At 43.8% G+C, this 64,508-nt stretch overlaps 1 protein-coding gene across 4 annotated transcripts; it reads right to left on the bottom strand.

Annotated features, from left to right (window-relative positions):
• Positions 1-21,732: 21,732 nt before the first annotated feature.
• On the bottom strand, positions 21,733-48,272 carry LOC122932188 (mitochondrial ornithine transporter 1-like). 4 transcript variants are annotated; one of them, XM_044286463.1, is made up of 7 exons: positions 48,251-48,272; positions 38,186-38,289; positions 35,822-36,080; positions 32,965-33,102; positions 32,315-32,487; positions 24,905-25,063; positions 21,733-22,156 (listed from the first exon to the last, which is right to left on the bottom strand). In XM_044286463.1, the coding sequence occupies exons 2-7, from the start codon at positions 38,238-38,240 to the stop codon at positions 22,035-22,037; spliced, it is 906 nt and encodes a 301-aa protein (XP_044142398.1). In that variant the 5' UTR covers positions 38,241-38,289; positions 48,251-48,272; the 3' UTR covers positions 21,733-22,034. The 4 variants fall into 4 exon arrangements, with proteins under 4 accessions (XP_044142398.1, XP_044142397.1, XP_044142396.1 ...); XM_044286462.1 differs by lacking the exon at positions 48,251-48,272 and adding an exon at positions 47,464-47,482; XM_044286461.1 differs by lacking the exon at positions 48,251-48,272 and adding an exon at positions 46,397-46,542.
• Positions 48,273-64,508: the final 16,236 nt, after the last annotated feature.

Below are 64,508 nucleotides of genomic sequence, written 5' to 3'. Positions count from 1 at the left end.
AACTACTGGCCTATGAAATGCTGTCATTCAGGCTGGTGGACACAGACAGCTTCAAACAGCTCATGTCGCTTGCTGTCCCACAGTATGTTGTTCCCAGCCGGCACTACTTCTCCAAGAGAGCCGTGCCTTCCCTGCACAACCAGGTATCCGATAAAATCAAGTGTGCACTGCGCAACGCCATCTGTAGCAAGGTCCACCTAACCACAGATACGTGGACCAGTAAGCACGGCCAGGGACGCTATATCTCCCTAACTGCACACTGGGTAAATGTAGTGGCAGCTGGGCCCCAGGCGGAGAGCTGTTTGGCGCACGTCCTTCCGCCGCCAAGGATCGCAGGGCAACATTCTTTGCCTCCTGTTGCCACCTCCTCCTTCTCGGCTTCCTCCTCCTCTTCTTCCACCTGCTCATCCAGTCAGCCACACACCTTCACCACCAACTTCAGCACAGCCCGGGGTAAACATCAGCAGGCCATTCTGAAACTCATATGTTTGGGGGACAGGCCCCACACCGCACAGGAGTTGTGGCAGGGTATAGAACAACAGACCGACGAGTGGTTGCTGCCGGTGAGCCTCAAGCCCGGCCTGGTGGTGTGCGATAATGGGCGAAATCTCGTTGCAGCTCTGGGACTAGCCGTTTGACGCACATCCCTTGCTTGGCGCATGTGCTGAATTTGGTGGTGCAGAAGTTCATTCACAACTACCCTGACATGTCAGAGCTGCTGCATAAAATGCGGGCCGTCTGTTCGCGCTTCCGGCGTTCACATCCTGCCGCTGCCTGTCTGCGCTACAGCGTAACTTCGGCCTTCCCGCTCACCGCCTCATATGCGACGTGCCCACCAGGTGGAACTCCACCTTGCACATGCTGGACAGACTGTGCGAGCAGCAGCAGGCCATAGTGGAGTTTCAGCTGCAGCACGCACGGGTCAGTCGCACTGCGGAACAGCACCACTTCACCACCAATGACTGGGCCTCCATGCGAGACCTGTGTGCCCTGTTGCGCTGTTTCGAGTACTCCACCAACATGGCCAGTGGCGATGACGCCGTTATCAGCGTTACAATACCACTTCTATGTCTCCTTTATAAAACACTTAGGGCGATGATGGAAGAGGAGGTGGCCCAGGAGGAGGAGGAAGAGGGGTCATCTCTAACACTTTCAGGCCAGTCTTTTAGAAGTGGCTCAGAAAGAGGATTTTTGCAACAGCAGAGGCCAGGTACAAATTTGGCCAGCCAGGGCCCACTACTGGAGGAGGATGGGGATGAAGCATGTTCACAGCGGGGTGGCATCCAACGCAGCTCGGGCCCATCACTGGTGCGTGGCTGGGGGGATACGGAGGACGCAGACGATACGCCTCCCACAGAGGACAGCTTGTCCTTTCCTCTGGGCAGCCTGGCACACATGAGCGACTACATGCTGCAGTGCCTGCCCAAGGACTGCAGAGTTGCCCACATTTTAACGTGTGCTGACTACTGGGTGGCCACCCTGCTGGATCCCTGTTACAAAGACAATGTGCCGTCCTTAATTCCCTCACTGGAGCGTGATCGGAAGATGCGCGACTACAGAGCATTCCCGACTGACGCCGGGGGACAAGTGGAAGCACAAGGCAAAGGCAGGGGAGGAGGAAGAGGTCGCCAACGCAGCTGTGTCAGCGCCAGCACCTCAGAAGGCAGGGTTAGCATGGCCGACATGTGGAAAGGCTTTGTCACCTCACCCCAACAACCGGCCCCAACTGCTGATATGGAGCGTGTTAGCAGGAGGCAGCATTTGAACAACATGGTGGAACAGTACCCGTGCACACGCCTATACGTACTGACTGATGGTTCTGCCCCATTCAACTTCTGGGTCTCCAAATTGGGCACATGGCCAGAGCTAGCCCTGTATGCCTTGGAGGTGCTGACCTTCAGTGTACTCTCTGAACGTGTATTTAGCACGGCAGGGGGCGTCATTACAGACAGACGCAGCCGCCTGTCCACACAGCCAACGTGGACAAGCTCACGTTCATTAAAATGAACCAGGCTTGGATCCCTCAAGACTTGTTTGTACCTTGTGCAAAATAGACATTTATACCACCATCAAACATACATTCTTGTACTCAAGTCAAGTGCAATGATTCTTTGTTTTCTTTTTTTACTTTATTTGTCCCAATATTTTGGGGGCTACCTACCCCAATAAAAAATAATAAAAAAACATTGTTGGCTACCTGTTCCTCCTCCATTGCTGCCTCCACCTACAATACCACATTCACCGCCTCCTCAACCTCCGACTCCATATCCACCTCCTTCTCTGAGTTGCAGGTTAATAACTTGTTTTTCTGTATTTTATTTTATTTTAAGTTATTTCCCTATCCACATTTGTTTGCAGAGCAGTTGCCATGCTCTTAAGCACATTTTACTGCCTTCAAGAACTATTTTGGAGCAATAAATTGAATAAAAATTCCTATTTTCAATTCTTGGGTGACATTTTACCATTTTTGGTGTATACAAACCCCTGCTGTGCCGGGGTGACAGGGGCCTAAATCTCTCAAAATCCTCTGTTGTATTGCTGGGTGACATGTACCCCCTTTTGCTGTGAATGAGCCCCTGCTCTGCATTGCTGACAGGGAACTAAATTTAGTGAAAACATCTGTCACTGATCGGAAGATGCGCGACTACAAGCGCACGCTGCTAATGGCATTCCCACCTGACAGCGGGGGCACAGTGGAAGCACAAGGCGAAGGCAGAGGAGGAGGAAGAGGTCGCCAACGCAGCTGGGGCACCACCAGCACCTGAGAAGGCAGGGTTAGCATGGCCAAAATGTGGAAAAGCTTTGTCAGCCTTGGAGGTGCTGACCTGCCCTGCAGCCAGTGTATAGTGTGAACATGTGTTTAGCACGGCAACAAGCTTACGTTTATTAAAATGAACCAGGCATGGATCCCACAGGACTTGTCCGTACCTTGTGCAGAATAGACATGTATACCGGCCTCAACCATCCATTCTTGTACTCCAGTGCACTTATTCTTTGTTTTATTTTGTTATATGTCCCAATATTTTGGGGGATACCCCAATAAAAAAATAACACAAATCAGTGTTAGGGCTCTTTCACACCTGCGTTCTTTTCTTCCGGCATAGAGTTCCGTCGTCGGGGCTCTATGCCGAAAGAATACTGATCAGGATTATCCTAATGCATTCTGAATGGACAGTCCGTCCTTCAGGATGCATCAGGATGTCTTCCGTTCCGGAACGGAAAGTTTTTTTGGCCGCAGCAAATAGCGCAGCATGCTGCGCTTTTTGCTCCGGCCAAAAATCCGGAACACTTGCCGCAAGGCCGGATCCGGAATGAATGCCCATTGAAAGGCATTGATCCGGATCCGGCCTTAAGCTAAACGTCGTTTCGGCGCATTGCCGGATCCGACGTTTAGCTTTTTCTCAATGGTTACCATGGCTGCCGGGACGCTAAAGTCCCGGCAGCCATGGTAAAGTGTAGTGGGGAGCGGGGGAGCAGCACACTTACCGTCCGTGCGGCTCCCGGGGCGCTCCAGAGTGACGTCAGGGTGCCCCAAGCGCATGGATGACGGGATCGCATGGATCACATGATCCATGCGCATGGGGCGCTCTGACGTCATTCTGGAGCGCCCCAGGAGCCGCACGGACTGTAAGTATACCGCTCCCCGCTCCTACTATGGCAACCAGGACTTTAATAGCGTCCTGGCTGCCATAGTAACACTGAAAGCATTTTGAAGACTGATCAGTCTTCAAATGCTTTCAGTACACTTGCGTTTTTCCGGATCTGGCGTGTAATTCCGGCAAGTGGAGTACACGCCGGATCCGAACAACGCAAGTGTGAAAGAGGCCTTAGCTACCTATTCCTCCTACACCGCCACATCCACCGCCTCCTCAACCTCCTACTCCTAGGTCCAGATTGTTATTTTTATTTTTTCAGCATTTTCTGTTATTTTAAGTCATTTCCCTATCCACATTTGTTTGCAGAACAGTTGCCATGCTCTTAAGCACATTTTGATGCCTTTTGCAGCCCTCTAGCCCTTTCCAGGACTATTTTAGTGCCCAAAAGTTCGGGTCCCCATTGACTTCAATGGTGTTCGGGTTCGAACCTGCCGAACCCGAACATCCAGGTGTCCGCTCAACTCTAGTCGCTACAATACTGTACAGAATACTGTACCCCAGTCTTATAATAACTAATAGGTCTCTACAATACTGTACAGAATACCGTACCCCCGTCTTATAATGACTGATAGGTCACTACAATACTGTACAGAATACCGTACCCCCGTCTTATAATGACTGATAGGTCACTACAATACTGTACAGAATACCGTACCCCCGTCTTATAATGACTGATAGGTCACTACAATACTGTACAGAATACCGTACCCCTGTCTAATAATGACTGATAGGTCGCTACAATACTGTACAGAATTCCGTACCCCTGTCTTATAATGACTGATAGGCCGCTACAATACTGTACAAAATACCGTACCTATGTCTTATAATGACTGACAGGTCGCTACAGTACTGTACAGAATACCGTACCCCGTCTTATAATAACTAATAGGTCTCTACTGTACAGAATTCTGTACCCCCGTCTAATAATGACTGATAGGTCTCTACAATACTGTACAGAATACCGTACCCCCGTCTTATAATGACTGATGGGTCACTTCAATACTGTACAGAATACCGTACCACCGTCATATAATAACTGATAGGTCTTAACAATACTGTACAGAATACCGTACACCCATCTTATAATGGCTGATAGGTCTCTACAATACTGTACAGAATACCGTACCACCGTCTTATAATAACTAATAGGTCTCTACTGTACAGAATTCCGTAACCCCCGTCTTATAATGACTGATAGGTCGCTACAATACTGTACAGAATTCCGTAACTCCGTCTTATAACGACTGAAAGATCGCTACAATACTGTACAGAATACCGTACCTATGTCTTATTATGACTAATAGGTCGCTACAATACTGTACAGAATTCCGTAACTCCGTCTTATAACGACTGAAAGATCGCTACAATACTGTACAGAATACCGTACCTATGTCTTATTATGACTAATAGGTCTTAACAATACTGTACAGAATACCTTACCCCCCCCCCCCGTCTTATAATGACTGAAAGATCGCTACAATACTGTACAGAATACCGTACCTATGTCTTATAATGACTGATAGGTCACTGCAATACTGTGCAGAAAACCGTACCACCGTCTTATAATAACTGATAGGTCTTAACAATACTGTACAGAATACCGTACCCCCGTCTTATAATGACTGATAGGTCTCTACAATACTATACAGAATACCGTACCCCCGTCTTATAATGACGGGTCTGTACAATATTGAACAGAATACCGTACCCCCGTCTTATAATGACTGATAGGTCGCTACAATACTGTACAGAATACCGTACCCCCTGTCTTATAATGACTGATAGGGGGGTACGGTATCCTGTACAGTATTGTAGCAAACTATTAGTCATTATAAGACAGGGGGGTACGGTATCCTGTACAGTATTGTAGAGACCTGTCTTATAATGACTGATAGGTCGCTACAATACTGTACAAAATACTGTACCCCCGTCTTATAATGACTGAAAGATCGCTACAATACTGTACAGAATACCGTACCTATGTCTTATTATGACTGATAGGTCGCTACAATACTGTACAGAATTCCGTACCCCTGTCTTATAATGACTGATAGGTCTTAACAATACTGTACAGAATACCGTACCTATGTCTTATAATGACTGATAGATCTCTATAATACTGTACAGAATACCTTACCCCCGTCTTATAATGACTGAAAGATCGCTACAATACTGTACAGAATACCTTACCCCCCCCCCCCCCCCCCCCGTCTTATAATAACTGACAGGTCACTACAATACTGTACAGAATACTGTACCCCTGTCTAATAATGACTGATAGGTCACTGCAATAATGTACAGAAAACCGTACCACCGTCTTATAATAACTGATAGGTCTCTACAATACCGTACAGAATACCGTACAGAATACTGTACCCCCGTCTTATAATGACTGATAGGTCGCTACAATACTGTACAGAATACCGTACCCCCGTCTTATAATGACTGACAGGTCGCTACAGTACTGTACAGAATACCGTACCCCCTGTCTTATAATGACTGATTGGTCGCTACAATACTGTACAGAATACCGTACCCCCATCCTATTATGACTGATAGGTCGCTACAAAACTGTACAGAATACCGTACCACCGTCTTATAATGATTGATAGGTCTCTACAAAACTGTACAGAATACCGTACCTATGTCTTATAATGACTGATAGGTCGCTACAATACTGTACAGAATACATTACCCCTGTCTAATAATAACTGACAGGTCGCTACAATACTGTACAGAATTCCGTACCCCCGTCTTATAATGACTGGTAGGTCGCTACAATACTGTACAGAACTCCGTAACCCCCGTCTTATAATGACTGATAGATCTCTGCAATACTTTACAGAAAACCGTACCACCGTCTTATAATAACTGATAGGTCTCTACAATACTGTACAGAATACCGTACCCCCTGTCTTATAATGTCTGATAGGTCGCTACAAAACTGTACAGAATACCGTACCTATGTCTTATAATGACTGATAGGTTGCTACAATACTGTACAGAATACCGTACCTATGTCTTATAATGACTGATAGGTTGCTACAATACTGTACAGAATACCGTACCTATGTCTTATAATGACTGATAGGTTGCTACAATACTGTACAGAATACCGTACCCCCGTCTTATAATGACTGATAGGTCACTACAAAACTGTACAGAATACCGTACCTATGTCTTATAATGACTGATAGGTTGCTACAATACTGTACAGAATACCGTACCCCCGTCTTATAATGACTGATAGGTCGCTACAAAACTGTACAGAATACCGTACCTATGTCTTATAATGACTGATAGGTCACTACAATACTGTACAGAATACCGTACCCCCGTCTTATAATAACTAATAGGTCTCTACAATACTGTACAGAATACCGTACCCCCGTCTTATAATGACTGGTAGGTCGCTACAATACTGTACAGAATTCCGTACCCCTGTCTAATAATGACTGATAGGTCTCTACAATACTGTACAGAACTCCGTAACCCCCGTCTTATAATGACTGACAGGTCGCTACAATACTGTACAGAATTCCGTACCCCTGTCTTATAATGACTGATAGGTCGCTACAATACTGTACAAAATACCGTACCTATGTCTTATAATGACTGACAGGTCGCTACAGTACTGTACAGAATACCGTACCCCCGTCTTATAATGACTGACAGGTCGCTACAGTACTGTACAGAATACCGTACCCCCGTCTTATAATGACTGAAAGATCGCTACAATACTGTACAGAATACCGTACCTATGTCTTATTATGACTAATAGGTCTTAACAATACTGTACAGAATACCTTACCCCCCCCCCCCCCCGTCTTATAATGACTGAAAGATCGCTACAATACTGTACAGAATACCGTACCTATGTCTTATAATGACTGATAGGTCACTGCAATACTGTGCAGAAAACCGTACCACCGTCTTATAATAACTGATAGGTCTTAACAATACTGTACAGAATACCGTACCCCCGTCTTATAATGACTGATAGGTCTCTACAATACTATACAGAATACCGTACCCCCGTCTTATAATGACGGGTCTCTACAATATTGAACAGAATACCGTACCCCCGTCTTATAATGACTGATAGGTCGCTACAATACTGTACAAAATACCGTACCCCCTGTCTTATAATGACTGATAGGGGGGTACGGTATCCTGTACAGTATTGTAGCAAACTATTAGTCATTATAAGACAGGGGGGTACGGTATCCTGTACAGTATTGTAGAGACCTGTCTTATAATGACTGATAGGTCGCTACAATACTGTACAAAATACTGTACCCCCGTCTTATAATGACTGAAAGATCGCTACAATACTGTACAGAATACCGTACCTATGTCTTATTATGACTGATAGATCGCTACAATACTGTACAGAATACCGTACCCCTGTCTTATAATGACTGATAGGTCTTAACAATACTGTACAGAATACCGTACCCCTGTCTTATAATGACTGATAGATCTCTACAATACTGTACAGAATACCGTACCCCTGTCTTATAATGACTGATAGGTCTTAACAATACTGTACAGAATACCGTACCCCCGTCTTATAATGACTGAAAGATCGCTACAATACTGTACAGAATACCTTACCCCCCCCCCCCCCCCGTCTTATAATAACTGACAGGTCACTACAATACTGTACAGAATACTGTACCCCTGTCTAATAATGACTGATAGGTCACTGCAATAATGTACAGAAAACCGTACCACCGTCTTATAATAACTGATAGGTCTCTACAATACCGTACAGAATACCGTACCCCCGTCTTATAATGACTGATTGGTCGCTACAATACTGTACAGAATACCGTACCCCCGTCTTATAATGACTGACAGGTCGCTACAGTACTGTACAGAATACCGTACCCCCTGTCTTATAATGACTGATTGGTCGCTACAATACTGTACAGAATACCGTACCCCCATCCTATTATGACTGATAGGTCGCTACAAAACTGTACAGAATACCGTACCACCGTCTTATAATGATTGATAGGTCTCTACAAAACTGTACAGAATACCGTACCTATGTCTTATAATGACTGATAGGTCGCTACAATACTGTACAGAATACCTTACCCCTGTCTAATAATAACTGACAGGTCGCTACAATACTGTACAGAATTCCGTACCCCCGTCTTATAATGACTGGTAGGTCGCTACAATACTGTACAGAACTCCGTAACCCCCGTCTTATAATGACTGATAGATCTCTGCAATACTTTACAGAAAACCGTACCACCGTCTTATAATAACTGATAGGTCTCTACAATACTGTACAGAATACCGTACCCCCTGTCTTATAATGTCTGATAGGTCGCTACAAAACTGTACAGAATACCTTACCTATGTCTTATAATGACTGATAGGTTGCTACAATACTGTACAGAATACCGTACCTATGTCTTATAATGACTGATAGGTTGCTACAATACTGTACAGAATACCGTACCTATGTCTTATAATGACTGATAGGTTGCTACAATACTGTACAGAATACCGTACCCCCGTCTTATAATGACTGATAGGTCACTACAAAACTGTACAGAATACCGTACCTATGTCTTATAATGACTGATAGGTTGCTACAATACTGTACAGAATACCGTACCCCCGTCTTATAATGACTGATAGGTCGCTACAAAACTGTACAGAATACCGTACCTATGTCTTATAATGACTGATAGGTCACTACAATACTGTACAGAATACCGTACCCCCGTCTTATAATAACTAATAGGTCTCTACAATACTGTACAGAATACCGTACCCCCGTCTTATAATGACTGGTAGGTCGCTACAATACTGTACAGAATTCCGTACCCCTGTCTAATAATGACTGATAGGTCTCTACAATACTGTACAGAACTCCGTAACCCCCGTCTTATAATGACTGACAGGTCGCTACAATACTGTACAGAATTCCGTACCCCTGTCTTATAATGACTGATAGGTCGCTACAATACTGTACAAAATACCGTACCTATGTCTTATAATGACTGACAGGTTGCTACAATACTGTACAGAATACCGTACCACCGTCATATAATAACTGATAGGTCTTAACAATACTGTACAGAATACCGTACACCCATCTTATAATGACTGATAGGTCACTACAATACTGTATAGAATACCGTACCTATGTCTTATAATGGCTGATAGGTCTCTACAATACTGTACAGAATACCGTACCCCCGTCTTATTATAACTGATAGGGGGGTACGGTATCCTGTACAGTATTGTAGCAACCTATTAGTCATTATAAGACAGGAGGGTACGGTATCCTGTACAGTATTGTAGAGACCTGTCTTATAATGACTGATAGGTCGCTACAATACTGTACAAAATACCGTACCCCCGTCTTATAATGACTGAAAGATCGCTACAATACTGTACAGAATACCGTACCTATGTCTTATAATGACTGATAGGTCTTAACAATACTGTACAGAATACCGTACCCCTGTCTTATAATGACTGATAGGTCTTAACAATACTGTACAGAATACCGTACCCCTGTCTTATAATGACTGATAGGTCTTAACAATACTGTACAGAATACTGTACCCCTGTCTTATAATGACTGATAGATCTCTATAATACTGTACAGAATACCTTACCCCTGTCTTATAATGACTGAAAGATCGCTACAATACTGTACAGAATACCTTACCCCCCCCCCCCCCGTCTTATAATGACTGATGGGTCGCTACAATACTGTACAGAATACCGTACCCCTGTCTAATAATGACTGATAGGTCACTGCAATACTGTACAGAAAACCGTACCACCGTCTTATAATAACTGATAGGTCTCTACAATACCGTACAGAATACCGTACAGAATGCTGTACCCCCGTCTTATAATGACTGATAGGTCGCTACAAAACTGTACAGAATACCGTAACTCCATCTTATTACGACTGATAGGTCGCTACAAAACTGTACAGAATACCGTAACTCCATCTTATTACGACTGATAGGTCTCTACAAAACTGTACAGAATACCGTACCTATGTCTTATAATGACTGATAGGTTGCTACAATACTGTACAGAATACCGTACCCCCTCTTATAATGACTGATAGGTCGCTACAGTACTGTAAAGAATACCGTACTTATGTCTTATAATGACTGATAGGTCTCTAAAATACTGTACAGAATACCTTACCCCCCCCCCCCCCCCCCCGTCTTATAATGACTGATAGGTCACTGCAATACTGTACAGAAAACCGTACCACCGTCTTATAATAACTGATAGGTCTTAAAAATACTGTACAGAATACCGTACCCCCGTCTTATAATGACTGACAGGTCGCTACAATACTGTACAGAATACCGTACCTCCGTCTTATAATTACTGACAGGTCGCTACAATACTGTACAGAATACCGTACCCCCGTCTTATAATGACTGATAGGTCACTACAATACTGTACAGAATACCGTACCCCCCGTCTTATAATGACTGATAGGTCGCTACAGTACTGTACAGAATACCGTACCCCTGTCTAATAATGACTGATAGGTCGCTTAAATACTGTACAGAATACCGTACACCCATCTTATAATAACTGATAGGTCACTGCAATACTGTACAAAATACCGTACCACCGTCTTATAATGACTGATAGTCATTATAAGACGGGGTACAGTATTCTGTACAGTATTGCAGTGACCTATCAGTCATTATAAGACGGGGGTACAGTATTCTGTACAGTATTGCAATGACTGATAGGTCACTACAATACTGTACAGAATACCGTACCTATGTCTTATAATGACTGATAGGTCACTGCAATACTGTACAGAATACCGTACCCCCTCTTATAATGACTGATAGGTCGCTACAGTACTGTAAAGAATACCGTACTTATGTCTTATAATGACTGATAGGTCTCTGAAATACTGTACAGAATACCGTACCTATGTCTTATAATGACTGATAGGTCACTGCAATACTGTACAGAATACCGTACCTATGTCTTATAATGACTGATAGGTCACTGCAATACTGTACAGAATACCGTACCCCCAGTCTTATAATGAATGATAGGTCGCTATAATACTGTACTGAATACTGTACCCCTGTCTTATAATGACTGATAGGTCTCTACAATACTGTACAGAATACCGTAACCCCATCTTATAATAACTAATAGGTCGCTACAATACTGTACATAATACTGTACCCCCGTCTTTTAATGACTGATATGTCGCTACAATACTGTACAGAATACCGTACACCCATCTTATAATAACTGATAGGTCACTGCAATACTGTACAGAATACCTTACCCCCCCCCCCCCGTTCCCGTCTTATAATGACTGATAGGTCACTGCAATACTGTACAGAATACCTTACCCCCCCCCCCCCCCCCGTTCCCGTCTTATAATGACTGATAGGTCACTGCAATACTGTACAGAATACCTTACCCCCCCCCCCCCCGTTCCCGTCTTATAATGACTGATAGGTCTCTACAATACTGTACAGAATACCGTACCCCCTCTTATAATGACTGATAGGTCTCTACAATACTGTACAGAATACCGTACCCCCTCTTATAATGACAGGTCACTATGCCAAATGGGCATCGCAAACTAAGTGGCCCCATAATAACTGCTGGCATGTCATGTAACGGGCAGCATGAGTAGATGTGCACTTTGGTGGCAGTGGCATACATAGAGGAGAAGGTGCCCATTATTAAATATCCGAATGCCCCCTAATTATTGTGCCAAGTGATGCCAGATGGTTCTGTCGTGTCTGGTTTTTCCAAAACCACTGGGCTAATTCCCCATAAAATATACATATGAGACGGGTGCCTTCACGGTGGCACTTTGGTTTTCACAGCAGCCATGATCAATATGATGGGTTTTCTAGGCGAGATCCTGGTGTCATTGACTTATAATGGGCGAGGCTGGTATCTGCCATTTTACTGGCCAGAACAGAGCGACCTGCTCCACTACACCGACCAGAGTCCTGACCCAAAACCTGACCACGGCTGTTTATTCAGTGAAAGAAATATTTGCAATTTCCGCTTTTTCGACAGGGTGTGATAAGTGAGGACGCAGCTAAAAAATCACATTGCGAACCTTTGACCATGTCACAAATTCAGACTTTAGACTTTGTGTGACCAAATCTTCTAAAGCAGCATTCTCCCAGATTTATCTCTTGGCAGGCATCAGGAATAGAATACATCCAGAGTGTCCGCTTGAGAAGTGAAAAACACGAAAAAACAAGCGTCATAGGATTTTAGTACTCATGCAAGTGATCTATTGTGCTGTCCACAAACCACCACCAGATCTGCAAAATACGGCTACTGTCCATGTGCATTCCGCAGTTTTCCCACATCTATTAGTAGAAAATGTCTATTCTACAAAAGGACAGGTTATATCATTGGCAGAACAGCCACACGGATGCGGACAGCACACGGATTACATAAAAATGAATGGGCTCTAGGTGCGATCCGAAAAACATGTGTCAAGCTTTGGTCGCGTGCATGAGGCCTTAAAGGGGATCTTCAGCTTTGCAATATTGAATGCCTATCCTCAGGACAGGCCATCTATATTAGATCATGGGGGGTGGCCTCCTTGCCGATCAGCTGTTTCGAGGGGCTGTGACACACATGTGAAAACAGACAAAATACGTGAGGACTTCAGCCTCTTCAGTGTTCACGATATTGCAATTCAATGGGGCAAAGCTGCAATACTCAGAACAGCCACTAGGAAAATATGGAGTTATTCAAGACCTGAAATGCTCCCCCACATGCCCGGGCCCCTCACCCAAAGTAGCCAGGTAAGTACTTTGTGTGAGGGGCCGTGGTGTATGGGGGAGCATTTCAGGTCTCGGATAACCCTTTAACCACTTCAACCCCCCCTAGCTTAATGACCAGGCCACTTTTTACACTTCTGCACTACACTATTTTCACCGTTTATCGCTCGGTCATGCAACTTACCACCCAAATGAATTTTACCTCCTTTTCTTCTCACTAATAGAGCTTTCATTTGGTGGTATTTTATTGCTGCTGACATTTTTACTTTTTTTGTTATTAATCAAAATTTAACAATTTTTTTGCAAAAAAATGACATTTTTCACTTTCAGTTGTAAAATTTTGCAAAAAAAACGACATCCATATATAAACTTTTCGCTAAATTTATTTTTCTACATGTCTTTGATAAAAAAAAAATGTTTGGGTAAAAAAATAAATATGGTTTGGGTAAAAGTTATAGCGTTTACAAACCATGGTACAAAAATTTGAATTTCCGCTTTTTGAAGCAGCTCTGACTTTCTGAGCACCTGTCATGATTCCTGAGGTTCTACAATGCCCAGACAGTACAAACACCCCACAAATGACCCAATTTAGGAAAGTAGACACCCAAAGGTATTCACTGATGGGCATAGTGAGTTCATAGAACTTTTTACTTTTTGTCACAAGTTAGCGGAAAATGATGATTTTTTATTTATTTTTTCTTACAAAGTCTCATATTCCACTAACTTGTGACAAAACTTCCATGAACTCACTATGCCCATCACGAAATACCTTGGGGTGTCTTCTTTCCAAAATGGGGTCACTTGTGGGGTAGTTATACTGCCCTGGCATTTTAGGGGCCCAAATGCGTGCAAAGTAGTTTGAAATGAAAATCTGTAAAAAATGCCCTGTGAAATCCGAAAGGTGCTCTTTGGAATGTGGGTCCCTTTGCCCACATAGGCTGCAAAAAAGTGTCACACATCTGGTATTGCCGTACCTAATTCGCACACATTAGGGCCCCTAAATTGCCAGGGCAGTATAACTACCCCACAAGTGACCCCATTTTGGAAAGAAGACACCCCAAGGTATTCCGTGAGGGGCATGGCGAGTTCCTAGAATTTTTTTGTCACAAGTTAGTGGAATATGAGACTTTGTAAAAAAAAAACATAATTTTCCGCTAACTTGTGACAAAAAAATAAAAAATTCTAGGAACTCGCCATGCCCCTCACGAAATACCTTGGGGTGTCTTCTTTCCAAAATGGGGTCACTTGTGGGGTAGTTATACTGCCCAGGCATTCTAGGGGCCCTAATGTGTGGTAAGTAGTTTGAAATCAAAATGTGTAAAAAATGACCGGTGAAATCCGAAAGGTGCTCTTTGGAATATGTGCCCCTTTGCCCACCTAGGCTGCAAAAAAGTGTCACACATGTGGTATCGCCGTACTCAGGAGAAGTTGGGCAATGTGTTTTGGGGTGTCTTTTTACATATACCCATGCTGGGTGAGAGAAATATCTCGGCAAAAGACAACTTTTCACATTTTTTTTTATACAAAGTTGGCATTTGACCAAGATATTTATCTCACCCAGCATGGGTATATGTAAAATGACACCCCAAAACACATTGCCCAACTTCTCCTGAGTACGGCGATACCAGATGTGTGACACTTTTTTGCAGCCTAGGTGGGCAAAGGGGCCCAAATTCCTTTGGATCCCAGACTTCTTCTCACGCTTTCGGGCCCCTAAAATGCCAGGGTAGTATAAATACCCCACATGTGACCCCATTTTGGAAAGAAGACACCCCAAGGTATTCAATCAGGGGCATGGCGAGTTCATAGAATTTTTTTTGTTGCCACAAGTTAGCGGCAATTTTTTTTTTTTGTATTTTCTCACAAAGTCTCCCTAACCGCTAACTTGCAACAAAAATTTCAATCTTTCATGTGGGGTATTTATACTGCCCTGGCATTTTAGGGGCCCTAAAGCGTGAGAAGAAGTCTGGAATATAAATTCCGTGAGGGGTATGGTGAGTTCATGTGAGATTTTATTTTTTGACAGTGGAATATGAGACTTTGTAAGAAAAAAAATAAAATAAACTATTTCCCGCTAAAAATGTCTGAATGGAGCCTTACAGGGGGGTGATCAATGACAGGGGAGTGATCAATGACAGGGGGGTGATCAGGGAGTCTATATGGGGTGATCACCCCCCGTAAGGCTCCATTCAGAGGTCCGTATGTGTTTTGCGGATCCACGGATCGGATCCGCAAAACACATACGGACGTCTGAATGGAGCCCTACAGGGGGGTGATCAATGACAGGGGGGTGATCACCCCATATAGACTCCCTGATCACCCCCCTGTCATTGATCACCCCCCTGTCATTGATCACCCCCCTGTAAGGCTCCATTCAGACGTCCGTATGATTTTTACGGATTCACGGATACATGGATCGAATCCGCAAAACACATACGGACGTCTGAATGGAGCCTTACAGGGGGGTGATCAATGACAGGGGGATGATCAATTACAAGGGGGTGATCAGGGAGTCTATATGGGTGATCACCCCCCTGTAAGGCTCCATTCAGACGTCTGTATGTGTTTTGCGGATCCGATCCATGTATCCGTGGATCCGTAAAAATCATACGGACGTCTGAATGGAGCCTTACAGGGGGGTGATCAATGACAGGGGGGTCATCAATGACAGGGGGGTCATCAATGACAGGGGGGTGATCAGGGAGTGTATATGGGGTGATCACCCCCCTGTAAGGCTCCATTCAGACGTCCGTATGTGTTTTGCAGATCCGATCCATGTATCCGTGGATCCGTAAAAAACATACGGACGTCTGAATGGAGCCTTACAGGGGGGTGATCAATGACAGGGGGGTGATCGATGACAGGGGGGTGATCAGGGAGTCTATATGGGTGATCACCCCCCTGTCATTGATCAACCCCCTGTAAGGCTCCATTCAGACGTCCGTATGTGTTTTGCGGATCCGATCCATGTTTCCGTGGATCCGTAAAAATCATACGGACGTCTGAATGGAGCCTTACAGGGGGGTGATTAATGACAGGGGGGTGATCAGGGAGTCTATATGGGTGATCAGGGGTTGATAAGGGATTAATAAGTGACAGGGGGGGTGTAGTGTAGTGTAGTGGTGTTTGGTGCTACTTTACACAGCTACCTGTGTCCTCTGGTGGTCGATCCAAGCAAAAGGGACCACCAGAGGACCAGGTAGCAGGTATATTAGATGCTGTTATCAAAACAGCGTCTAATATACCTGTTAGGGGTTAAAAAAATCGCATCTCCAGCCTGCCAGCGAACGATCGCCGCTGGCAGGCTGGAGATCCACTCGCTTACCTTCCGATCCTGTGAACGCGCGCGCCTGTGTGCGTCTCGCGAGATGACGCATATATGCGTGACTGTGCGCAGAGCTGCCGCCTCCGGACCGCGATCCTGCGTTAGGTGGTCCGGAGGCGGTTAAAGGGGTTATCCAGGTTCAGAGCTGAATTTGGACATAAGCTCCCCTTCACTCTTTTACCATGTCTGAGTGAAGCATCGGAGCATTTCTTTCTCTGATGCTCCCCCTTGCCCTGGATAGCGCAGGACAAGGGCTGTTTGTTTACTGCCGGTGACGTACTGGGCTCTCCATAGGGACTGCTAGGCAGAGGCTTTCACCTAGCAGTGATTCTGGTGATGTCACCGGCACAAATGGGCGGTCTTTAGTGCTGCCCTAGCCTGTAAAACAGCCTAGGGCAGCACTAAAGACCACCCACCTGTGCCGGTGACATCACGGGGCTCACTGCTAGGCGGAAGTCTCTGCCTAGGATACCCATGAGAAGCCGGGTACCAGTCACCGGTAGTGCAGAAAAAGCCTTTACCCTGCGCGATGAAGGGCAAGGAGGAGCATCAGAGCTAGAAATGCTCCAATGCGCCACTCAGACAGGCTAAGGCCTTCCGTTTGCATTCCGTATACGGAACCATTCATCTCAATCGATCCGCAAAAAAAAAGGAAGGTATTCCGTATGCCTTCCGTTTCGATATTTCCGTTTTTTCTTTCCGTTGAAAGATAGAACATTCCTATTATTGTCCACATAACGGACAATAATAGTGCTGTTCTATCAGGGGCCAGTTGTTCCGTTCCGCAAAAAACAAAATGCATACGGACATCATCCATATTTTTTGCGGATCCGTTTTTTCGGACTGCAAATTACAGAAAAAGCCATATGGTCGTGTGCAGGAGGCCTAGGTATGAAGATTGCATAAGCACTGCAGCTCCTTCAAACAGCTGATTGCTGGGGGTGCCAAGAGGTGGATCCCCATTGATATGATATTGACGGCATGTCCTGAGAATAGCCCATCAATATCCGAGAGCTTGATAACCCCTTTAACCACTGAGGTATTAGATGATAAGACGATCTGTAGTACAGATGCATCTCAGCATCCATTTGATGGCTGCTACACATGGATATCCCTAGGACACTACTGCAGCAGAATTAAAGGGGGTTTCCCATCACAGACAATGGGGGCATATTGCTAGAATATGCCCCCAATGTCTAATAGGTGCGAGCCCCACCTCTGGGACTCACACCTACACTGAGAATGGAGCTGGGAAGTTGGCAGAGGGCACACTGCGCATGCGCAGCCACCCTCCATTCCAGAAAATCGCTGTGTGCTCCCATTCACTTGTATGGGGAGAGCGCTTGGCGATGGCTGGACCCCTGGAAACCCAGGGTCCTCCAGCCACCACTCAACCCACTCATTCTCTGGGACCCGCACCTATCAGACAATGGGGGCATATCCTAGTGATACACCGCCATTGTCTGTGATGGGAAAACTCCTTTAAATAGTGATCTGAGTTGTGTTCAGTAGAACCGAAGGGTGGTCTGGGAGTTGTGGCCATCAGGTAAGCCATGCTATTTCCTAAATACACTACTCGTCCATAAAAAAAAAGGTCACACCATCTAATATTTCGTTGGGCCGCCTTTAGCTTTGATTACGGCACACATTCGCTGTGGCATTGTTTCGATAAGCTTCTACAATGTCACAAGATTTATTTACATCCAGTGTTGCATTAATTTTTCACCAAGATCTTGCATTGATGATGGTAGAGTCCAAAGATTCTCAATGGGGTTAAGGTCTGGACTCTGTGGTGGCCAATCCATGTGTGATAATGATGTCTCATGCTCCCTGAACCACTCTTTCACAAGTTGAGCCCGATGAATCCTGGCATTGTCATCTTGGAATATGCCTGTGCCATCAGGGAAGAAAAAATCCACTGATGGAATAACCTGGTCATTCAGTATGTTCAGGTAGTCAGCTGACCTCATTCTTGGAGCACATACTATTACTGAACCTAGACCTGAGCTAACTGCAGCAACCCCAGATCATAGCACTGCCCCCACAGGCTTGTACAGTAGGCACTTGGCATGATGGGTGCATCACTTCATCTGCCTCTCTTCTTACCCTGATGTGCCCATCACTCTGGAACAGGATAAATCTGGACTCATCAGACCACATGACCTTCTTCCATTGCTCCAGAGTCCAATCTTTATGCTCCTTAGCAAATTGAAGCCTTTTTTTCTGGTTTGCCTCACTGATTAGTGGTTTTCTTACGGCTACACAGCTGTTCAGTCCCAATCCCTTGAGTTCCCTTCGCATTGTGCGTGTGGAAATGCTCTTACTTTCACTATTAAACATAGCCCTGAGTTCTACTGTTGTTTTCCTTCGATTTGATTTCACCAAACGTTTCAGTGATCGCCAATCACGATCATTCAGGATTTTTTTCCCGCCACATTTCTTCCGCGAATACGATGGGTCCCCACTATCCTTCCAGTTTTAATAATGCGTTGGACAGTTCTTAACCCAATTTTAGTAGTTTCTGCAATCTCCTTAGATGTTTTCTCTGCTTGATGGATGCCAATGATTTGGTCCTTTTCAAACAGACTAACATCTTTTCCACAACCACGAGATGTGTCTTTCGACATGGTTGTTTAAGAAATGAGAAGCAACTCATTGCACCAGTTGGGGTTAAATAACTTATTGCCAGCTTAAAGATAATCGCCCATGCAGTAATTATCCAATAGGAGGCTCATATAACTGTTTGCTTAGTTCAATCCAGGTGGCGACTTTTTTTTTTTTGGACAGGCAGTGTATGTGTGATTTCAGCATGTATAATTACGAAAACTTCTTCTACTTTTTTCCATCATAGGATCCGGTCTTGTTCATAGCAAGCATACGGTTCACATATGGAGCGGTATTATAGCCATGTGCATGGAGCTTTTGCAGATTTTTTTCACAGCAGGATCCGATCCTATTCATAGCATTAAATATAAGGCTGTCACATAGACCTGTATTATGGGAATGTGCATTAAAGGGGTTGTCCCACAAAAATTTTCAGTAGTTTTAAAAACTAGCAACTGTATTTGAATAATTTTGTAATTGCATGTAATAAAAAAAAGTTGTATAGCCACTGAATTGTTCAATAAAATGTATCTCTATAGCGCCACCTGCAGTTTTTTTCAATTTCTTATTTCTCTGTCCACCTTGCTAAGGAGGCCACACATGCTCAGTTCCACCCTTCAGCTGCGTCCTGAGCTGTGACAGGTAGAGAGCTACAGCAGAGAAGCTGCTGCAGCAGAAAGGATACGCCCCCAGGGCTGTCAGCTTGATATAAATCTAGCAGAGCAATGAATGGGGAGATCTCTGGATCCATGTGAGGTACAGGGCCGGTTCTAGCTTTGTTTAGAAAGAGATTGTCATGTACTTTATGATATCTGATTACATGTTTTTACATTAGTCATAGGATAACTCCTTTAACTCTAAGGGCTCGTTCACACAAACGTTTTTTGCGTCCGGTATATGGGCCGTTTTTTTAGTTCCTTATACGGTCCGTATATGGAACCATTTATTTCAATAGTTCCGCAAAAAAAACTGAATGTACTCCGTATGCATTTCGTTTCCGTATATACGTTTTTCCGTTCCGTTGAAACATAGAACATGTCCTATTATTGCCCGCAGATCACGTTCCGTGGCTCTAGTCAAGTCAATGGGTCCACAAAAAAAAAAGGAACACATATGGAATGTACTCCGTATGTCTTCCGTTCCGTTTTTGCGGAACCATCTATTTAAAATTTTATGCCCAGACCAATTTTTTCTATGTACTGCATATGCCATACGGAAAAACGGAACGGAACTGGAAACACTACTGAAACAAAAAAAACGAAAAACTGATAAAACACTTAAAAATCCATACGGTCGTGTTAACGAGCCCTAAGACTGTAGTATTCTTCAGTAGCCACCATCTGCATGTAAGCTCATGTTAAGGGCTCATTCACATGAACGTATTTTCTTTCCGTGTCCGTTCCGTTTGCGGACCGTATACGGAACCATTCATTTCAATGGGTCCACAAAAAAAACGGAAGGTACTCCGTGTGCATTCCGTTTCCTATGTCTGCGAAAAAATAGTACATGTCCTATTATTGTCCGCATTACGGACAAGGATAGAACTGTTCTATTAGAGGTCAGCTGTTCCGTTCCTCAAAATACGGAATGCACATGGACGTCATCTGTATTTTTTGCGTACCGCAAAATACATACGGTTGTGTGCATGAGGCCTAAGGAAAACATCATATAGATGTCAATTATGATTTTAATCAATGAAGTGCACATACTGTATATAACGTAATAGACAACTGGCATTGTAAATGAAATATCAATTAAAATGTTTATTATAAAAGACCATCATACTGCAACCCTAAGGCCTCTTTCACACAGGTGTCCCGGATTTGGTCCGGATGCGTCGCTTGTGCATTGCGGGAAACCCGTGCACACGCATCGTCTTCTTTCTTCTTCTTTCAGGACCTGCAAAAGGACCTTTGATGACGTAATTGCGCTCACCACGTCAGCGCTCACCACATCAGCGCAGGTCCTGCTGAATGATATCTTCATTCCGCAGGACCTGCGCTAACGTCACCACGCTCACCACTAGGTGAGCGCAATTACGTCATCAAAGGTCCTTTTGCAGGTCCTGAAAGAAGAAGAAAGAAGACGATACCGGTTGCGCGATCAAGTGGATGAGGTGAGTTGATTTTTTTTTTTTTTAACCGCTCAATCAACATTTTAGTAAGCATTCTGTATTAAGAATGCTATTATTTTCCTTTATAACCATGTTATAAGTGAAAATAATAAAATCTACAGAACACCTAACCCAAACCCGAACTTCAGTGAAGAAGTCCGGGTTCGCGTCTGGGTACCACATTCAGTTTTTTATCACGCACGTGCAAAACGCATTGCCCCTGTGCGATAAAAACTGAACAACGCAATCGCAGTCAAAACTGACTGAAATTGCGTGCCTACTCACGCGGGTTTCCCGCAATGCACACGTGACGCATCCGGAGGAAATCCGGGACGCCCGTGTGAAAGAGGCCTAACAGAAAGCATCCACTCCTGGGGAGACAGTACAGTGGTATCTAAAGAGTTCACACCATAAGTCGCACTGGCAATAATGATGGAAGAGTACATGGCACTCGAAATGTGGGTGAAAGGAACATCTGGTAGAATTCTTCGTCTCAGCAGCATTACGAGGGTCTCCAAGTAACATTAGAAGAGATGCTAGACTTCAAACTGCTGCATCATATACTTCCTGCTGTACTCATAGGCCACAAAGAGCGCTCCATTGGCCGGGAAAGCTCTGATTAATGTTGGCTTTAGGCCAGAGTACAAAGCCACGACACCTGCAAGGAAAAGATGTGGTCACATTAGTAATGAGATAGCGTGAGTCAAAAATTACCGCACTCTAGCTGTTCACTACACTTTGTCCACCTGTCAACAAGCTTTTGTATTCCTACATTAGAAAATGTTTTCTGCTGAGCTGTGAGCCACGAATGCACCTTCACCGCAGAGCTATGGATGATTTACAAATGATTTGCCACATAATCCACTATCACTCGTCTGTCCAACAGAATCAGTCCACCTGGACGCTCAATGTTGTCATCAGTCATGGACTGACTCCTTCATCATGACTGACTCTTGTGTGACCTTCTGTGTCCTTTCATAGACACTTCCTTGTGACAACACTTTCTCCACACTGTGTACAAAGGGGTTGATTGATCAAACTGGTGTAAAATAGAACTGGCTTAGCTGCCCATAGCAACCAATCAGATTCCACCTTTCATTTTTCATAGCTCCATTGGAAAATGAAAGGTAGAATCTCATTGGTTGCTAGGGGCAACTAAGCCAGTTCTACTTTACACCAGTTTGATAAATCTCCCCCAAAGTCTTTGATAAACCAGACTCACCCTCAGGCCCCAAAAAAAACAAATCACTGCATGTTGCTCTTCTTTCGTGCAAAATAATCACAAGTGGGGCAGCCATTGTTTTTAGCGAGAGATTCAATTTAAAGGGGTATTCCGGTAAAGTAACTTAATTTATTTAAAAACTGCATTAAGGCTGCAAACTGTGACCCAACCAGAACCCATACCTGTACATATAACCAGAGCTTCCATTTACCTTGCAGTTCATTTGTCTAGCTCCTGTGTGAGCCTGCAACACACTGAGTGTCATGGCGCCTGATCTTCCCTCACATAACTACAATCCCCACAATCCCTAGCTTTCCTGCTGTGAGTGTTGCTGTTTACTGATTGGCCGTCTGATATCACAGTCCGGTCACGCCCCCTCTACCCAGTAATCTCCAGCACACTGACACGCCCTTTGTTTCACAAGACATTTAGCTAGAGAATTGATAGCAACACACTGAGCATGCTCGACCTAACAAAGGCTCAGAACTACAGGTCGATACCATGGTAATTTATGCGGAAACACAGTGGGAGCAGAGGAAGAAAACTACTTTTATAACTACTGAACGGTAAATATGTGAAATTTACATTATATTAGGAAATTATTGATGATGAATTAGTTTAAAACATAAGTTATATTTATGGTAACCGGAATACCCTTTAAGTCCTCAGCATATACATGTGAGTGGTTACCCACTTAATGGGGTTGTCCCACGAAAAATATTCTACAGTTTTCAAACCAGCACCTGGATCTCAATACTTTTGTAATTGCATGTAATTAAAAATTTTGTATATCTGCTGAGTTATTCAATAAAATGTATCTGCATAATGCCACTTATTTTCTTATTTCTTTGACCAGCAGTTTCATCTTTCAACTGCCTCCTGAGCTGTGATAGGCAGAGCTGAGACACGCCTCCTGAGCTGTGATAGGCCGAGCTGAGACACGCCTCCTGAGCTGTGATAGGCAGAGCTGAGACACGCCCCCTTAGCTGCAGCAGAAAAGACCCTTCCCCTGAGCTGCCAGCTTGATATAAATGTAGCAGAGCAATGAATGGGGAGATCTCTGGATCCATGTGAGGCACAGGGCCGGTTCTGGCTTTGTTAGAAAGAGGTTGGCATGTACTTTATGATGTCTGATTTTCATTTTTTACATTACTCATGGGATAACCCCTTTAAGCTATTCTGAGGTTGATTGCATCTCCCCGCCTTGAGGCCACCAAATTGGGAGCTGCTCTTACTTTACTTTTTCTAAAAAATAAAGCACCTTTTATATAGTGTTAATTAAAATGATGGTCTTCTATTTTATGTCTGCAGCTTCTGTTGACACCCATGTGTCTCCATGGTGACAGATTTGGTAGGTTATAAGAAGCAGCGGACATCTAGAATGGAGTATGACTGAGTGCAGGATTAGAGTTTGTAGTAGTGACTGATTATAGGGGTCCCTGCAGTGACTTTGACAGGGCAGGTCCCTGGGGAAAGAGGATACTGTCTGGCATACCTCTGTACCTAGAAGTCATCTCAGGCCTCTTGCACACGAATGTTGTGTGCCCGTGGCCGTATTGTGGCCTACATACGGTGGGTCCGCAATACACGGGCACCGACCCGTGTGCACTCCGCATCATGGATGCGGACCCATTCACTTGAATCACGCTATCACGGAGATGTGGAACAGAAGCACGGATCGGAACCCCACTGAAGCACTACGGAGTGCTTCATTGGTGTTTCTGTCCATGCCTCTGCACCGCAAAAAAATAGAACTTGTTCTATTTTTTTGCGGTGCGGACGGATCACAGACCCATACAAGTTGAATGGGCCTCGATGCGTCCCGGGTGCCGCATGGACGTTGCCCGTGCATTGGGGACTGCAAATTGGAAGATATACATTAAGTAAGTACTAGGGCGTTAACTATCTGTTATTTACCATAGTAACCCCAGAAAACCCCTTTAACCAAGGATTTAACCAGAGCAGACTAGCTAGAATTAACAAAATCTAAGGACCAACTTCGATGCCAACCAAAAGTGTTAAAATAGGGGTTCCTGCAGTGTATGGGAATTGGTGCCATCTAGTTGATCCTTTCTGTTCACTCAGGGATGATATCAGCAGCAAGGACTGCCATTCTAATGTGGAGGGATGTGGTTATATGAGTTTATAGGTTGAGAAGCAAAGCTTTACATAAAAAGTATTTACCTTCATTTCTCAAAATTTTCAAAAATGTCCTTATAAATCCTGCTTGTTTTCCCGTCATTGAGAGGACCTGGATTCGAGATTTCACACAATCCACCGGGAACACAACCAGCCACAATGAGATTCCTCCAAATCCTCCACTAATCATCAAAGGCACTATTCCTGGAGAAAAATCCATAATATTTTAGTTCAGTTAGTTTTTTTTTTTATTCATGTCTTTCTTTTAGGTTTCACGCACATGGCCCTGTCTGTATTTCAGTCTAAAAACCCACAAAATACGGATACCGTCTGTTTTGCATTTCACATTTTTTTCACTCCCATCAATAGAAGGGGCTATTCCTTCTACAATGTTAGTAAAAATAGGACATGCACATGGAACGGCAACACAGATCCGCAAAAAAACATGGTTGAGTGCATGGCCCCATAGAAATGAACGGGTCAATGTGCTATCCGAAAAAAATGCAGATTGTACACAGATGAAAAATACAGATGTGCATGAGGCCTTAGGCTACTTTCACACTAGCGGCATGGACCTCTGGCAGGCTGTTCCGTTTGGTGAACAGCCTGCCGTATCCGTCCTGCCGCTAGTGGTGTGCCTCCGGACTGACGCTCCATCCCCATTGACGGAATTCCGCCCCCGCCCCCATTATAGTCAATGGAGACGGACTGTCAGTCCGGAGGCACACGATTACTAGCGGCAGGACGGATCCAGCAGGCTGTTCACCCGACGGAACAGCCTGCCGGAGGTCTGTGCCGCTAGTGTGAAAGTAGCCTTTCATAGTTTTGTTGCTGCTTGAATTAGATCAATTGCAGTAATAGTTATGCCTTATGTAACCAGCAAGTAAAACAAAATCATATTTTATTCATTTTCCATAAAAAGGTTTTCCGAGACTTTTTAATTAATGACCTTTCCTCTGGATAGGTCATCAGTTTCTGATCAGTTCCCGATCAGCTTTTTGAGAAGGCACCGGTGCTCGCAGTAGCGACGTGGCCTTCTCTCAGCTTGCCAAGCACAGAACCATCCACTGTACAGCGGCTGTGCTTACAGCTCAACCCCATTCACTTCAACGGGGATGAGCTGAACCGAGGCCACGTGACCGATGAACATGATGTCACATGCCCAAGGCTAAGCTGTGAGAAGGCTGCGGCACTCACAGGAGCACCGAGGCCGTCTCAAAGAACTGACATGCGGGGTCCAGGGTGTTGGATCCCATCCATCAGATATTGATGACCTATCCAGAGGTTAAGTCATCCGTTAAAAATTCTCGGTAAACCCCTTTAATAAAAGCTTAAAGGGATTGGACACTTTATTTCAATTTTTTACCTATGAATTCTAGGATGGACGGATTTCAATAATCTAGAAAAAAAAAGGCTGCGAAGATGAAATAATAATTTATTAGTAAATACTATATAATCAACATTAACCCTTTCACGCCCAGCGCCGTACATGGTGTTTAAAGATGGCGCCCACTCCTGCCCGCTGCTGGTGCCATAGCCACGGATGGCTGCCTGCTTCTTTTAGCAGACACCCGCGGCTCATGTCCGCAACCGGCAGTAATGCCAATCACGCACATTTAACCCCTCAGATGCCGCGGACCACGGCATCTAAGCCCGCTTTTGGTTGCGCTCCGGCTCCCCCGTGTGGCGATCGGAGGAGCCGGAGCGTGTATGCAGCAGCCCCTGTCTTTGTGAATGACAGGAGGCTGCTGCATAGTATTTCCTATGGAACCCTTGCCTGTAATAGGGCTCCATAGGAAGCTAATAAAATCATCATAGATTCCAATGCAAGTGCTTTGGAATCTATGGTAATAACAATCAGATGATTGATTGTTATAGTTCCCTATGGGAATTATAAAAAAGGGTAAAAAAAAAAAAGACAAGTTTAAAAATACATAAATAAAAAAACATAAAAATTCTAAATTCACCCCCCTTTTCCCAAAATAAAAATTAAAGAAATAAAAAAATACACATCATGGGTGGACCATGTAGACCATGTGATGAGCGCAGGTCCTCAAAGAAGAAGAAAGAAGACGAGCCGGGCTGCGCGAACAAGTGGATGAGGTGAGTTCAATTTTAATTTTTTAACCCCTCCATTTACTTAGCATTCTGTATTAACCTCCTCCCGTCCGCCCATAGGATATAAACGTCCTATGGGTGGATCTCTATTTCAGAAACTGCAGCTGCACGCTAATCGTGCAGCTGCTGATCGGGTTGCCCGCTGTCAGTGACAGCAGGGCAACCCAGAGAGAAGGCAGGGACAGTGCCCAGGTGTCCCTGCCTTCTGGATCGCTGCATACACAGCGCTCACCGAGCGCTGTGTATGCAGAGCAGGAAGCGCTATGCGCTTCCTGTTCCGGCCCGGCGGTCATGTGACCGCCGGGATCGGAGAGTGCAGGAGCTGTGTGAGGTCTTTCACAGACCTCGATCAGCCCTGCACTGAGGCTGTACAGCGCTGTATTGCGCTGTACAGCCTCTCTGGGGGGTGCATTTCTCCTGTAACTGGGGCTACTATGTCAGCCCCAGTTACAGGAGAAATCAACAGTGAAAAAAAAATGAAAAAGTGAAGTAAATGTCCCCCAGAGGTCTTGTATGACCTTATGGGGACGAAAAGTGTAAAATAAAAAAATAAAGTGTTGAAAAAATAAAATAAAAAAAGGTTTCATATGTAAAAATAAAATTCCCCAAGTAAGGAAAAAAAAAAATGTTAAAAATAGAAAAAATAAAATAAAATAGACATATTTAGTATTGCCGCGTCCGTAAAAACCAGCGTTATAAAAATCTCACATGACCTAACCCCTCGGGTGAACCCGTAAAAAAAAAAAAAAAAAACGGTGTCAAAACAACCAATTTTTGTCACCTTACATCACAAAAAGTGCAACACCAAGTGATCAAAAATGTGTATGTCCCACTTAATGGTACCAATAAAACCTTCACCTCGTCCCGCAAAAAATGAGCCCCATCATAAGAAAATCTCTCAAAAAATAAAAAAACTATAGCTCTTAGAACATGGAGACACTAAAATATCATTTTTATGGTTTTAAAAATGCTATTATTGTGTTAAAGTGAAACAAATAAAATAAAATAGACATATTTGGTATTGCCGCATCTATAAAAAACAGCTCTATAAAAATATCACATGACCTAACCCCTCGGGTGAACACCGTAAAAAAAAAAAAAAAACTGTGTCAAAAAAAGCAATTTTTGTCACTTTACATCACAAAAAGTGCAACACCAAGTGATCAAAAATGCGTATGTCCCACTAAATGGTACCAATAAAACCGTCACCTCATCCCGCAAAAAATGAGCCCCTACATAAGAAAATCTCTCAAAAAATAAAAAAAATATAGCTCTCGGAACATGGACACATTAAAACATAATTTTTTTGTTTCAAAAATGCTATTATTGTGTAAAACTTTAATAAATGAGAAAAAGTATATATATTGGGTATCGCCACGTCCGTAACAATCTGCTCTATAAAAATGTCACTTGACTGAACCCCTCAGGTGAACGCTGTAAAAATAAATAAATAGAAACTGTGCTAAAACAACCCATTTTTTGGTCACCTTGCCCCATAAAGTGTTATAATGAATGATCAAAAGATCATATGTACCCAAAAATAGTAGCAATTAAACTGGCACCTTATCCCCTAGTTTCCAAAATGGGATCACTTCTTGGGAGTTTCTACTGTAAGGGTGCATCAGGGGGCTTCAAATGGGACATGGCATCTAAAAACCACGTGGAGTTCCTTTTCTTCTGCACCCTGCCGTGTGCCCATACAGCAGTTTATGACCACATGTGGGGTGTTTCTGTAAACCGCAGACTCTGGGTAATAAATATTGAGTTTTGTTTGGCTGTTAACCATCGATGTGTTAAAGAAAAAATTGGATTAAAATGGAAAATCTGCCAAAAAAGTGAAATTAAAAAATTTGATCTCCATTTTCCTTTAATTCTTATGGAACGCCTAAAGGGTTAACAAAGTTTGTAAAATCGGTTTTAAGTAACTTGAGGGGTGTAGTTTCTACAATGGGGTAATTTATGGGGGTAACTACTATGTAAGCCCCAGAAAGTGACTTCAGACCTTAAAAAGTGGGTTTTGGCAATTTTCTTAAAAATTTTAAGAATTGCTTCTAAACTTCTAAGCCTTCTAACGTCCTAAAAAAATAAAATTACATTTCCAAAATGATGCCAACATAAAGTAGACATATGGGGTATGTTAAGTAATAAATATTTTATGAGGTATCACTTTCTGTTTTAAAAGCAGAGAAATTGAAATTTAGAAAATTGCAAATTTTTCAACATTTTGGGTAAATTTGGGATTTTTTCATAAATAAAGGTGAAATATATTGACTCAAATTTATGACTATCATGAAGTACAATGTGTCACGAGAAAACAATCTCTGAATGACTTGGATAAGTAAAGGCGTTCCAAAGTTATTACCACATAAAGTGAGATATGTCAGTTTTGCTAAATTAGGCCCGGTAAGGAAGGGGGCAAATGGCCCAGATGGCAAGTGGTTAAGAATGCTATTATTTTCCCTTATAACCATGTTATAAGGGAAAATAATAAAGATCAGGTCCCAATCCTGATCGTCACCTAACAACCATGCGTGAAAATCACACCGCATCCGGACTTGCTTTCGGATGCTTGCGATTTTCACGCAGCCCCATTCACTTCTATGGGGCCTGTGTTGCGTGAAAAACGCACAATATAGAGCTTGCTGCGTTTTTCACGCAACGCACAAGTGATACGTGAAAATCACCGCTCATGTGCACATCCCTATTGAAGTGAATGGGTCTAGATTCAGTGCGGGTGCAATGCATTCACCTCACGCATTGCACCTGCGCGGAATTCTCGCCCGTGTGAAAGGGGCCCAAGGGGTTAAGATTCATAGATATATAGAGGAAATAAAGTGGACAACCCCTTTAAAGTGTTTTTATTATGATTAAACCTTAAAGGGAACCTGTCACCGGGATTTTGGCCATAGAGCTGGGGACATGGGCTGCTAGATGGCCGCTAGCACATCTGCAATACCCAGTCCCCATAGCTCTGTGTGCTTTTATTGTGTTAAAAAACTGTTTTGATCGATATGCAAATGAACCTCATATGTGTCCTGTATCCGGAGATGAGTCAAGCGGAAAGGAGCCCAGCACCGCCCCGCGTCCTCTGAATCTCCTCCTTGCTGGCTGACGTCACAGAGCTGGAGCGCCGAAATCTTGCGATGCGCGAGCTAGTGCATGCGTAGTTCATTCCCTGTGCTGATGCCAGCACAGGGAATGAACATGATGCCGAAACTGCGCATGCGCTAGCTCACACATCGCAAGATTTCGGCGCTCCAGCTCTGTGACGTCAGCCAGCAAGGAGGAGATTCGGAGGACGCGGGGCGGTGCTGGGCTCCTTTCCGCTGGACTCATCTCCGGATACAGGACTCATATCAGGTCATTTGCATATGGATCAAAACGTTTTTTTAACACAATAAAAGCGCAGAGAGCTATGGGACCTGGGTACTGCAGATGTGCTAGTGGCCATCTAGCAGCCCATGTCCCCAGCTCTATGGCAAAAATCCCGTTGACAGGTACCCTTTAAACTTTTGTGTTAGAAAACATAATTGTGGAATAATTGTGTATGTACATATATATATATATATACTGTATATTGTTACAGTCTTGTTATGGTGCCCCCTAGTGTTCCTATGATTTCCTCTCAACGTCCACCTCATGTGTCAGAGTTGGTGGTCACACATGCTCAGTGTAATCCTCCAGATACTATTGTACACGGACAGCGGGATGACAATACAAATCAGTGCACTACAAGGGGCTTCTTCTCATCATCTGTTTGCTCATTAGGTGGACAATTGTTATATTTTGTGTGACCTAACAGAGAAATGTAATATTTCATGGTGGGTCTGCCCCAACAGGGAGGACAACATAAAAGGAATTAGCGTTGTCTATGAGTCTTCCACTGTAAGAAGGGACAATAAGTTGATCACAGGCTGTCCAGTTCTTGGGACCCTTAAGCTGACAGTAAACATTAGATAAGTGTCAGCTGAACCTTGCAATTTCAGAAGGAATGGATGACTAATCTAATGTGTATGGGGCCTCCCGAATCTTACCATTTGGCAGATGTCAGGGGAGGTAAGGATTGGGCAGTTGGACTTGAACATGTGGGATCCTTTTGCTCTTGGGTAGATATGCCTCCTGCCAGGGGTGTCTGACAGCAGCTTTCTTCCCTCTCCCCATTCAGGACACATGCACACTCAGCCGAGCAGGCCTGTGCGTAGGGGTTGAAAGAGATAGCTATTGGCCATACAAATGCTCAGCAGAAAGCTACCTGACGTGGATGACCAGTCTTAGCAGTAAACTGTAATCGGTGGAGAAACCAGCAATCGGTGGGTGGATCAGTAAGTGTTCCATATTCTGGCAGCACCACAACAGGAAAAATGAAGCATTACACAATTTCTACTAAATCAATAGTCTGTCCACGTGAAGCAAAGATGTGCCAGGTTCACCAGTTCAACAGATAATAATTTTTGTGGTATCTTCTCATACTAAAAAAAAACAGGATCCTGAATAAGGGACCATCTGTGTTAACTCAAAATTCCCTAATAGTGTATTTTAAAATGTTTTATGTTTTCTTAACTGGAGAACCCATTTAAAGGGGTTGTCCAATATTTTACTATCAATATCTGACAATCTGCACCCCCACCGCCAATCAGCTGTGTAGTTCTGCTGCTCACTTCCGGCGCCAGAGCGAGTGTTGGACTAGGCATATTCTTCATTTTTCAAACCAGCACCTGGATCTGAATACTTTTGTAATTGCATGTAATTAAACATTTAGTATAGCCAGTTCATTCAATGAAATGTATCTGTACAGCGCCACCTGCTGTTTGTTCTATTCCTTATTTCTTGTCCGTCATAGTGAGCTGGACGAACGTGCTCAGTTTGAACCTTTACCTGCCACAAGCCATATGTTCTGTTAGAAGCTGGTGCAGTAAAAGGGGGAGAGTTGTGGCAGAAAGGACACACTCCCTGAGCTGCCAGGCTGAAAATAATCTAGCAGAGCATTTAGAATAGTGAATTTGGAGATCTCTGGATCCATGTGAGCAACAAGGCTGGTTCTAGCTTTGTTAGAAAGGTGTGTCATGTCCTATATCAGGCATCCTCAAACTGCGGCCCTCCAGCTGTTGCAAAACTACAACTCCCAGCATGCGTGAACAGACTACAGGTATCAGCCTACAGCAGGGCATTGTGGGAGTTGTAGTTTTACAACAGCTGGAGGGCCGCAGTTTGAGGATGCCTGTCCTATATGATGTCTGATTTTCATTTCTTACATCAATCATGGCATAACCCCTTTTAGGTAGTGTGAAAATGCAAAGTGCTATTTGTATAGAACAAAGTGAAGAATCATTTTCATACCTAACTCATCTTTAGATTTTCCAGTTCTTGTGAAAAACGAGCGACCTAATTCATAGCCCCCAAAGAAGAAGAAGTAGCCTGGAACCTCTCTGAGTAGCGTGCTGGAGAGTCCATGATAGAGTCCCATTGGACCATCTGTGCGCAGGATGTTCTTTATCACTAACCACACTGTACTATGAAAAGAGGATCAGCGTTTTGAAGAAAGTGCATTAGGGCTCATTCACACGAACGTGTGCTGCCCGTTGCCGTATTGCGGACCGCATTTGCGGATCCGCAATACACGGGCACCGTTCCGTGTGCATTCCGCATCACGGATGCGGAACCATTCACTTCAATGGGTCCGCAAATCCGGACATGCGGAACGGAAGCACGGAATGGAACACCACGGAAACACTACGGAGTGCTTTCTGGGGTTCCGTTCCGTGCCTACGCACCGCAAAAAGATAGAACTTGCTCTATTATTTTGGGGAACGGACGGATCGCGGACCCATTTAAGTGAATGGGTCTGCGATCCCCATGCGCCTGCCCCACGGACAGTGCCTGTGCATTGCGGACTGCAATTTGCAGTCCACAGCACGGGCTTCGCACGTTGGTGTGAACGAGCCCTTACCAAGAAGACTTTAAAAAAATTCCCATAGATCACAACTCACTTCTGCCCTTCTATAATCTTCCCGGATAGCTGCATTTCATGCATGGCCTGAAGACGACACTTCACCAACTCTGTAGGACAAAGGGCCAAAGAGGCAAATGCTGCTGCAAACGAGCCTGCCGCTGCATTGTGCAGATCACTGAAACATAAACACATAAATGTCACAACTGTGCATGAGACAAATACCAGAAATAAATATATTTCTTGGGTGTTCCTTATTATAATTTTGCTGCCAGACAAAGAAGCTAGATGACTAAGCGGTAACTATTCATAAAACATTTCTCCTGAGACATCTACAATAATTTCCCTTTAATTATTGGCTGACAATTCCAGAAGACTGCAAGGCAAATAATCAACCAGCAAGTAAAGGCTACAGACCTAATTGAAGGGCTTTTCTCCTTTTTTGATTTAGATGTAGTTTGGGATGGAAAAAAAAGTTTTAATTATAGGTTTTCATTAGTTTGACTTCTGCAGCTTCAGTGTTTTACAGTGCATAGCAAGCTGCAGAAGGCTGTTCACAGCATCTCATTCTCCAGGTCCTCTCTGACCCCTTGTTAATGATCTTTAAAGGGTTTGTCCCATTTTTCCATCTTTACAGCATGATAGGACTAAGTGCCAGCCCCAGGTACCCGGGTTTATAAAAACAGGCAAGCAGGCAGGAGCTCTGACGCTTCTGTTACTCCCAGTGTAGTGAAAGGGAGGTATATAAACAGCATAGCAGAGCAGGCTACTCTGTAAATGGGAGTTATTAATACAGCACAGCTCCTAGCTGCTCAGCTATTTCCATAAACCCAGCCACCTGTGGCTAGCGCTTAGTCCCCTCTCGCCATGGAAATGCCGAGATAGGACAACACTTTTAACTTTCGCTTAGAAATAAATCAGCTTTGAAGATAATTCAGCAGAGAGGGGAGAACGAGTCATCAGATGGATGATGGATTTCAATGCACTTGCATTTTTATTAAAGATAAAAACCTATTACAAAAATATTTTTAGCCCAAAATGCATCGAAATCAATAATAAAGCTAAGGCTTCGTTCACATCACCGTTCAGCCTTTCCGTTCTCCTGCTCCGTTTAGGGGCAGGAGAACGGAAAGGACGGAGAAGTCACATAACTGATGCCAAACTGAGTCAAACGGAGCCCTTAGGACCCCATAGAGTCTTAGACTATAATGGGGTCCGATATGTTTCCGCTCAGAAGATGATTTTTAAGCGGAGACAAAAGTTGTGCATGCAGGACTTTTGTCTCCGCTTAAAAATCATCTTCTGAGCGAAAACATAACGGACCCCATTATAGTCTATGGGGTCCTAAGGGCTCCGTTTGACTCAGTTTGGTGTCAGTTATGTGCCTTTTCCTAAACGGAGCAGGAGAACGGAAAGGCTGAACTGTGATGTGAACGAAGCCTAATACTAAAGCTGCTCATAGCTTTTCAGTCTAGACTTTACAGTTATTTACATAGTAAAGAGACAGCTCAAGAAGAATGACCGTGTGGAACATTACTTTACCATGAATAAATATAATGGTATTTTTTTTCCTGTTTGAGATATAATTTGTGCATTATTATACTGTATTTATTATGTCTGTACTGTGACGTCATTATATTTATTATCTCTGTACTGTGACATCACTGTGTTTATTATCTCTGTACTGTCTGTGACATCACTGTGTTTAATATCCTGTACTGTGACATCACTATCTTTATTATCCCTGTACTGTGACATCACTATCTTTATTATCCCTGTTCTGTGACATCACTATCTTTATTATCCCTGTACTGTGACATCACTATCCTTATTATAACTGTTCTGTGACATCACTATCTGTATTATCCCTGTACTGTGACATCACTATCTGTATTATTCCTGTACTGTGACATCACTATCCTTATGATCCCTGTACTGTGACATCACTATCCGTACTATCCCTGTACTGTGACATCACTATCCTTATTATCCCTGTACTGTGACATCACTATCCTTATGATCCCTGTACTGTGACATCACTATCCGTATTATCCCTGTACTGTGACATCACTATCCGTATTATCCCTGTTCTGTGACATCACTATCTTTATTATCCCTGTACTGTGACATCACTATTCTTATTATCCCTGTACTGTGACATCACTATCTTTATTATCCCTGTACTATGAGATAACTATTGTTTATTATCCGTGTACTGTACATCCCAGTAAAGTAGCCTATCAAAACTTAACTTTTAATTTACAAATAAGACAAAAGCTTGCCCAATAACTTGGACGTAAATATACATACTGATAAGCACAAAACAACCAAAATAGCCATTTTTACCTATATTGTATCCCTAACAACAAAAACCTGTCTTTAGGGTAAGCAGAGATATGAAGACGGGGTAAAAAGAAAAAAAGGTGTGGCGTCTGTGCTAAACCATTAAAACTGTGAAGAAAATAGGGATCACCCTCACAAGACTGCCCTATGGGGGTCATTTATTATGACCAGTGTTTTAGAGGACGGTCTTGATAACCCCATGTGCTGGCAACGGATCCGCCAAAGTTATGAAGAGGCGCGGGCGTCTACATAATTTTGCCATATCTACCGCTGGTCTGAATGTAAATAAAAATGATGGTAAATAAAAATGATGGCGTATATCATTTAGTAAATGACCCCCTATGTATCCTAAGCAAGTCATTCCTCCCTCTGTGCTGATCACTCATCTTCCATTGCTGCTTATAAATGTAATTACCTTAACTCAGTTAAAGTTATATGCCCTAAATAAAATTGCCATAAAATATGAAAACTATACAGCATCAGTCAAAAAGTAGAAAACAGAGTAGAATTTCTGGATTACTCTGACTGTCTCCGATTCTCCCCCTAAACCTTACCTGAGAGGTATGTTCTTGTCCAGACCCACAATCCTCCTCACGACCCTCTGACAGAAACCGTAGCTCATGAAAAGCACAGAGTTCTCTGATATGTTTGCTAGAAGAGCCGGACTGGTCCCCTTGTAGAAGCCCCTGAACCCCACTTGTCTGTACGTCTTCACTGCACAGTCTGTAAGGCCCCTGTACAGATTAGGGAACGTCTGCATTTTCACCTTGGCGGTGTCAAATGGCTGTCCGGTCAGAACGCATGCTGTCCCACCTGAAATAGTTTTGCAGTGCATATTTAATAAAATAATTTATTGATCATTAATTCTGCAGATCAAAGAGACATACTTGATGGTGCTCATATTGGCACTCGCGTTTAGTTAATAGGGGCTCCCTCTAGAGGTTCCAAAGTTCAGAAAAATATGTCTGCTTTCTTCTGCAAACAGTGCCACATTTTTCCATGGGTTGTGTCAGGTATTAGAATAGGGCTGAGCCGCAGCGACCCTGCATTGAAGTGCTGTGAGGAGGACTGGAGTGTTTATGAGGATGGGTGCAGTAGTTGTTCACGGTGGCTTTCCCCTCTCTGGCACTCCCTGGGGGTGTGCAGTGGTTGAAGGAGCACAAATCTTCTTTGCTTCGGAACATACCCTGAAATTGGGGCTCCTGACTAATGGTGGCCAGGGTGCCCATAATGTTGGTTGTGTGGGTTACTGGGTGCAAAGCAGGAGGACAGGATGATAGCTAGAGGCTGGTGGCATCAAGGTGCAGCTAACCCCGGAGGAGCCGGTATAGAAGATGGAAATGGTAGTGGCCCTGATGAAGTGTTGTGTCACAGGGGACCGGTGCAGCGGAAGTGTAGTATTGAAGAATAAGGCCAGAATTAAAAGTAACAAAGTCTTTTTATTAAGTGCAGAAGAAGCTTCCAATACATTCAGTAGCAGTAGATTTCAAGTGCAAAACCTCTGACACCCATAAGGATAATGGAGGCAGGCTGGATGATGGCAATATAGCACTTAGGTCGTACTAGCCCAGTAAGGTCCTGAGAGACGGGTGTCTTAGCCATAGTCCCTCACCTCACAGCAGTGTCTGTAAATGATGATGTAGTGGCTCACTCTGTTGTCTTTCTCCTCAAGTGTTCACTTAAGGGCTTCATCAAATTAATTTCACAGGAGAACCTCTGTAAGAGCAGGAGCTCTGTGGTATACTTCCTTCCTCCTCTCTGTCTAGACAGGAACTTCCCCTCCTGGCAGGAAGCAGGACCAGCCCACTCCTCCCAAGAGAGGAGGAACAAGGTGGTTAGCCCTGTTCCTTACCGACCTTTCCCATCCATTTCCTACTGGTAACAATGGCCATATATATATAAAACAATACATAACGTTATAATACAAAATAATACACAAATATGTGAAAAATTGTAGTACCTCCTTATAATGGGAGTAGTCGTACATATAGCAGCAAAGGCACAGACTTAGGGCTTAGGCTACTTTCACACTTGCGTTCGGGGTTCCGCTTGTGAGTTCCGTTTGAAGGCTCTCACAAGCGGCCCTGAACGCATCCGTACGGCCCTAATGCATTCTGAATGGATAAGGATCCGCTCAAAATGCCTCAGTCTGGCCCCGTTTGGCCTCCGCTCCGCTCAGCAGGCGGACACCCGAATGCAGCTTGCAGCGTTCGGGTGTCCGTCTGCCCTTGCGGAGCCAAACGGATCCGTCCAGACTTACAATGTAAGTCAATGGGGACGGATCCGTTTGAAGTTGACACAATATGGTGCAATTTCAAACGGATCCGTCCCCCATTGACTTTCAATGTAAAGTCTGGACGGATCCGTCTGACTAACTTTCAGACTTTTTTTTTCAGATTTTTTCTGAAATATAATGCAGACGGATCCGTTCTGAACGGATCCCATCGTCTGCATTATAGGAGCGGATCCGTCTGTGCAGACACCAGACGGATCCGCTCCGAACGCAAGTGTGAAAGTAGCCTTATTCACACAACTGTAGGATTGGCAAAACACGAATACCGACTGCGTGCGTTCCGTATTTTCCTTATCACAACATCCTTCTCCTGCAATTATCGACAGGAATAGGACATGTTCTTTTTTTTTTTGTGGGGCCACAGAACATTTATTATCAGTCACAGACTATTGGCTCCCTTGTAAAAGAAAAAAATACTACAGGATCAGACATGTTGAAATATGTTCAATCCTTCGCAACACCAACATCTGCCATAGGGGAGAGTCGGGAGACTCCCATACACATTAGACAGTCAGCCTGCCTTACCTGCCTCTTAGTGGAGAGCCCCTAGAAATGACATGTAATAACTGCACTTATCAGATCTGAGATGCAGCATCAGAGAATAAAGGGAAAACCGTAGGATTACCTGCGGCACCAGCTGTCAGATCGATGGCAGCCTGGATGGTATTATTGGTTTTCATGTTTCCTTACTAGACTATCTCCTGTTTTCATGTAGAATACTTTACAATCCTGAAAAAAATAAAAATAAACGCATTATAATAGAATGTTATAACAAAAGTATTTCTGTCCGATTAAGGGGATTCTCTCACCAGGAAATTCACTGATAAACCAGGCACAATCCAGCCAAAGTGCAAAAAATGCAAAAATTCCAGCAATCAGGCCACTGTTAAAATTCCACCGTTTATTGCATCATCTTAAAATCCATTAGCCGACCGGAGAGCAAAGCGGTCTAGGCATTTCGACATAAAGTTTTAATCATGCAACCAGGCACAATGTATTGTAGGGCGAGCTCAGCTAAATGTAATGATACCTTTCACTTAGCAATCCGTTCTGGGGAAAAAGTACTTTTAATCCATATGCAAATAAACAGTTAAGTGCACTGAGGGCGGGTCCAAAGCAGACTTTGCACCCTTGCCCTTCCTGTTTCCTCTGCCAGCCCCCCCCCCTCTCCCTCTTGATTGACAGAGCTAGGCTCCTGCAGTCGTCTCTCCCTGTCCTGTGCTTTCTAGGCCTGTGACGTCACGTCCATTGTCACATGGCCTATGTGCAGCTCAGTCCTATTCAAGAGAATGGGATTGAGCTGCAGTTGCAACAAGCCCAGGAGGAGCCAGCAGAGGATGAGAGTGGTAGTGGCTCTGGTAATGATGGTTGTGCAGACAGAACCCATGGCAATCCTCACACGGATACTCACTAGGGCTGTGCATTGATAGGAGGACACACCCTTACTTTCCTCAGGGCACACCCTGATGTTGACGGTCCTGCCTGGTGGTGGTTGGGGTGCCCATGTTGTTAAGATTTTTTCGGCAGGGTACAAGGCAGCAGTGTGAAATCGGGTGTAATCACTGGCAAATGGTGATGGAGTCAGTGACAAGGCCAGTTGGCGCAAATAAATAGGTCCCTCTGCAGAACCTTTGGCATGTAACTGAAGTATATATGTCTGTACTTCCCAGGCTGAGGGGTACAGGTACAGAATTAAGATACTTTTGGCCAAATCGTCTGAAATGTGGAAGGGTGCGTTAGCAATGTTCCTTCTCACAGGACATACTGGCTCTACTGGCCATAAACAAGCACAATACCTTGCTGAATGACTCCAGTGCACGACCTTTCTGATTCTGAACCTTATAATTTTGTCTTCCTGAAGCCCTTTTGGAGGAAGTAGCTTTAGATGTCTCAGGGATGATGATTCTCTGGGGCTCAGACCTAGCCCTGAGGAGTAAGCACGTCTAGGGGTCGGGCCAGGTCCATGTACCAGCAATCTCAACGGGGCTGAGTCACAGTGTTTAACCCTGACTTATCCATACAATACTATTGAGTACACAAATACAATTAACTATAATGGGGTCTGGTGGTGATCTGGCTGCAATCCAGCAAATATGCCGAGGAACGGATGGACAAATACCCTTTTGTCCGGCATCCTATGCTGAAACGGCCTGCTGGAAGGCTATGATGGTAGTGTGAAAAAGGATTTAGTTATGAGCTAATGAAGGAAGTGAGACAAGCTACTTGTGCTCACTCCTCAGAGAACAAGGCCTTCACCCCACAGAATCACCATCTCTGATAAATGTACAGAGAGAAAACCATCTCTATAGTACTTCAGACAGTGAAAAAGAACTAGAAGGTCCAGAATCTGCATGGCTGAGCACTGGAGTCAGTCAGTAAGGTAAAGGCTAATAGAGACTTTACTGCAGTGAGAGGGACACTGCTGAGATACCTTTCACTATATCTTAATCCTGTACCCCACAGCCGGGGAATTACAGCCACCATTGCAAGAATAACATTGCCAGCCTAAGATTCTGCAGAAGAAGACTCTGAAAAGATAGAGAGAAGGAGTACTACAACCCACATCCTGGCCTATATCCGTACACTGCTATCTGGGAAGATTTGCACTGTGAATTGTTTGGAACTGTTTATTGATACCATTGGATGTACTACAGCTCCCATTCTGCACTTTAGTAAAGAGATACGTTTTTCTTCTACAACTGGCCAGGTTACTGACTCCAGCACCATTCGCTGGCCACAGCACCTACACCTCCTGCCTTGCACCCGTACAACACTCATAACACCAAGGGCACCCCAACAACCATCAGGCAGGAGCTCCAACATCAGGGTATACCCGAGGGAAGAAAGGGTGTGCGCCCTCCTATCACTGCCCTGGCCCTAGGAAACATCGGTGTGAGGATTTCCATTGTGAATAATTATTGCAGACAGAGCCAACTACCACTCCTATTCTCCACTCTGCTCGTCCGGAGCTTGCAGCATCTGCAACATGGAGCAGGAGGTCGTAATAATGTCATCACACAACCTGTGCCATTGATGTATCCTCTAAAAGGCTTCAGTAAGTGGCTTGTGGCCTATGGGAGTGATTTACGGCGGGACAGGGAGCCATTAGAACTCATGCCCCGTAGCAGAACTCAACTGTATTGCCGTCCTGCGGTAGACACAATGTAGGTCATTTACTAACCTAAATACGCCTATATTAGGCGTATTTCAGGTGCAGATTGCGGCGCAGCGGTTTGCCCGTCACATTCATCATTTTCTATGCCTGTTTTAGGTGTAGAAAATTGTCTGGATGCGGCAATGTTATGAAGAGGCCTGCATCTCTATATAACTGCAGCAGATCCAACGCCAGAGCATGGGCCTCTAATGGGCGGTCTTAATACAAGACCCCCAATGTTTAGGGCCCTGGGCAAAACATCTGGGGCTCCTGCCCTGGGGACGCCCCTGCAGAAAGTAATCCAGGTGTAACAGGAATGTTATCTTCCAACTACACCATAATATAAGCCATAAGTGCCCATTTATCAAATATTCTCGATTAATGGACAGCCATTGAAAAGTATATGAAACTGAGCTGTTCCTGCTTCTATTCTTTTGAAATACCAAATTATATTTCAGTTCTTTCCTGAAAACAAGGGCTCAGATTATATCCATATATTACATTTCACATTATGGAATTGCATCATTAGTAGTTCCCTTTCTATTTAGTATTCTTTTTTATTTGAGGGAACTGTTACATCATGATCTTCCTGAACTTTGCTGCTGTTAAGGTGCCTTCCCACGTGGTGGAAAAATCCACCAGAAAATACAGCACATGAGGTTGAAAAACATCAACCCCTGCCCTGTGTTAAGCCTCATTCACACATCAGTGTTTGGTCAGTGATTTCCATCAGTGACTGATTTTCAGCCCAAACCAGGTGCGGCTCTAAACACAGAACAGGAGCAGATCCTCCCCTTAGACCTTATGTCTGTGGAGGCTCCACTCCTGGTTTTGGCTCACAATCACTGATGGAAATCACTGACCGAACACTGACGTGTGAATGAGGCATAACGCAGAATCTCTCCATTCAATTCAATGGGGGATGTGATCCACACAAAAATCTGTATCTAAATCTGCGCATAAAAAAATCCACAACAGGGTCCACACCTTTGTAAAAATCTGCAACTTGTATTTTCTGGCAGATTTTTTCACCATGTGTGAAAGCACCCTTAGGCCACCTGAACACCAGTGCGGCTGAGCGCACATAAGGTCCGTACGAATTTCTGTGCTGATTTGTGTGCGTTTCTGCAGCATATCCGCACCAAAAACCACTATGTCTAAGGCCTCTTTCACACGACCGTTTTTTTTTCTGTTCACGGGTCGTCTTTTGCGTTCCGTATACGGTCCGTATACAGAACCATTCATATCAATTGTTCTGCAAAAAAAAAAACGAATGTATTCCGTTTCCGTATTTCCATTTTTTCCGTTCTGTTGAAAGATAGAATATGTCCTATTATTGCCCGCAAATCATGTTCCGTGGCTTCATTCAAGTCAATGGGTCTGCAAAAAAAAAACGGAACACACACGGAAATGCATCTGTATTTTTTCTGTATCCGTTAGGTTTTTGCGGAAGCATCTATTGAAAATTTTATGTCCAACCCATTTTATTCTATGTAATTACTGTATACTGTATATGCCATACGGAAAACAGAACAGAAAAGGTAACACAACGGGAACAAAAAATGGAACAACGGATCCGTGAAAAACGGACCACAAAATACTGAAAAACAGCGTTTCTTTGTGCGGATTTGATGCTGTTTTGCTGCTGACCTCACTCTTCCATTGAAGACGGTGAAATCCGCAGCTAACACCTCGAAGATAACTGACATGCTGCAAATTTTGAAATCCGAAACAGTTCAATTTCCGCAAGGTGTACATGAGATTTGTGTCATCTCATACACTTTGCTGGTTCTGTACCTCGCTGCAGTTTTTCTGCATGTGAATCTGTGAGGGAAAACCGCATGTATTTCGCAACGTGTGCAGGTGGCCTTAGTGTTCTGAACACATTACTTCTATATAGTATAGTAAATGTATCAGTATTGTACAACCTTGTATCTCAGGTAATTGTGAAATAGTTTCTGCACTGGCAACATGCGAGTCAGATGTCAAGCCAGGTGACTGCACGGTTATGTGCCCTTTATGGCTCATTATTTACTATGCAACCTATACTTTGTAGGACACTGTTGAATTTTTGGAATTGGATTAGGTCACAGATGCCACACCTTACAAACAACCTATATTTGAGCCCAATAAGCTTTGGTTTCTGTCGCCTCTCCTGACATGTCTTTTTTAGTAATTACTTTACATCCCCCATGTAGTAACAATCCTGGAGCATCTGTTCTTATAACTCTATGTTGTGCCATTCCTCGATTATTCCTGCTAGAAGTTATGAATGAATTACCAGCAGTCTGAAGAAAAGATCCATATGGGTGTTACCAGTTGGAGGTGCGTTCCTCCACAGTCTGACACTGGCAGCACTAATTGGATGGTGTCAGATTGTGCAGGGACACACCCCCAAGAAGTAACACCCAGCTAGACCACTATTGCAGACCGCTGGCAATTCAATCGTAAAACATCTTAGATATGAATGGAGAATGTCATTACATGCGGACATGTCAGGAGAGGTGACCCAGTGGATCACTGCTAAAGAGTTAATTTACTGCTAAAAGCGTTAAAGTATTTTCACTGCAGTGTTATGTGATTATGTTTGCAGTTTTAGCTGCAGGTTTCACCCTGTTCACATGGGTGAGATCTGCGGGAAAACCTGCATCAAATCTGCACAAAGTTTCAGTTTTTGGTGTGTTATGGGTGCAGAAACGCACAGAAATTCGCACTTCTGCATGTTCATCCACACCCGTGTGCAGGTACCCTCATGCCAAAAAATATAAGCACATATAATCTCAGGGTTGACAATTTCATTTTTTTTTCTGGACAATTTATCCAAATTCAAATATTTTACGATTTGATTCAAACGAACTTCACAAAATGGCGGCTACAATTTTACAGGTCAGACGACAGAGAAGAAGGCAATGTTCCTTAAAAAGGGATCATTTTGGACCATGATCTCATTTAAAAATAAAATCCGGCAGTGCAGTGTGTTATTAAGGGCTCATGCACACGATCGTGGTTTTTGTCCGCATCGGATGCGCATTTTTCATGTCAATTCATGTCTGTTCTGCAGCCCCGCAAAAAGAAAAAAAAATCATGTCCTATTCTTGTCCATTTTGCAGACAAGGATAGAACAGTTCTACAGAGGGCAGGACATTCCGTTCTGCAAAATGCGGAAAGTGCGTGCTGCAATCCGTGTTTTACAAACCACAAAAATGGCAATGGCCACGTGCATGAGTCCTAAAGTGAATCTGTAACCTCCCCGAACGCTATTACCTCCAGTACTACATGCATAGTACTGCTACCCCTATATACACCGTAATGTATCATGAGTCCTCGCAATGTATTCCAGTGCCATTCTGCAAGCACATAGCGGAACTGAGATGAGTATGGACATATAACCTAGTGATCCACCAGTATCCATATAGTAAAGCACTTCACAGAGTTCAGGGGAGGTGAAGGATTCCCTTTAAAGAGGCAGGTTGTTACTACCAGCTCCCTTCATTTTACCGTAGCCATAGACGCCACTGTCACTGTAACATTACTATTGCAGTCCAGGCATCAAAGAGCTTAACGGAAATGTGTACCCCAAAAATGTTATCTGCCAGTTAAAACCAGAGAGTAGCACGTCTCCTTTTTTATAGACTGTTTTTATTTCTGATTGTTGATTTTTTTGTTTGTTTCCTGAACATGAGGATGGGGGAGGCCATCTTGCCTGAGCTGTTCTTAAAGGGCTTCTGTCACCCCGCTAAAGTCATATTTTTTGGGGGGCTAGTTAAATTCCTTATACTGCGATATATGAAAATATAATGGTGTTACTTACTTTCCTTCAGCAGTTTCTTATAAAAACGAACTTTTATAATATGTAAATTAGGTCTCTACCAGCAAGTAGGGCGTCTACTTGCTGGTAGCCGCCGCAAAAAAACGTCCCCTCGTCGTGTGGATTCGGCGCAGGCGCTCTGAGATGAGGAGGCTCGCCTCCTCAGCACTCCCTAAGTACGCCTGCGCCGATGACATCACCGAAAGAGAAGACGTCATCGGCGCAGGCACACTGAGGGAGTGCTGAGGAGGCAAGCCTCCTCATCTCAGAGCGCCTGCGCCGAATGAACACAGGCGCGTGATTTTTGAAATGCTGACAGGGCCAGCCGGAGGAGGAGATCGCGGCTGGCCCTGTCAATCAACAAGGGGAGGGGGTGTTTTTTTGCGGCGGCTACCAGCAAGTAGACGCCCTACTTGCTGGTAGAGACCTAATTTACATATTATAAAAGTTCGTTTTTATAAGAAACGGCTGAAGGAAAGTAAGTAACACCATTATATTTTGATATCTCGCAGTATAAGGAATTTAACTAGCCCCCAAAAAAGTAATGACTTTAGTGGGGTGACAGAAGCCCTTTAACAGAATTTACGCAGCATTAAAAAAAAATTGCTTTGCGGCAGCCCCATGGGCCATAGATACAATGGTCAGGAGGGAACCTCATTGACTTCTATGGGAGAGTTTTCTAGGCATGTTCTGTGACCTGTGCAGAGGTCATTGTACAAGGAAAGAATAGATGAGCTCTGACAATCACCTATTGTGAATGGTGGATTATGTCTTATCTGTACACAGAGGTGATATCTTTACAGCCAGGATCAAAATGGCAGATAAGCAGATAAAGTAAAATGATCTCTACAGACCAAGAAGTGGCGCCAATTATTAGACATAGTGGCCAGTGCGAAAACTGCAGAATTTTTTACTTTAGTTTAAATATAAATTAACATCATCAAAAATTATTTAAAAAAGTGTTAAACATATAAAAGGGGATTTAAACAGCATCTGATGACACATTCCCTTTAAAATGGGTTGCATACAGTACTAGGAGACCCCAGATTGTCGTACATGACTTTTCAGGGTAATCTGAGCACTTTCGATTTGGACTGAATTTATTGCTATCTTAATCTAATCTGCAGACTGATTCATTACAATCGGACTAGAAACGAATTTCAAGAAATTCGCTCATCTCTAATTACAACGATCCTTGTCCTTTGTTGTTTGTCGGCAGCATAAATACAAGTTTTACTATTCGTCAGATAATTGGCAGCACATCTTCGTTCTTGATAACTGGCCCTTGTAAAAGGCCCCATTACACCTTATGCCTATGGAGCATATACTGATATGAATACATTAGCAGTATGACCTGCATGCAGCAATAACAATGATCTTTATAAACTTCTCCAGCTTCAAATTCATCATTTATTTTCAATGGAATCTAGAAAAATAAAGGCCCCTATTTTTACGGATTGTCCATGAATGGTTGCCAACCCTGTTTGTACCTTTTGAAAAGAGATAGTTAGGACAGACACAAAAGCAGTAAAGATAGAGAAGTGCCTCACTCACCGCTTTCTGGTTTCCTCTCTGATTCCAGATTTGTGGGACTGGAAAATAGAACGTTATGCACAATCTGTCTATTTACACAGTGTCCTAATCCCTATCACTAAAATGACACCCCCCCCCCCCCCTTGTCTGTTTACATATTCCACTGTGACCCTTTCACAATTCATTCCCCACGTGATGTTCTCCAGTCTCACTTGTGAAATAGCGGACATATGTAACCTGGGCTAAGCTATATATCGTGATAAACTAGTATAACATAAGTGATTAATTGACATCAAACAGTTCATATATCAAAGTTGGAAAAGATATCAGGCAAAACTTACGGTACATTTTGGTTCATTTTTCTGTATAAAGAGGCATTTTTGGAGTATTACAGCTGGATTTCTCTGGGTTCCTACAGCCTGCTCTCTACGACCTTCACAGACTTGATTTGTCTCTAGCTTTGCGTTATGGCTCCTATTACAATCGGCAGGAACGCTTTATGAAGGCAGTCATACTGAATACAGGACACTTGGAGGCAGACTGAACTGCACCGTGTAGATCATCGAGAGAGTTCCTCAAGTTACAACATTCATTGGTTGCGGGATGACCATTGTAAGTTGAAACCAGTGTAATGTGAGTCCATAACTGTATGGAAAACTAGTAGGTGGTTTAAAAGCCCCTAAAGTCATCCCAAGATCAGAGAACGTATTAAAAATAAGGAGGTAACATTATGCAGTACCCCAGGGCAGGGGTTAACAACCCTGGCATAGCCCTCATAGGAGGTTAGGTGTGGGATGGCCCTACCCCTAACCTTAGGTCAGTTAGACTGAAGTTGGTGGAGGATGAAAGCATTGACCTTTGCTCCTTCTTCTTAGGCCCTGAAAGCTACAGAGACTCACCGATCTCTGCATGATCTTCAGAAGGAGAAAAGGAGAAAGACAGAGGAGCATACTGGAGAACCTAAATTCTGCATGGATTAGGATTGGAGTCAGTAAGGAAACCTGCTAGCTAAAGCTGCCAAGACCATGCTGCTGTGAGGGACCCCATGAAGACACCCTTCAAACCTGGACATGACTTGGTCAGTCGTATCACTAAAGCCCTGTATCCCACAGTGGACATTACAACCACAATTATATGAGTACTATTGCATGCCATAGCTTCTGTTGGAGGACATTTTAGCAAGATGCCTAAATCCATACATTTTGGGAGAGAATTGCACTGTGTACAGTTAGAACTGCGTCTGCTATAGCTGAATGTACTACAACTCCTATTTTGTACTTCAGCAATAAGAGTTTATTTTGCTACATCTGTCCGGGCTACTGACTTCTGCACCATAGAGTCATACATCAATTATTTTACTTCTAGCTTGATTCTTCAAACACCTGCAAAATGCTGCTGTTCCTCTCACCTCTCCCAGAGGCCCGGACCTGCCTTCTGCTGCCTTCTCTTCACTGAGTCCAACTGCCAGGTCTGCTTTGGCACTCTACACAAGCTGTAGTGTAGACCACTGCCTCCGGCTCTTAAAGGGCCAGCATGCGCACCCTTATTTTCACTAGCCAATTTCTGGCAACCCTGGGGTAGTTAAGGAATCTTCCCCTATGGGAGGGTACCTGAGCAATTAGGTTCCTTAGCTTACTAAGTTCCTGCTAGGTTTTCTGTTTCTTGCCTCCTTGTGTGCCGGCCTCTGCCCGTTTACTGTACTGTGATTTTCTGCTGCTTGACCTCACTTGTGCCTGACCTCTGTATTGACACTACGCTGCCTACCCTGACCTCATTCCAGTGTTGCACATACACAGCCAGCCCTGACCTTGGCCTGTCCTTGACTACGATTCCGCCTTACCCCTCGGTGCCCTGCACCTGTGTCTCTGACCACAGACTACTCCAGGAAGTAGCAACCTGGTGGTCCTCCTGCAGAACAGTCCAGATCCCTGTATAGGGGTTAAAGGGTGAATACCTGAGGACTGTGAGAACATCACCTTTAGGATTAGCCCTAAGACGAATTTGATGGTTGACAGAGTGGTTGCATATGCACCGCTGTAAGAAGGAGATATGCAACCTCTCAGACCCATCTGACATCTATGTCTTTGTATATACATATTGATTATAAGGCATATGAAATAATCACCCTCTTTAGTATACTACATACTTCTAAAATACATGAAAGATGGATTATCAGCAGTAAATAATTCACCTACCTATGGGATGTGTACGAAGGTAAACGTCATGTGTATAATACATTTATTCACTTTGCCTTTGCTCTGACTTGAGTTTGAGGAGCCGTGGCTGGCTGTACAGGCATGCTCAGCCCCTTTCTGCCACGTACAATAATCTCAAACATGTTTCCATCCAGAGACAGCAGGACATTTAGTCCTACAAGAAAACTCACTGACAGCACAGACTTCTGTTCTCCCTCGGTTTTTTAGTGCCCCGATGACAAGACTTTATTCAGCATATTTCTTCCAGCATTTTTTAACGTGGCACATTTTTAGCTAGATTACTGGATCATGTGAGAGTCAGTTCAAAGCTTAACCTGGTTTAGCATTTCTCATTCTCACTTCAGTTATACACAAAGCAAAACGTGTCCTGTCCAAAGTCATACTCAAGAGACTCATTAAGGGCCCTTTATACGGTCCGAAAATCCATCAGATAATTGATAATGAGCGTTCCTAGGAATGATTATCTGGCGGCGTAAAGGTGCTGCCGATTACTCGATGAACAAGCAAAACAACGACAAACGAGTCTGTATGGGGACAAGCGATGGCATTAACAATCCCTCCTCCCCGTACTGTGGAGGAGATTGCTGCATGTAAATGCAGCGGTCTCCTCTACTGACGAGCAGGTGATTGCCGGGAAGGAACGGTTTCTTCCCGACAATTGCTTTCTGAATTGTCCCATCTTTAGGGACCTTTAACTTAGTTCATCGGGTGATCTCCGGCAACTTTTACAAAGGCCAATTTTTGGGAACGGGCGTTTCTACAAACGTTCATTGGGGAAAACTATTTTGTAGTCCTTTATTTTCTTAGTTAGGAGGAGTAATAGAGTATTGGCCAAGGAAGACACCTTAGGTTAAAATGACATTTCCTGGCAGTCATACTTGTCAGTGTCTGTTCAGAACAGTGTATTGTTCATGTCAGAGAAAATTAGAGTGGCACATATCATGGGAGCAGGTAAGTACTAATGGTACATTGTGTGGCCATCCCCGTATGTCAGCAGAATGGGGCCTTCTGACTTCTCAGTGGAACTCCAGAAGATGAGCTGGAGAGGTGGCCATGCATGCATGCGGTCATCTGCATTGCAGTTCACGAGAGTAATGAAACATTGGGCTAATTCCAGGGGTCGAGTGGAGGGGGAACGCATGGGAACGGCGTTCCTGCACTTTTTTCATGGCAGGAACGCCGTTCCCTTTCAGCCTCAAGCCAGGAGAACACGGCTGAATCAGATTCACAGGGGGAGACGGAGCGCACTGTGCAGGGCAGGTTAAGGGAGGAGGGGCGGCTTCAGTTGAGAGGCTGCCTGCGACTCCTCTCATGGCGCCCCGCCCCCTAATGACATCATCTCCTTCACTATGAGATCATTTAGAATGTCTTTTAGAAAAGTTTGTCCTGGGATTCGAACTCACAACCTCTACACATCAGAGGAAGGCATTTACCCTCACAGCCATGAAAGCCGTCTAGGTAAATGCTTAAAAAAAAAAAAAAAAAAAAAAAAAAAAATATAAGACTTCTAATTATACCTAGTGTACTGATATCTAGTGTACAACCATACACATGACAGCTGCCCACTGTGTATGGATGTAGCAGAGCTGGGTGTGTTGGGGCAGCTGTCATGTGTATGGTTGTACACTAGGTATCAGTACACTAGGTATAAGTAGAAGTCTTATTTTTTTTTTTTTAAACAGCTACCTTGACAGCTTTTATGGCTGTGAGGGTAAATGCCTTGCCTCTGATGTGTAGAGGTCATGAGTTCGAATCCCAGGACAAACTTTTCTAAAAGTGTTTTTTTTTTTTTATAAGACTTCTACTGATACCTAGTTTACTGATACCAAGTGTACAACCATACACATGACAGCTGCCCACTGTGTATGGATGTAGCAGAGCTGGGTGTGTTGGGGCAGCTGTCATGTGTATGGTTGTACACTAGGTATCAGTACACTAGGTATAAGTAGAAGTCTTAGTTGTTTTTTTTTAAGCAACTACCTCAACAGCTTTTATGGCTGTGAGGGTAAATGCCTTGCCTGTAATGTGTAGAGGTCATGAGTTCGAATCCCAGGACAAACTAAAAGTGTTTTTTTTTCTTTTTCTGATACTTCTACTGATACCTTGTGTACTGATACCTAGTGTACAACCATACACATGACAGCTGCCCCAACACACCCAGCTCTGCTACATCCATACACAGTGGGCAAAGTTACCTACAGTAGAAGTCTTATATATATTTTTTTTAAGTAGCAAGCTAGACAGCTTTCATAGCTGTGAGGGCATATGCCTTGCTTCTGCTGTGTAGAGGTCATGAGATCGAATCCCAGGACAAACTTTTCTAAAAGTGCTATTTTTTTAATTTATTTTTTAGTCCGCAGCGACACAAATTACAGCATGCTAGATTTTCTGTGCTTTTTTATTTTTTGGAGGGGGGGGGGGGGGGGGGGTTGCAGTGGATCTTGGGTGAGTTCCCACACTTTTTTTCCCAGGACTTGACCCCTGGCTAATTCCGCAACTCACGTAAACAACAAGGACAAGAGCCACGTGCATGCATGTTCTCTTCCTTTTTGGGGTACACAATATGGCTTGGCTCCTATCAGATATTTATGACAATTCAATATGACAACATGGTCCTGGAACCAGAAAAAGTTATGAATGCCTGCCTTAAAGGACTATGTCCAAGAAAGCAGATAAATTCCCTGTTTTTGATGTGTAAATTTATGTAATTCTGTAGAGTGCAGCCACTGAGCAGAAGCCAGGAATGGGGAGCTTGGTGTCTATTATCTGCCACTAGCCACCAGAGACGGTCTTAAGCTGGATTTAGACGGGCCAACTGAGCGGCCGATTGTTGGGAAGGAAGCGTTTGCTCCTGACAGTCAGCTGCTCGTTCAGTGAAAGAGGCTGCTGCATTGATATGCAGCGATCTCATTCACTGTATGACGAGGGATCGCTACTGTGATCCCTCGTCCTCATACAGATTCATAGTTCCTGAGCAGCAGATCACTGTTTAGACCGCAAGATCTGCTGCCCAGAAGCCATGATCGGTGGTGCCTGCATAAACCACAGGATCAACCGATGAACGAGCGTGTTGCTCGTTCATCAGCTGATCCGTGGCACATTTACATGGCTAGATTGTTGGGAATAACCATTCATGGGAACGGTTGTTCCCGATAATCTGCCCAATTCTCTGGTCATGAAAATGCATATGTGACGTTCGGACTGTGAAGGGGCAGCAGCACGGATAATCAGCATCAGATTGCTGAAGAGCGCAGACTGTCGGGGTACAGGCACATAGATTGGTCATGGTGCGGTCATGATGCAGTTAGGAACCTCAGCATGTTATTTTCCAATAGGAGTCAATGGGAAAATAGGTTTCTTATAGACCTTTCAAAGTTGTGATGACTGCACCTAATTAACCGTACATAACCTGCTGCTTGTGGCTGCTGACTGCATGAGATATACAGTTGAGTAGCCGCTTGCAGAATGTTTTACTAGAATGTGTTATTATTTGAAGTTAATCAGAATGTTGAAGAACCAGGAAAATTCACAGTTCAAACAACGGTGGCAGACAAATAAACGCACCCTAAACGCATGGTTATGTATGCGGTAACCGACTGCATGCATGACCACATCCCGACCTAATCACAACCGCAGAGTGATGGGCAATATCTGGTATTGGTCTCTGACCGTCTGATCCTGTGCTGCTGGCCTGTGCCCCTTCCATGTCTAGACCTTGCTCCTAACAGAAGAGGACACATAATCCTCTGCTGTTTTCATAAGTAGCAGTGTTGGTCCAGTTTGTGCAAAATTGGTCATTTTCCTAATCTTATGATGAAGGAGGTGAGTATCATTAATAGCAATATACAATTTACATATATAATAGAATATTTTAAGAGAAAAAGAAAAATGAATATATCATATTCTGCATAGAAAACAAATATTCAAATGAGGAGCTGAGGTGTCCAATCACGGCTTGACCCTTAGTCTATATAAACTGCTGGGCTGCGTAGCTCCACCTCTTTCAGGCAAATCAGAAAGCACACAAAAAACTTGGAGATAATAAACCAATTGAAGAGAACTTCCGGAACTGGAAACCATGAGATTAGAAGAGACTATTGGTCGATCATAGAAAACAAACAGAAAACTACTTTGAAGTGTAAATCTTTAGTATCCTGTAACGAGAGAAAAAAATAAGTGTAGGGTGGGGTATTTGGGAGGGATGATACTCGCCTCTCGTCCTTATAAAATCAATATTTTCCGTCATAATATTAGGAAAATCACCAATTTTATAGCAGACGGGAGGCTCGTATCATTGCAATTTTAAAGCTACAATAAATGTAAGACAATATAAGACACGCTAAATATTATGATATCACTGACATAGAAATGTGAGGTTGAGGTCTATAATAGAAAGTTTTAAAAGTAGTGTCAGACAACCAGTCTGCTGTCTAAAAGGGGTATTCCCATCAGCGGTTTTCATACTTACCTGCGGCGAGCGCGACATTCACTTCCTGGATTCAGCTGGGCTTGATTGACGTCTTCTCCCAGCCAGGCTGCGCTTGCGCAGAAGACTGAAGATTTTCTCCCGGCCGGGCCGCGCGATGTCCTGAACGCGCACGCCGCCTTGCATGCGCCATGGTGACTTATTCCTGGCCTGTATAGTACAGAGCCGGCGTGCGCGTTCGCGAATCTGTACTATACTGGTCAGGAAGAAGTCATCATGGCATATGCGCGGCGGCGTGCACGTTCAGGACATTGAGTGGCCCGGTCGGGAGAAAATCTTCAGTCTTCTGCGCAAGCGCGGCCACAGGATTCGACAGGCGAGAGGTGGTCGTAACCAGGGGTGACGAAAGACAACAATCAGGTAAGAGGGGACTTATTTTCTCAAAAACGGGGCGAATTTGTTAATAAAATCTATTTACAAAAATGATCAATGTCAAATCATTAACAGATTTAACAGTGCTCATTGTGACGGGAATACCCCTTTAAGTATTTCAGTTAAAGAGCCTCCCGATTGGGCTGCTTTAGTTGTCATTGTGCTCCGAGTAGAGTGGGCACCAAATATAGAAGTGTCAATGCCAGCTAATGCCATGGTTTGTTTAACCCATCTGGCAAGAGTGGACGAGGATACTGGCAAATAAGGGTGGCAAAAGGAAATCAGGAGTTGAGAAGAGAAAGAAGAAGAGTACGGTTCAGTCAATAGTTCGTAGGCCTTCAGACATCTGACTACACACAACTTTGGTTGAAGAGGAAAAGCTGGGTAATATATACAGGTCCTTCTCAAAAAATTAGCATATTGTGATAAAGTTCATTATTTTCTGTACTGTACTGATAAACATTAGACTTTCATATATTTTAGATTCATTACACACCAACTGAAGTAGTTCAAGCCTTTTATTGTTTTAATATTGATGATTTTGGCATACAGCTCATGAAAACCCAAATTTACTATCTCAAAAAATTGGCATATTTCATCCGACCAATAAAAGAAAAGTGTTTTTAATACAAAAAAAAGTCAACCTTCAAATAATTATGTTCAGTTATGCACTCAATACTTGGTCGGGAATCCTTTTGCAGAAATGACTGCTTCAATGCGGCGTGGCATGGAGACAATCAGCCTGTGGCACTGCTGAGGTGTTATGGAGGCCCAGGATGCTTCGATAGCGGCCTTAAGCTCATCCAGAGTGTTGGGTCTTGCGTCTCTCAACTTTCTCTTCCCAATATCCCACAGATTCTCTATGGGGTTCAGGTCAGGAGAGTTGGCAGGCCAATTGAGCACAGTAATACCATGGTCCGTAAACCATTTACCAGTGGTTTTGGCACTGTGAGCAGGTGCCAGGTCGTGCTGAAAAATGAAATCTTCATCTCCATAAAGCTTTTCAGCAGATGGAAGCATGAAGTGCTCCAAAATCTCCTAATAGCTAGCTGCATTGACCCTGCCCTTGATAAAACACAGTGGACCAACACCAGCAGCTGACATGGCACCCCAGACCATCACTGACTGTGGGTATTTGACACTGGACTTCAGGCATTTTGGCATTTCCCTCTCCCCAGTCTTCCTCCAGACTCTGGCACCTTGATTTCCGAATGACATGCAAAATTAGCTTTCATCCGAAAAAAGTACTTTGGACCACTGAGCAACAGTCCAGTGCTGCTTCTCTGTAGCCCAGGTCAGGCGCTTCTGCCGCTGTTTCTGGTTCAAAAGTGGCTTGACCTGGGGAATGCAGCACCTGTAGCCCATTTCCTGCACACGCCTGTACACGGTGGCTCTGGATGTTTCTACTCCAGACTCAGTCCACTGCTTCCGCAGGTCCCCCAAGGTCTGGAATCAGTCCTTCTCCACAATCTTCCTCAGGGTCCGGTCACCTCTTCTCGTTGTGCAGCGTTTTCTGCCGCACTTTTTCCTTCCCACAGACTTCCCACTGAGGTGCCTTGATACAGCACTCTGGGAACAGCCTATTCCTTCAGAAATTTCTTTCTGTGTCTTACCCTCTTGCTTGAGGGTGTCAATGATGGCCTTCTGGACAGCAGTCAGGTCGGCAGTCTTACCCATGATTGCGGTTTGGAGTAATGAACCAGGCTGGGAGTTTTAAAAAGCCTCAGGAATCTTTTGCAGGTGTTTAGAGTTAATTAGTTGATTCAGATGATTAGGTTAATAGCTCGTTTAGAGAACCTTTTCATGATATGCTAGTTTTCTGAGATAGGAATTTTGGGTTTTCATGAGCTGTATGCCAAAATCATCAATATTAAAACAATAAAAAGCTTGAACTACTTCAGTTGGTGTGTAATGAATCTAAAATATATGAAAGTCTAATGTTTATCAGTACATTACAGAAAATAATGAACTTTATCACAATATGCAATTTTTTTTAGAAGGACCTGTAGAGTGAAGACCAGTTTTGGTATGGCGAGATAAGGAAAAAAGAACTCCTTGAGGTGAGTATTGCCTATGTGATATATTTAATGCCCGAATGTCAGACATTCGTTTAAAAGATACAAGACATAGAAGGACAGTCAATTTTAAAGAAATAAATTTTAGAGAAAGATCGTTATTATTATCCCAAGATGAAATAAAATTAAGTAAAATAGACACATCCCATGTAGTCTGATATCTGGGCAAAGGAGGTCTTTTGAAATGAATACCCTTTATGAGACGGCATACTAATGGGTGTTTACCCACAGGGATAGAATCAATGGGTAAATGGGTAGAAGAGATGGCTGAACGATAAACATTTATCGTTCGATAAGCCTTGCCGGATTCAAAAGAATCCGACAAAAAATTTAAGATGTGGTATAAAGAGGCAGATACGGGATCCAAATGCCGTTGTGAGCACCAATAAACCCAAATTTTCCAGGCTGATCTGTCAGCACATCTGGTACCTGGAGCCCAAGCTTCTGTGAGGAGATCTTTAGCGGACTGTGAAAGTTCTGAACTAGATGTTGTTGGCCGGATATCAACCAAACCACTAGAGAAAGAAGACCCGACAGAAGGAGAGGGTGATAATTCCGAGGGGGCTGTAAGACTGGATTGGTGGGATGGATTCCGAGGGGGCTGTAAGACTGGATTGGTGGGATGGAAGAATCCTCTGAATGTCTATCGTCATTCCCAATAATTGAGGAAACCATGATTGAGTGATCCACCATGGGTAATGAGAGCCACTGTAGACTCCTGGTGTAGAACCTGAAGAAGAACTCTCGGTATGAGAGAAAAAGGAGGGAAAGCATACAAAATTCCTTAAGGCCATGATTGACGAAAAGCATCCACTCCCAGAGTGTCCGGATCCGGACGCCAACTGAAGAAATGAGGGATCTGGCAATTGAGTCAAATAGGTCTATTTGGAGAGGACCCCAAAGAGCGTCTATCTCTTTGAAAATCAGTGGATCTAATCTCCAATCGCTGGAGTCGGATAGATAACGGGAATTCCAAACCACCACTGAATTGGAAATTCCTGAAATATATTCCACCCTCAGGACAATGTTCTTCTCCAAACAAAAATGCCAAAAGTCTCTGGCAATATCCGCTAACATTTTGGATTTGGTTGGATTTGGGACATCCTAGACGGTTGATGTATTGAACCGCTTATATGTTGTCCAATCTGAGAACAACACAACAGTTGGAATTGTGTTTTGTGAAACTCTTCAAGGCGAAAGAGCTGGCTAAAAGCTCTAGGCAATTGATATGGAGGAAAGATGCGGCCCATCTCCCTCCTGTGGATAATGGGCCGGAACGAGCGCCCCCAGCCGAGAAGACTCGCATCTGATTCTATCACTAAGTCTGGACTGGAAGCAAAGATTGCTTTCCCGTTCCAGTCCTGAACGTGATGGAGCCACCAAGTCAATTCTTCCTTTGCGTCTGCAGATAGCGGAATCTGATCTGATCTGGACAGCCCTGTAGTGAAGAGGTGCAGGGAAAATTGCTTGGATCGAGGCGAGCGAGCAAGCTTTCTTAAAGATATTAGTTCTCTGGACAGTATAGCACAAATTTCTTTGAGAATCGCATGCAACTTCCGAGCGGGAAGGCTTAATAAATCTGACTGAGTATTTATAAGGAATCCTAAGAATTCCAGTTCTTTTGAAGGAATCAGAACAGATTTTTTGTGGTTTATAAGGAAACCCAAGTCTGTAAGAAGAGTTATTGTTCAATGTAGGTGTCGATGAATGAGTTTGAGAGAAGAAGCCATGATCAATATATCATCCAGATATATGATCAGACGAACCCCTCGACTTCTGAGAAGTGCCACCACGGGCTTCATCAGTTTGGAGAAGCACCATGGGGCCGAAGAAAGGGCGAATGGGAGGCAAGTAAATTGCCATTTTCTGATCTTTCCAGACAAATTGGAGAAAATGGTGGAAACAAGGGTAAATGGGGACAGTCAGATATGCATCTTTTAAGTCTATCTTCACTAACCAATCGTTGTGAAGTAAAAGTTCCTGCAAAAGATGGATACCCTCCATCTTGAAATGGTGAAATGTAAGGAAGTCGTTGAGATTCCATAAGTTTAGCACCGGTCTGTAACCGCCATCTTTTTTCTTGACCAGTAAGTTGTTGCTTATAAAACCTGGTGTCAGGTATGGGACAGGAATTATCGCTTGTTTTTTAAATAATTCCTCTATTTCTGTTTGAACCAGATTTTCGTCTATTTTGGAAAAACGTATCTGGTGAGGTAGATGTATTTGTATTGGACTTGTAATGAAATCCAGTTGATACCCCGATACAGTATTGAGTGCCCATTGGTCGGATGTTATCGTGGTCGAATCCTGCCCCCTAGCGGTATCATAGATAGATGAGAAACATTGAGGCTTACCTGTGGGAGGGCGAGATCTGGGAAATCCTCTATTACCATGTGCTCGACAAGGTCTTTCTCTGGTTGGGAAGAACGGGGGAGGTTAATAGGGTGCTGATTGGTATTGAACCCTCTCTTGAGGTACGTTAGGGCCTTTGTTGTGGGAACGGGGAACTTGGGTCTGGCCGGGAAAGCGGCCCTTTCCTCTCCCGGCCTTTCCAAAAACACGAGGATTAAAAATCCTTTTTAGAGATGTCTGGGCCTTATCAAGGGAATTAAAAAGCCCTACATATTTATTGAGATCTTTTAGAAAATAATCTCCAAATAAAACACCCTCACTTGAAGGGTCTGGGTCATTATGTGCCAGGTGGACGAGCTGTGGGTCTAGGTGCATCAACACAGACTTATGCCTTTCAGAGCAGATTGCTGCATTGGTATTCCCCAGAATACACATAGCTCTCTGTGCCCAACCACGTAACACCTTTGTGTTAACTAGTTTAACAGTAGATGTGGACTGTTCTGACATGTTTATTATTTTGGTCAGTGGACCCAATAAATCTAATAATTTATCTTGGATCGATTTGAAAGATCTATCTATCCCCTTTTTTGGGTGCTTCCCTGTTTTTAATAAATACTTAGAGAGGGCCAGATCAATATCTAGTGTAACAGATGGTTTAGAAGGCAAAGACGGGCGAGGGCATTCCGCACTAAGTTTGTTGCGATCAACCTTATCTAAAGGTTTATTTACTAGGGATGCCACATACTTTGCTACTTGGGGTAGCAAAGCCCAATCACCTGATCTGGGGTGTTTTATTTGGCTTAGTGTAAAGAAGGGTAAACCCTGAGTATCCAATATAATTGAGCCAGAATTATCTGCTATAGGGGATTCCTCATCCAAACATATTCAGCCTCCTCACTATCATAAGTATATTCAGCATCTGAGGAATTAGACGCCTTGGACGACTCTTGGCTAGAGTAATCTACATATGAATCCGACTTATTGCGTCTAGAGGATGTATGTGTTCATTTTAGGATACTTTCACACTAGCGTTTTTCTTTTCCGGCGCTGAGTTCCATCACAGGGGCTCTATACCGGAAAATAACTGATCAGTTTTATTCCCATGCATTCTGAATGGAGAGTAATCTGTTCAGGATGCATCAGGATGTCTTCAGTTCAATCATTTTGACTGATCAGGCAAAAGATAAAACCGCAGCATGCTACGGTTTTATCTCCGGCGGAAAAAAAAACTGAAGACATGCCTGAATGCCGGATCCGGCATTTTTCCCCATAGGAATGTATTAGTGCCGGATCCGGCATTCAAAATACCGGAATGCCGGATCCGTCCTTCCGGCCTGCGCATGCGCAGACCGGTAAAAATGTAAAAAAATATACAACACGGATCCGTCTGTCCGCATGACAAGCGGAGAGACGGATTAATTCTTGCAATGCATTTGTGAGACGCATCCGCATCCGGATTCGTCTCACAAATGCTTTCAGTCACATCAAAATTGGCGGATCTGGCGGGCAGTTCCGACGATGGAACTGCCCACCGGATCACACTGCCGCAAGTGTGAAAGTAGCCTAAGACATTCTTCCTCTGGGGCCGAGGGTCGTGAACGCGAGGAGAAAGATTTTTGGTTGGACCACCGTGGTGAGATGGGATCTTAGAAATATTTACACTTTCTCCTGCCATATATTTAGCAGGAGAGTCATTATGACGCTTCCGGGTGGACTTCCCGGGTCAGTGTGTGGCCGAATCGTCTGCCGACCAAAATTGGTTGGAAGGCGTCGAAGGATGGATATTGGGTTCAGAGACCTGTTGAGCTTTTGACATCACCATGGCCACGGATTTATTAATATTGTCGTTAAGCGATGCTATAGCAGATTCAAGAGCTTGTTGTAGAGACTCATCAACTAAATCTTTAATAGTATTAGCTGACATTCCCTCAAGGAATGCAAGTGTAGGAATTTACTGCTCCATCCTCATTTCCACACCCTCATCAGACATGTTCTGAAGAGATAAGTTATATCTATATTAGAAATAATATAATATTATAAATATTTAATGAATATTATCTAATGAACATTATTAAATATATATATATATATATATATATATATATATATATATATATATAAGAACCTAATCTAATAAGAGTTAAAATAAACCCTTATATTATAACTGACACTAATGGCAGGTTAAGGAGAATGTAGTCATTTTTATTTTTTTTGAGGGCACTAGATGGCAGTCTAGGAAAGGATAGGCTGTAATGAAATACTGTTGTACTGTGGAGCGAGCGGGGTACTTTCTTCCTGTCAGAAAGTCTGGCGTCCGACAGAAGAAAAAGCCTGCGAAGTGCATTATTATTAATGTGTGACGGCTGAAGACTCCGCCTGAGACGCGGAATGTACTGTTAGTATTCTTGGGGAAGCGGAGCAGGGACTTGATAATAATGGTTGTATCCCTCTCTAACTCCTCTAGTGACTGTCTTTTTCCTGAGGTCAGGTTGTCCCTTCCCGCGGGTATATCCTCTAATTGTTGGAGGTCCTGTGTCACAACATTCAGGAAAGTGTCAATCGGGGAGCTATCGCTAACTGGGGGGGGGACATTTTGGATGGATTTCTGAGATCTGTAAAGGGGTTGTCCCCAATCAACCTATCTCCCTCCTCAGACAGACCTGCCAGTAAATGGACATCCTGGAGTTCCTCTAACTCAATACCTAGCTCTTGACATTTTCTCCTCTCGTGTATCTTGAAAAACTTTTTCCATTTGAGCCTGCGTACAAATCTGCAAATCTTTCACCCAAATAAATAAATTAAACTTCTGAAGGGTTACAAAAGAAAGGCCTTTCTTCAGAAGCCTCATTTGCATGGGGGAGAGTACACGTTTGGACAAATTGACCACCTTTAGTTCCTCTACTTGGGGGCCTCGGGGGCTTTCTTTTGGCGTAGTAGGTAGTCGGACACAGGTGGATAGTCTAAAAAAAAACTCGGGATCCTCTACCTGATCTACCTCCCTGTTGAGATCCACGGGCTCTACGGAGTCCTCTCCTATATCCACCTCGTCCTCTTGTAGAGCCACTTCCCTGCTCAGCATCCGTGTCACACTCGCAGGACGACACCTCCGTGTCTATCTCTGGCGTGACTGGGCGTTTGGGCAAACAAAAATCCTACCCTCCTTGAAGTCGCTGAAATATCTCTATTGAATAGAAAGAGCCGATGTCCTTAAGACGTGGTTCTTAAGGCAGGGTGTGAATAAGTACCAATAGTTTACCTCTGAGTTAGGTGTTACTGACAACAAGATAGTGGCAACCTGAGAGGATAGCCTACAAGCACTGACTGGTTAGGGGGTTATGAATGTATCCACATGAAATGAACACACAAGTACGGTGTATGTGTTCTGGATGACTGGTGATATAAATAGACCTTTCCAAACATAGCCGTAAAGATAGTGTGTGTGTGGTCAGCAAACACAAGGACTACTGAGGCACATTCATAGTGTGGATCATTGGTTGAACTACAGACCAGACTCTATTAGCCTAGTACAGTCAGTGTGGCTCATAGAATATAGCTCTCTCAGACAATAGCCAACAATTGCATCCGCAGTTGTTAGAAAGGATCACAGGTTCACTTGTGTCACACCTTAGTCCATAAGCATATTGGACTGTGTCCGTTTTTCTTTGCTTGCAGATTATTAGCAGCACCTTGCTAGCAAGTTAAGAATGATTCCAGATTCAAATAAGTGTACAGGGTTATACCTCATAGGTCCCATCTGCACTCTTTAAATCTGGTTGCCTGATGGTCACGAATTGTGACATATAGGATTAGGCCCTATTTTAAATAGATTACAATAAAGTTTTGTTTTTTAATTTTAATACGTTCATCAGGCTGTGATAATAAAGCCTGCTGGAACCAAGACAAAGTTTGAGGACTGTTTCTGATAAATGTTTATTCAAGTAAAGTGCTGTTCAACTATATACAAGGTCTGGACTCAATTTATTCTTCATCGCACAATTCACCTACCCTCTTTGTCTGCTTCAGAGCCAACGCCTGGAGTTCCACCATAGCCAGGTAGGAGCATCATGACACGTGCACAAAACTATAAGGGACATTATAGGCCCCACTCGGCCATTCCTACACCTGGGTACCAACACCATTCCTTAGAGGTTGCTTCATTGTAACTGGCGTCACAGAACACTTATCTCATCTTGAAGGGAACCCAGTGCGCCCCGCGCCTCTGTTGCACACATATCAAAGTGCAGCACAATATACTGCTCCATAAAGCATAAAATATATCCCCAGAAGTTAACCCTCTGTGGTGGCCAGTGCCAGTTGCCACGTTCTGTCCTCCTCCTCTAAGATCTAAAGTTAGGGTCTAAGGAGGTTTGAAGCAGGCCACAGCAGCAAGACAGCCCTAACTTCAGCATGCTGCCTGGTCATAGAGGAGAATACAGCACCACATATCTTTGGCATCCAGTGATGTCTTCTCTGATGTTCTTTTTCCTGATCTTCTCTATTTGGTTAAGACCACTATGACAACATCTTTCACTCTCATCTCTGCAGTTTTCCACACAGACATTTAGATTCCTCAATTTTTCACCGCCTTCGCAACACAAGCTTCCTATACTGCTGCCACTCCTATACTGTACTCACTGTACTCCCCGAAGCTTCCAAATGCGATAACTCAGAAAAAGAAAATTGTGCCTCGAGTAGTAATAATGCCCTCTATAGTGTCCCCAGTAATAATAATGCTCCTTACAGTGCCCCAGTAATAATGCTGCCTATAGTGTCCCCAGTAATAATAATGCTCCTTACAGTGCCCCAGTAATAATGCTGCCTATAGTGTCCCCAGTAATATTAATGCAAGTGATATAATGTAAATGTAGCTAATTGTGACTTGTACATAAGGGCTCTCTAGTGCCCAGTGAGGTCCAGGTGTTCTGCTGTGTGGACTGTGCTCCCCAAGTCTTGTGTCCTCTGATGAGCAGTTCAGGGCACACTATGTCGTACCAGAACCTGAATTCTGTTCCCTACCCAGAAATAATAATATACCCGTAGATTATGGGTTTCACTTTTACTGACATATTCTCTGGCTCAGTATAATTACAGCGATACTACATCTATATATTTTTCTTGTGTTTTAATTCTTTAAAAAAAACTTCGGAAAAAGTATATTTTTTCTTTGCACCAACATATTCTGACCCCCATAACTTTTTGTTATGTCTACAGAGCTGTGTTGGGGCTCATTTTTTGTGGAGTGATCTGTAGTTTTATTAGTGTTGGTCGAGCACCAAAGTGCTCGAGTAGAACACCTCAGGATGCTCGGGTGCTCTACCAAGGACACGAGTACAATGGAAGTCAATGGGAGAACCCGAGTATTAAACCAGACACTCCCTGCTCTGAAGAGGGGAACAGCATGGGGAGGATGTCTGGATGTTGTCCAAGTAGTATGTGCAATGAGCAGGACCGTGGTACGGTGGCCACTTATGCAGTGGGTCAGGATAGATGTATATAAGTCTATGGTTTGTTCGTGACGCCAATTGCAATGTGCGCAGGGTACTGTTTCAGGGACCTTTAAGATGTTGCAACTCATATACCAGGTGAGGAATGCCAGAAGGGAATAATGTCTCTGTGTAGTAGGTATTATGTCAACGGTGTCTCCTACCTTGGTACGGCTGGACTCCTGGATCCTGGCTCACTTGCAATAAATTGAGTGTTGCTAGTGGGAGTAATTGAGGAATGAATGAGATCCAGACTTGTAATATAATTCAACTTTTCTTTACTGGATGCAGCATAAATCCACATATACAGCTTTAGTCTTGGGTCCCAGCAGGAATTGGCAATATGTGGCAGGGATAACTATCTCTTCTGCTTCTTATCATATGCCTGGAGAATCTGGCAGGAATCTGTCTTCTGCTCTGTCTATCTTCTGCTTGGTGGGGCCTGACTAGCTGAGGAGTAATTTGGCTTCTCCTGGTCTCTGGATAAGTACTCACAGCTATGCTCAAAGGGAATGCTCTTCCTAGAGGACTGGAGGTGGCTGCTTGCTTGTCAACCAGCTGAGACTGATGGCTCAGGCTGGGAATGTTCTCTGGTTTCAACCGAGACAAGGTCCTGGGTTGGGATCCCTAGAACTGGGAGCTCCAACTAACACAACCTTCCCCTAGCTAGGGTGGCTGGCACACTAACTAAACTTCCTTTCCTCCCCATGAGGCAGGATGTGGGAACATTCCACACCTCCTCAAAGAGGGGGGAGCTAAACTGGAATTAACTATTCCAGTCTAGCAATACTAAACTGGCTAAGGTCCTGCTACATATCACTGCCACCTGCTGGTGCACATGGAAATTACAGCATAATATATAAAACAGGCCTAGAAAATACATATAATAACAATAAATTATACGGACTAACAATACACATACACTTAACATGTGGTAGCAGGGAAAAAGAGTTTGGTAACATACTCCGGGCATATTTAGTTGTATATAAAGTGCAAGTGCTGCCAAGAATTACAAGGAAGAGGCACTCCGATACAACCTGTATATCACATAAAGGAGGGCATTCACATTGTGGTACAATTGTCCAGGTAGTGGGACTCCTACACTCATAAAACCTATGCACTAAGTGACAGGGCTGCCAAATATTACAAGGAACCGGCACTCCAATACACCCTTAGGAGGGCATGATACACACCCTTGAAAAATTATGATTGATGGCCTGCTGGTGACCCTCAAAAACTATTGGAGCAAGGGCCTGCTGATCTGACCATCTAAAACATTAGGGGCAAGAGCCTGCTGCTGATCTGACCATGTAAAACATTAGGGGTAAGGGTCTGCTGCTGAGCTGACCGTCTAAAACAGGGGTGAGGGTCTGCTGTTAATCTTACCATCTAAACCATTAGGGGCGAGGGCCTGCTGGTGACTCTCAAAAACATTATGAACAAGGGCCTGCTGGTGACCCTCTAAAATA

Source organism: Bufo gargarizans, chromosome 3 (genome assembly GCF_014858855.1).
Source record: "Bufo gargarizans isolate SCDJY-AF-19 chromosome 3, ASM1485885v1, whole genome shotgun sequence".
Lineage (NCBI taxonomy): Eukaryota > Metazoa > Chordata > Amphibia > Anura > Bufonidae > Bufo > Bufo gargarizans.
This window is presented reverse-complemented; position numbering and strand designations above follow the sequence as displayed.

What these genes read in the sequence shown, in the direction of transcription:
- LOC122932188 (XM_044286463.1), bottom strand. Translation starts at nt 38,240, where the DNA reads ATGAAAACCAATAATACCATCCAGGCTGCCATCGATCTGACAGCTGGT. An exon ending in TCTGACAGCTGGTGCCGCAG is followed by an intron (nt 36,081 to 38,185) that starts GTAATCCTACGG and finishes AAACTATTTCAG; the next exon opens with GTGGGACAGCATGCGTTCTG. An exon ending in AAGATTATAGAAGGGCAGAA is followed by an intron (nt 32,488 to 32,964) that starts GTGAGTTGTGAT and finishes CTCTTTTCATAG; the next exon opens with TACAGTGTGGTTAGTGATAA.